The sequence below is a fragment of the Scyliorhinus torazame genome, chromosome 23, assembly GCF_047496885.1.
Source record: "Scyliorhinus torazame isolate Kashiwa2021f chromosome 23, sScyTor2.1, whole genome shotgun sequence".
Lineage (NCBI taxonomy): Eukaryota > Metazoa > Chordata > Chondrichthyes > Carcharhiniformes > Scyliorhinidae > Scyliorhinus > Scyliorhinus torazame.
In genome coordinates, this window is record NC_092729.1 from 18,132,339 (window position 1) to 18,204,427 (window position 72,089).

General features: G+C 51.9%; 2 long non-coding RNA genes across 3 annotated transcripts; one reads left to right on the plus strand and one right to left on the minus strand.

The window, feature by feature from the left end:
* Window positions 1-36,528: 36,528 nt before the first annotated feature.
* Window positions 36,529-40,863, minus strand: LOC140399710 (uncharacterized). Its single transcript, XR_011937803.1, has 3 exons — window positions 40,803-40,863; window positions 39,210-39,326; window positions 36,529-37,112 (listed from the first exon to the last, which is right to left on the minus strand). It is a non-coding gene; the product is annotated as an uncharacterized lncRNA (long non-coding RNA).
* LOC140399711 (uncharacterized) lies at window positions 39,484-44,950 on the plus strand. Of its 2 annotated transcripts, XR_011937805.1 has the most exons (4): window positions 39,484-39,569; window positions 40,868-40,895; window positions 44,178-44,276; window positions 44,380-44,950. It is a non-coding gene; the product is annotated as an uncharacterized lncRNA (long non-coding RNA). The 2 variants fall into 2 exon arrangements; XR_011937804.1 differs by lacking the exon at window positions 44,178-44,276.
* Window positions 44,951-72,089: the final 27,139 nt, after the last annotated feature.

Consider the following 72,089-nt stretch of genomic DNA (forward strand, 5'->3'; position numbering starts at 1 on the left):
AGACCCCCTCCCCTCCGCATGCGCGGGAATGACATCAGCAGCTGCTGACGCTCCCGCGCATGCGCCGACCCGCGTCACCCGCTGTAGACCTTTTGGCCCCGGCTGGCGTGGCGCCAAAGGCCTTTCCTGACAGCCACTCCGGCGTGGGCCTAGCCCCTCAAGGTGAGGGCTTGGCCCCTAAAGGTGCGGAGACTTCCGCACCTTTGGGGTGGCCCGACGCCGGAGTGGTTTGAGCCATTCCATTACACCGGAACCCCCCGCCCCGTCGGGTAGGGGAGAACCCCGCCCAGGGTCTCTGCAGTGGGGCTTTGACCCTCCACCACCCGACTCAGAGGGGAGACAGCTAGCAGCTGTCCATACTTGCTGGATTCTGGAAATGCTGTACGCTCCTCTAGACCCTGACAAAAAAATGAGCTGGTCCGACTTTGCAAGCAATCCATGTTTCTGAGAGAGAAACAAGTTTGATCTGGGCCCCCTCCGGGCGCTGAGAAGGAGGAATTTTTTTTTGCTTTATGTAGCATCCTGTTACATTGTGGTTAAAGTGTTATCACCATAAACGGAAACTGTTGTCAGACTGCAAGCTGAACAGATGTATCAACCAGACTTGTGTTTTTAGAGCTTGTAGTTTGAGCTTCTTTTCTTTAATCAATAGCACCCATCGTATTGAATTAAAATAAGAAGAATCATATATTAATAATCTTTATTCGTGTCACAAGTAGGCTTACATTAACACTGCAATGAAGTCGCTGTGAAAATCCCCTCGTTGCCACATTCAGGCACCTGTTCGGGTACACGGAGGGAGAATTTAGAATGTCCAATTCACCTAACAGCGCGTCTTTCGGGACTTGTGGGAGGAAACCGCAGACATGGGGAGAACGTGCAGACTTTGCAGACTGTGACCCTGGCCGGGAGTTGAACCCAGGTCCCTGGCGCTGTGAAGCAACAGTGCTAACCACTGTTCTGCGACAGTGCAAGCCACTGTGCTACTGTGCCACCACTGTTGTGTCTGGGTGTAAGATGGAGGAGGAAATGCAATTCAATATAAATTATAGCACTGTCCTGCTTCTTCACTGTGTTTACCATAATAGTTTGCTAGATTGATAACTGGACTGAGCAGGTTGTATGAGGAAAGATTGGACAGCCCGGGCTTCTTCCCACTGGAGTTTAGAAGGCTGTGGGGTGGTTGGAGTGAAGAAACTGAGATCCTGAACGGTCTGGACAAGGTGGACAGTGAAAGGATGATTCCTCTTGTGGGCGAGTCCAGAAATAGGGGGAACTGTTTTAAAATCAGGGATCCGCCCTTTTAGGACAAAGATGAGGAACCCTCTACCTCAGATGGCACTGGAGGCTGAAGGTGGAGGTAGACACGTTCTCGTTAGGCAAAGGAATCAAAGGTTATTGGGAATGTGGAATTCAAAACACATGCAGATGAGCCATGATCTTATCGAATAGCAGAGCAGCCTCGAGGGGCTGAATGGCCTACTTCTGCTCCTATTTTGCAGGTTTGTTTGTATATAGAATTACATCAAGTCTACAGCACGGAAACAAGCCATTCGACCCAACTGACGAGCCTCCTCTCCCACTTTCTTCATTTCACCCTATCACCATATCCTTCTAGTTCTTTTTCCCTCGTGTTTGTCCAGCTTCCTCGTAAATGTCTCTATAATAGTCACCTCAACCACTCGCTGTGGCAGCGAGTTCCGCATTCTCATCAATCTCTGGGTAAAGAAGTTTCTCCGGAGTCCCCGATTGTATTTATTAGTGTCTCTTATATTTGTGGCCCCTAGTTCTGGTCTCACCCACAAGTGGAAACATCTTCTCTATGTTAATCCATCTAATGCCTTTATAACTTTACAGACGTCTATTAGGTCAAACCCCCCCCCCCCCCCAAGAGAAGAGTGCCCAACCCCAATTGTTTCCAACAATCCAGGATTGCCCTACAATCTTCAGGAATTATATAATAATAACCTTTATTGTCACAAGTAGGCTTACATTAACACTGCAATGAAGTTACTGTGAAAATTCCCGAGTCGCCACATTCCGGCGCCTGTTCGGGTACACTGAGGGAGAAGTCAGAATCTCCGGGACACTGCGGCGAGCAATATCCAGGAAGATACATTGTAGAGGAATTACAAACAAAATGGAGTTTCAAAACTAAATGTTCTTTTTAAAAAGAGAGGATGCTGTTTGAGCGACATTCAAGAATCATCCAATCAGGTCTGATTGCTTTCCAATGGTATCAATCTGCGACGTTGGCCATTGGTGAGTGCCCAAGGTGCGTGTGGGGGCAGGGAACATCCAGGAACATATCAATCAAAGTTGGCACCATTACACCTCACGCAGCCCTCATGAGGACAAATTGTGCAAACTTATGTTCCATCCCGTATGTTTCTAAGGTTGACGGGTGATCTAAACAAGGTATTTAAAATGATTAAGAGATTGGTTGGTCACCATCAACAGCAAGGTTCCATCACTGTTGCTGGGTCAAAACCCTGGAACATGGGGCAGCATGGTGACGCAGTGGATAGCACTGCTGCCTCACGGCGCCAAGGTCCCAGGTTCAATCCCGGCTCTGGGTCACTGTCCGTGTGGAGTTTGCACTTTCTCCCCGTGTTTGCGTGGGTTTCAACCCCACAACCCAAAGATGTGCAGGATAGGTGCACATCTAGGCCACACTAATTTAGGCCACACTAAATTGCCCCTTAATTGGAAAAAATGAATTGGGCACCCTAAATTTATTTTTAAAAACCCTGGAACACGCTGGCAGCACGGTGGCGCAGTGAGTAGCACTGCTGCCTCACAAAGCCCAGGTCCCAGGTTCGATCCCGGCTATGGGTCCCTGTCCGTGTGGAGTTTGCACATTCTCCCGTGTTTGCATGAGTTTCACCCCCAAAACACAAAGATGTGCAGGATAGGTGGATTGGCCACGCTAAATTGCCCCTTAATTGGAAAAAATGAATTGGATACTCTAAATTTATAACAAAACTGGAGCACCCTCCCTAACAGCACTGTGGGTGTACCTACACCACATGGACTGCAGAGGTTCGAGAAAACGGCACACCACCCTCTTCTCAAGGGGCAATTAGACTGTACTGAATGCTGGTCTTTGTGGTGTTGCCCACGTACTGGGTCTGAATTAAAAACAAAGTACAGGGAAACTTTCTGATGGTGGAGTGCTGCGGGGTTGGTTCAGTGGTTTGCGGAACAAGGGGACACAATTAGAGCTATGCTGTTCAGGAGTGAGATAGGAGACAATCACCCGTCGTCCAAAGGGGAGAGGAAATCTGGAAGATTCTCTCCAACAAAAGCAGTCAATGCCGGGTGCCATGTGGAGATTTCAAGTTTGGGATTGGTAGACTTCTGTTGAGTGGGGGGGGGGGGGTGGGATTCAGGGATGTGAAGCAACTGGAGATGGGGAGCAGGTCAAGCATGATTGAAATGGGGCTGGTTTAGCACAGTGGGTTAAACAGCTGGCTTGTAATGCAGAACAATGCCAGCAGCGCGGGTTCAATCCCCGTACCAGCCTCCCCGAACGGCATCGGAATGTGGCGACTAGGGGCTTTTCACAGTAACTTCATTGAAGCCTACTTGTCACAATAAGCGATTATTATTATTAGTATTGGATAGCGAAATGTCTCCTAAATGTCCTCCTCCTGTTCCTAATGTTCCAGGAGATTGTTCCGATCACCTGCCAGATCTTTGATTGATCTGATGCCAGTCATGACAGAAATCTCACCACCATGGGTCAGCTTGATTTGCAGTGCGATCATCATTTTCTTGGGTGTTAAAGCTTCTCTTTAATGCCCTTTGGGCACGATCGAACAGCCTTGCTGCGCCCGCACGGTGGTGCGATGAGGCTGTTAAATTTCACGTGACGTCTCTCATGAGATTTGCGACGCCTCGGAACCCCTTGCGAGATCTAGCAAGATTAACACCATCAGGCTCATTTAAACATGTCTATGTCGTTTTTTTCCCTGGCCCAGGAACGGACGCCCATGCCTGGAAGACCTCGCCATGGTGCCGTTTAGCACGGGTCCACACAAACGTGGACCTGGTGTAATGGCACCATGGGGGTCTCCCAAGCCATCAGAGGCACTGCCAGGATGCCAGGTGTCAGGGATCGGGCCTGGGGTGCCCCATGGGAGATGGAGTGAGAGGGGGCTCGAGGACCCCATAAGACGTATGTTAGGTGCAGTGGGGGTGTCCAGAGGCCACGGTGGGGTGTCCAAGTGGGGGGGGGGTCAAGAAATCGGGACGGCGTTTTAAAATGGCACCCCTATCCGCAAATACTCTTCCTGCACTGGCAAGCTGAGCTTGTTAGTGCAGGAAGTGAGGTAAGTGCGGCCTCAGCAGAATGTTCCTCACACAGCCAAAAACGCAACAGAGTCCTGTTTGATAGCGGGTTCGTGCTCGATGCTGCAGGCACCAAGAAACACCACCCCAAACCCGCTCACAACAGCACTCCACTTTGTGGGCATTAAATGGCCTTCTTATGCACTGTAGGGATTCTATGGACCTCTAAGCCTGCCTTGAGCACTGCTCCCCTCCTGTCCCTCCCCACCCTGAGTCTGCCTCAATTGCCACCCCCACCCCCCCCCCCCCCCCCCCACCACAACCTGCTGCTTCCAGGATCCTGAATGGAAAATCCCAGCTGGCCCCCTTCAATCTATGTTCTAACGTGGCCTTCAGATTTTTAAACAGCTACCCACAGCGCACGATAACCCTGTGATCCCCTCCCTCTCCCCACCACCCTCACATCTCACCTCTGAGACAATGGCCCAGGTGTGGAGTGGAGGGGGTGGGGTGGGTGCTATTGGTACTCGTTAAAATAATAAAAGCAAAAATCTGCAGATGCTGAAAATCTAAAGTAAAATCTGAGAATGCTGAAAATGATCTGTGCAGCTAGAAACGTAAACATCTTGTGGCAAATCTAAATTCTTCAGAATTTCGGTACAATTTTTAGGCCTTGCCTGTTGCGCACTCATTCATTTTTTATTATTTAAAGTACCCAATTCATAAATTAATCCAATTAAGCGGCAATTTGGCGTGGCCAATCCACCTAACCTGCACATCTTTGGGTTGTGGGGGTGAGACCCACACAGACACGTGGAGAATGTGCAAACTCCACACGGATAGTGACCCAGGGCCGGGGTCGAACCCAGGTCCTCGGCCCCGTGGGGCAACAGCGCTAACCACTGCACCATCATCCCGTCCCTGTGCACTCATTCATTGGGGTTCAAAACCCAACCACCTTGAGACATTGTATTCACAGTTTGAGTGTGAGTGCTGTACAACGCAGGGATTTGCTCACAGCTACTTAACCATTTTGTCTATAAATTGTAGTGATTAAATATCTACAGAACCAGCAGAACATGGACACAGTTAAATGTATCTCGGGCGAAATTCTCCGGTATCGGCGCGATGTCCGCCTACTGGCGCCCAAAACGGCGCAAATCAGTCGGGCATCGCGCCGCTGCGCATCTTCGGGGGCCGAGCCCCAACCTTAAGGGGCTAGGCCCGCGCCGGACGAATGTCCGCCCTGCCAGCTGGCGGAAAAGGCCTTTGGTGCCCCGCCAGCTAGCGCGGAAATGACATCTCCGGGCGGCGCATGCGCGGAAGTGTTAGCGGCCGCTGACGGCATTCCCGCACGAGCGCAGTGGAGGGAGTCTCTTCCGCCTCCGCCATGGTGGAGACCGTGGCGAAGGCGGAAGGGAAAGAGTGCCCCCACGGCACAGGCCTGCTAACTTTAGATATTCCACTATGCTGTTTATTCTCAACAGAATTCTCGACACCACTTTGCAAACCTCATGCTTTAACTTATTTCCAACTGATTAACCAAACATTTGCCGGTCCCAGAGATATTACAGGGCACTCAGTAATTAAAGTGGACTCTCAATCTCATAGAAAATAACGTTTTTTCCAAAAACACGCTCTCCCCAAATTCTAGCCCCTTGATGTCCAATGATTGTGCTGCCTCAGTCTTGATGGAAGCTGAGATGAGTATCTTGAGCACTAACTGAGGGAATAAACCTGGGTGTTCCAGCATTTTGTTGATCAGAACGGCACTATTGTCAAACAGTCTCCATGGAGATTTACATAATCTTTATTATTGTCACAAGTAGGCTTGTGTTAACACTTCAGTGAAATTACTGTGAAAATCCCCAGTCGTCACACTCTGGCGCCTGTTTGGGTACACAGAGGGAGAATTCAGAATGTCCAATTCACCTAACAGCACATCTTTGGACTGTGGGAGGAAACCGGAGCACCCGGAGGAAACCCATGCACGCGGGGGGGGGGGGGGGGGGGGGGGGGAGAATGTGCAGACTCGGCACAGACAGTGACCTAAGCCGGGAATTGAATCTGGGACCCTGGCCCTGTGAAGCAACAGTGCTAACCACTGTGCTACCGTGCCACCCATCTGGTTTCCTATTGGATGATGTCCCCCTGAGAACGTGGCAGTCCACTGCCGTCCTGTGGTGTAGGGGTAACAACACAGTGCTGGTGGAGAGGAAGCTTTGACCCAGCAACGGAGTTTCGGAAGGGAACCTATCGCCTCTGACCTGCTTTCTGAGCCACAGTAATAGTGTGGCTGGTGGTTCGGTTAAGTTTCTGGTTCTTGGTAACCCCCTTTTCCCCAGTAACTTCACTGCAGTGTTAATGTAAGCCTACTTGTGACACCAATAAAGATGACCAGGATGTTGATTTGTACAGCAGAGTGTCTCGTTAAGCATCTTCAGAGGGCATCTGAGGGGAGTGCAGGTCCCATATAAACCCAATAAAGGCTAGTTTCCCCCCCCCCCCACTTCCGAAGGGACATGAACTGGTTTCACAGTCCGACAGCTTCCTGATCACGTTTCCTGATCTTTTTATTTTCAGATTTTTTTTAACTAAACGGAAGTCAAATTCTCGAAGTGCCTGGTTGGATTTTGAACTCAAATAACCCACAGAAAGTCCCGTTTAAAATAACCACTTAATAACGCAGCAGCGCTTTATTTCAGTAACAAATGTCATTGGCTCCATCAGAGCTTCCACAGTCTCAGACATGCCAAAGTTATGCTGAGCACCCTGAATTCTTGATGTTTTTAGCTACTCACCGATTGCTTCTGACAGTCCGTCAATGAGGACTCTGCCTGTGTCAGTTTCTCCGTGTACTTACTCAGCAACTCAGTATCGTTTGCCTGTTGTTCCCGGCACTCTCTCAACTGCTTCAATGGGCCTGCGTTTATTATTAAAAATATCGAGCATGCAATAATAATCCTAACCGAGAAGAGAGGTAAAAGCAACCATTTTAAAGCAGAGGTGCAGGATCCTGGATAGTCATTCAAATTCATTTTATGTCTGCTGTACCCGGGCACCCACTGCAGCCAACTCTGCACTGGCAGCTCAGCACCTATCTTTGTCCTGATGTTGCGACATATTCTATTCAGCACTCAATTGCGTCATTTCCACCTTCAGAAATCTTAATATTTCCTCCCCCAACACACCCACACATTTACTGGAAGTCACATGTTTCAAACCAGCTCAGGTTTTGGGTCACCCTCCCGGTTTTGCACTCATGCCTGTTGTCAGTTTCCTTTCAGACTGCTTTGTGACTTGCAAATATTCGGCGTCGCTTGCTCGAGGGCTTAAGAATTTTCAGAGCAGCGAAGGACCTGTTTTGGTAAATCGGTTCAACCTCCCCATGTACTCGTATCTTTCACATCATCCCCTCCTCTATCCCTCGCACATTCCTGTAGAAGGGGCTGGCACAAAGAGTGTTAACCCTGGGATTAGCCAATTGTCGGACAGAGCATTGAGGCAACTCCTAGCTTTGACCCTTTAATGTAATGGGTGGCACGGTAGCACTGTGGTTGGCACTGCTGCTTCACAGCACCAGGGACCCGGGTTTGATTCCCGGCTTGGGTCACTGTGCAGAGTCTTCACGTTCTTCCCGTGTCTGCGTGGGTTTCCTCCCGGTGCTCCGGTTTCCTCCCACAAGTCCCCAAAGACGTGCTATTAGGTGAATTGGACATTGTGAATTCTCCCTCAGTGTATCCGAACAAGCGCCCGGTGTGGCGACCGAGAGCTTTTCACAGGAACTTCATTGCAATTAGTATCAGCCTACTTGTGTTAATATAAGCCTTTCTGCCTCCCTCTGTATGAAGATTAGCAGGTTGGGTGGATTGGCCATGCTATATTGCCCCTTACTGTATGTAGAAGGATGTACAGGCTAGGTTGTGGGGATGGGATAGGGGAATGAGCTTAGGTAGAGTGCTCTTTGGAGGCTCAGTACAGATTCAATGGGCCGAATGGCCTGTTTCTGCCCTGTAGGGATTCTGTGATGGTCATCATTGGGCAGCACGGTAGCCTTGTGGATAGCACAATTGCTTCATAGCTCCAGGGTCCCAGGTTGGATTCTGGCTTGGGTCACTGTCTGTGCGGAGTCTGCACATCCTCCCCGTGTGTGCGTGGGTTTCCTCCGGGTGCTCCGGTTTCCTCCCACAGTCCAAAGATGTGCGGGTTAGGTGGATTGGCCATGATAAATTGCCCTTAGTGTCCAAAATTGCCCTTAGTGTTGGGTGGGGTTACTGGGTTATGGGGATAGGGTGGCGGTGTTGACCTTGGGTAGGGTGCTCTTTCCAAGAGCCGGTGCAGACTCGATGGGCTGAATGGCCTCCTTCTGCTCTGTAAATTCTATGATTAGAATTTTAATGCCAGATTTCTATCTGCCCTGATGGGATTTGAACCCGGGTCCCCAGATCTTTCCCAGGGTCTCTGGATCACTAGGCCAGTAACAATACCACTGCCTCCTCTCACCGCCTACTTCCCCGGTCCCTCAAGTCTGCGTACAAATGCTGAGAAATTACTATAACAGGTTATATTTGCTAATTAAAGAAAACAAACATAAACACTGTGCCCGAGCTGCTGTAAATTACAGGTTTCATTAGTTGTGATATGACTAGAGCCTACTTTTTAATCCTGTTTGTGGTATACCCTGGCTCAAGATGGTTAAACGGTAACTTGATGGGAAATGGTAAAACAAAACAATTCAGCAGAATGAAAGCAGGCCGGCCACAGTATGAGAACTAAAAGATAAACACCGCAGCAGAATCCCTGAGGCCCAGGGATAGGTGGAGCTGAACCAAAATAACTGGGTGCCGAAGCCACTGGGAATCCCTTGTTTAGCTATTCAAAATCATGAGGGTCCTGGACAGAATAGAAAGGGAGAAACTGTTCTCATTGGTGGAAAGATCGAGAACAAGAATGCACAGATTTAAGGTATTTGGTAAAAGAAAGTGACGGAGACAGGAGGAGAACCCTTTTCACACAGCGAGTGGTTAAGATCTGGAATGCGCTGCCTGAGTGTGGTGGTGGCAGGCTCAATCGAGCCTTTCACAAGGGAATTGGATTTTTATCTGAAAAGGAAGAATGTGGGGACAGCAGTGGTTAGCACCGCTGGCTACAGCGCTGAGGACCAGGGTTTGATCCCGGCCCTGGGTCACTGTCTGCGAGGCGTTTCCGCATTCTCCCCGTGTCTGCGTGGGATTCACCCCCACAACCCAAAGATGTGCAGGTTAGGTCGATTGGCCACGCTAAAATTGCCCCTTAATTGAAAAAAAAAATAGGGGTACTATAAATTTATTTATTTTTAAATGAAAAGGAAGAATGTGCTGGGTGATGGGGAGACGGTGAATGAGTTGCTCATTCGTAGAACTGGTACAGACATACTGGGCCAAATGGGCTCTTTCTGAAATTCTGTAATTTGGCCAGTGGAATGTTTACAATCTGACAGCAGTCCGAATGTTGGAAGGTAAGGAGTTTCCTAATTAGCCCTAAGGGGGCACGGTGGCACAGTTAGCACTGCTGCCTCACAGCGCCAGGGACACGGGTTCAATTCCGGCCTCGGGTGACTGTGTGGAGCTTGCACATTCTCCCCGTGTCTGCGTGGATTTCCTCCGGGTGCTCCGGTTTCCTCCCACAGTCCAAAGATGTGCAGGTTAGGTGGATTGGCCATGCTAAATTGCCCCTTTGTCTAAAGATGTGAAGATTAACTGGGGTTACCGGGACAGGGCGGGAAAGTGGGCCTAGATAGAGTGCTTTTTCAGATAGACGGTGCAGGCCTGATGGGCTGAATGGCCTCCTTCTGCACTGTAGGGGTTCTATGACATCTGTGACGTGACCTGGGTGGACAGTCAGATAAATCACACCTTTTGTAATTAGGCCAATCAAATTAAATGGGGTAAAACGGTCTCCATAGGCTCTTCTGTTTAAAGAAAGTATAAGTGGAAATGAAGAGCTTTTATAAGTTGCATTGCCTAACACAGAGTACCTGAGGCATGACGAGGGTGTAACTACACCCCCTTATGAACTGGCCTGATTAATACTACACTCCTGTATGCTTCATCCGATGCCGGTGTCTATTTATTTGCATTGTGGACCTTGTGTTGCACTTTTATGTATTTTCTTTTTATTTTCTTTTATTTTCATGTACTAAATGATCTGTTTGAGTTGCTCGCAGAAAAATACTTTTCGCTGCACCTCGGTACACGTGACAATAAACAAATCCAATCCAAACATGGGGAATGTGCCTCTAACAATGGCCAAATGGTAATGATGTTGCTCTGTGTTGCTGCTGCTCAAACATTCGTACTTATACTGAATAAAACATAATGATACATATGATATTGCTAACAGGCCGCATCTGTTAACCATGTATTTAATCCCTGATTTAGCTGCGAACATCAAATGAAGATCAAGTTGAAGAGTTTAGGATGGAAGAGTAGGAGGAATGAGGATGTGGTGTCTGGAGAGTTTGAGGCTACTCTGTGTCAGGAAGGTAGGGAGGTGATGGGTGAGTGTTACAACCCTCCCAGGGGTCACGGCCTGTGGACCATTGGTTCCCCGTGACCTCCACAGAGTGCAAACTTCTCCGGCAACGGCATCCTGTCCTGGGATCACTCTGTGCGGGTTCTACACTGGCGACGAGGATCAAGTCGAGCTGCTGTCGGCGCCAAGTGCTGTGAACTCGAACCTCTTTCCATTGGCCTCAGGAGGCTGCTCTTCAGCCAGCTTCACATTGGAAAATTGGAGCAATTTGATGCAGGTACTGATGATTGGGGGCAGTACATTGAGCGAATGCAATACCGCTTTAGAACACACGTTATAATCGGCAGTGAACGGCAAACGGTAACCCTGCCCACGGTTTGTGAAGACATCACTTACAGTATCATTACAAATCTGACCTATCCTGATGCACCAGATACCTGATCTTTCGCCGCCTTAGTAGCCTTAGTCCGGGAACATTTTAACCCCAAGTCACTGATAATTGTCCGCCGTTCCCGATTTCACACAGCTCCCCAGAGTCAGGAAGAATCCATTACTGACTTTCTGGCCCGCCTACGAAAACTTGCTGAGTTCTGCGAGTTCGGGACGATATTGAACAAAACACTGAGAGACCATTTGGTTTTGGGGGGGATCTGCGACGCAGCAACGTAACTAAGCTCCCAGCGGAAATTCACTTGAATTTGCAACAGACGATTGAGATAGCCATCTCTCAGGGGTTAAAAGGGGAAAAATGTACAATCTGTGTGTATTGTGTGGTGTTGTTGCGGTGTTGCCACGTTGAAGTGTGTTTGGATTAAAGTATCATTTTTTAAAAAAGACATAGCCATCTCCCATGAAACGCTGAACAGGGAGTCCAGGAGCTCATAGGCATGGTGGTCCTGAACGTAGGCTGCTCGAATGAGCGCCCGGCACCCTTTCCAAGGTCTGAAGAGAAGGGCCCCTGACCTAGGGACGATTACCATAGGGATGCAGATCGCCACTGAAGAGGCCTAGAGGGCTGTCGAGCAGTCTCCCATGATCGAGAAGACCCGGACGACGGATACGGGCCAGCAACAGGCCGCTGAGACTGAGGCGACAGATGATCCCAAGAGGGCCCACCCCAGCTCCTTCGACCGCCTTCCCCGTGATCGGGCACACTATTTGGATGAGGAAAACCACTCGTACCAGCAGTCGCACTGCAAAGTGGCACCGTGAGGATCCATGTCAGACTTCGGGTGAACGGGCACCCCACACGGATGGGGTCGGGTACAGGAGCAGCAGTCTCTGTAGTCAGCCACCGAACATTTGACCAAATCCGACCGGGCATCCAGACATTGGCTCCATGTGACACGAACGCCCAGCCGCCAGTCATGATGTGCCACGTAGGCATATTGTGGGTTGGCATGGAGGAGCAGGACCTTCTCGACGAGGGGACCCGATTTATGACTCCTCGCATGCTTCCGGAGGAGGACGGGCCCTGGGACTGTCAGCCAGGACGGGAGCGAGACCCCTGAGGTGCAATTCCTGGGGAAGGCAAACATATGTTCGTGAGGGGTCTCGTTGGTGGCAGTGCACGGGAGCGACCGGATGGAGTGGAGTGCCTTGGGAAGAACCTCCTGCCAGCGGGGCACTGGGAGACCCCTCGACCATAGGGCCAGAAGGACTCTCTACCTGTCCGTTTCCCCGGGGGTTGTAGCTGATCGTCCTGCTTGAGGCGATGCCCTTGTTAACCGGGGCTGACGCAACTTGTCGCTCATGAAGGAGGAACCCCGATCGCTATGGATGTCGGTGGGGAAACCGAACAAGGCGAAGAGACTGTGCAGGGCCTTGATGACGGTGGCAGAGGTCATGTCAGGGCACGGGATGGCAAAGGGGAAGCGTGAGTACTCATCAACAACGTTGAGGAAGTACACGTTATGGTCAGTGGAGGGAAGGGGCCTTTGAAGTCGACGCTGAGGCGTTCAAAGGGGCGGGAGGTTTTTAACCAGGTACGCTCTGTCGGGCCGATAGAAGTGCGGTTTTCACTCTGCGCAGACCTGGCAGTCCCTGGTTATGGTCCTGACCCCCTCAATGGAGTAAGGCAGGTTGCGAGCCTTTATAAAATGAAAAAAACGGGTGACCCCTGAGTGACAGAGGTCATTGTGGAGGGCCCGAAGTCGGTCTACTTGTGCACTGGCACATGTACCACGGGATAGGGCATCTGGGGGCTCAGGTCGGTACGAGATCTCATAGTTGTAGATGGATAGTTCGATCCTCCACCTCAGAATCTTGTCGTTCTTAATTTTGCCGCGCTGTGTATTGTTAAACATGAAGGCAACCGACCGTTGTTCAGTGAGGAGAGTGAATCGCCTGCCGGCCAGATAATGCCTCCAATTTCACACAGCTTCTACAATGGCTTGGGCTTCCTTTTCGATGGAGGAGTGCCGAATTTCGGAGGTAAGGAGGGTATGGGAGAAGAAAGCCATGAGCCTGCCCACCTGGTTGAGGGTAGCGGCCAGGGCAAAGCGTGCATCGCGGCTTTGGCAATATCTGCCTTGATGCGGTTGAAGGCCAGGCGGGCCTCAGCCGTCAGGGGAAAAACGATAGATTTAATATGTGGGCGGGCCTTGTCCGCATAATTGGGGACCCACTGTGCATAATACGAGAAGAACCCCATGCATCTCTTCAGGGCCTTGGGGCAGTGGGGGAGGGGTAGTTCCAGGAGGGGGCGCATGCGGTCGGGATCAGGCCCTAGGACTCCGTTTTCTACAACGTAGCCGAGGATGGCGGAAAATGTATGTGAGGTTAAGGAACTTAGTGTTGTTGAGGAATTTTTGGAGGTTGGCGTCATGGTCCTGCTGGTCAAGGCCGCAGATGGTGACATTGTCTAGGTACGGGAACGTGGCCCGCAGCCCGTACTGGTCAACCAATCGGTCCATTTCTCGCTGGAAGACCGAGACCCCATTGGTGACGCCGAAGGAGCCTCTGAGGAAGTGATAGAGGCGGCCATCTGCCTCGAAGGCAGTGTATTGGCGGTCCTCCTGGCGGATAGGGAGCTGGTGGTACGCGGACTTCAAATCGACTGTGGAGAAGACTCAATACTGCGCAATCTGATTGACCGTGTCAGATATGCGGGGGAGGGGGTACGCATCGAGCTGCGTGTACCGGTTGATCGTCTGACTGTCGTCGATGACCATCCGGTGCTTCTCCCCAGTCTTGACGACCAGCACTTGGACTCTCCAGGGGCTGGTACTGGCCTCAATGATCCCCTCTCATAGGAGTCGCTGGACCTCCGACCAGATAAAGGCCCTGTCCCGGGCCCTGTCCCGGGCACTGTATCGTCTGCTCCTAGTGGTGATGGGCTTACAGTCCGGGATGAGGTTAGCGAAGAGCGAGGGTGGGGCGACCTTAAGGGTCACGAGGCTACAGACGGTGAGGGGGGGGCAGGGGTCCACCGAATTTTAAGGTAAGGTTTTGGAGGTGGCACTTGAAGTCGAGCCCCAGTAATAGGGCAGCGCAGAGATGGGGGAGGACGCAGAGCTTAAAGTTAGTGTACTCTACGCCCTGTACTGAAAAAGTCGCGACACAGTACCCCCGGATTGCTACGGAATGCGATCCGGAAGCCAGGGAGATTTTCTGGGTCGTGGGTAAAATTGGGAGGGAGCAGCGCCTTACCGTATCTGGGTGGATAAAGCTGTCTGTGCTCCCGGAATCGAAGAGGCAGGCCGTCTTGTGCCCGTTGATCCGGACGGTCATCGTGGATCTCGTGAGTTGATGGGGTCGAGATTGGTCGAGTGTGATGGAGGCGAGCTTCGGAAGGTGGTGGGTGGGCTGGTCGGAGGTACAACCGGGTGAGCAGGGGTCCCGGGAGGCGGCGGAGCAGTTCCAAGATGGCGGCCCCCATTGGTCACGTGTGGCTGTTGGCATCGGAGGTGGTGTCAAGGATTGTGGCCCCCATGGGTTGTGCGTGGCAGATGGGAGTACAAGATGGCGGCAAAGATGGCGGCCCCCACGGGTCGCACATGGCGGGTGGCAGCGGAGATGGCGGCGCCCACGGGTCGCACATGGCAGGTGGCAGCGGAGATGGCAGCCCCCACGAGTCGCACATGGCGGGTGGCAGTGGAGATGGCGGCGCCCACGAGTCGCACATGGCGGGTAGCAGCGGAGATGGCGGCGCCCATGGGTCGCACATGGCGGGTGGCAGCGGAGATGGCGGCGCCCACGAGTCGCACATGGCGGGTGGCAGCGAAGATGGCGGTGCCCACGAGTCGCACATGGCGGGTGGCAGCGGAGATGGCAGCCCCCACGAGTCGCACGTGGCGGGTGGCAGCGGAGATGGCAGCCCCCACGGGTCGCACATGGCGGGTGGCAGCGGAGATGGCAGCCCCCAAGAGTTGCACATGGCGGGTGGCGCGGCAGATGGGGGAGGTCCCGACGAACAGCAGGCAGCAATGCTGGGCCTAGGAGTTTTAGGGACTGGTCGGGCCTGGCAGACTTTGGCGAAGTGGCCCTTCCTCCCACACCCGTTGCAAGTCGCGTTCCATGCAGGGCACTGTTGTCTGGGGTGCTTACCCTGGCCGCAAAAGTAGCATTTGGGGCTTCCGGCGTTGGCAGGCTGCTGCACGGCACAGGCTTGCGCTGCACTCGAGTCGCGTGATGGCGGCACTCACGACGTCCACAAGGGTGCCGAGTGGTCGGAGGTGTAGGCCTCCATGTTCTGGAAAGCCACCTCCAGGGAGTTTGAGAGCTGCACTGTCTCAGGTAGGCCGAGCGGACCCCCTTCTAGCAAGCATTGGCGGATGTAATTGGACTTAATACCCTGATCAGCAGCTCCGTGTGCTGGGCAGCCGATACCGCCTGGCAAGCACACTTCCGCAAGGCACGCAGGAATTTGGCTTGTGATTCTCCGGGGCGTTGTCGCCTCGTGGCAAGGCGGTGCCTGGCGTACACCTCGTTTACTGTCTTCACGTACTGTCCCTTCAGCAGCATTATTGCCTCCGAATACAAGGGGCGTCTCTGACAAGAAGAAAAACTTGCGGGCTCACCCGTGCGTTGAGTATTTGCTGCTTCTGGAGGTCGGTGACGCCGTCGGTGGAGGATCCGAGGTAAACTACGAAGCAGCTTAGCCAGTGCTCGAATGTTGCAGTGGCGTCGGCTGCTTGTGGGTCCAGTTCCAGGCGATCAGGCTTGAGCGATGAATTAATCTTAAAAGTTTAGCTTATTAAATTGAGTAGTGAATGAAACTGAGGCTTTAATAAGCTAAACAGAAAGCCTCCTGGCCTCTGATCCCGAACTGGGACAGGGCTGGAGGTCGGCTACCTTTATACCGAGCCCGAGGGGAGGCGGAGCGATCGGGCAGTGGTTTACCACATTACATGTAATACAGTAGCAGGTTACCACACTAACAGTGGTTTACCACAAGTGCCCAATTCATTTTTTCCAATTAAGGGGCACTTTAGTGTAGCCAATCCAACTACCCTGCACATCTTCGGGTTGCGGGGGCGGAGCCCACAAAAACACAGGGTGAATGTGCAGATTCCACACGGACAGTGACCCAGAGCCGGGATCGAACCTGGGGCCTCGGCGCCGTGAGGTAGCAGTGCTAACCACTGTGCCACGTACTGCCCACCAAACCTCATGCTTTAACTGATTTCCAACTGATTAACCAAACATTCGCCGGTCCCAGAGATATCACAGGGCACTCAGTAATTAAAGTGGACTCTCAATCTCATAGAAAATAAAGTTTTTTTCAAAAACATGCTCTCCCCAAATTCTAGCCCCGTGCTGTCCAATGATTGTGCTGCCTTAGTCTTGATGGAGGCTGAGATGAGTAGAGTGAGCACTAACTGAGGGAATAAACCTGGGGCTTTCCAGCATTTTGTTGATCAGAATGGCACTATTGTCAAACAGCCTCCATGGAGATTTATATAATCTTTATTATTGTCACAAGTAGGTTTACATTAACCCTGCAATGAAGTAACTGTGAAAATCCCTCGTCGCCACATTCCGGCGCCTGTTCGTGTACACGGAGGGCGAATTTAGAATGTCCAATTCACCGATCAAGCACGTCTTTTGGGACTTGTGGAAGGAAACCGGAGCACTACGCAGGCACAGGGAGAATGTGCAGACTCTGCACAGACAGTGATCCATGCCAGGAATCGTACCTGGGACCCTGGCCCTGTGAAGCAACAGTGCTAACTGTTATGGGCCAGGGTTTAGAGAACCCCAAAGTGTATCATGGAGTTCACCTGACCCACAACTTTTAATAGATTGTGGTGTGGGGAGCCTACGGCCCACTCTACAGGTGTGGTACAGCAGAAAAGTATTTTTTTTAAGTAAAACAATGTTTATTCTATGAACTCAAGCTAACCTTTCTAAAACAAACAGTGATCATCTTAGCAACCAGTAAATCAAATACACCCCTCCAAAGATACAAGACTAAATAATCTGTATGCTGTCCTTTTAACACCCAGAAGACTTAACAAACCTTTAAACAGAAGCACATCAGGGTTTACATTCACTACTGAAAACATTTATAATTCTGAATTCACCAAATGATTAAGAGATAGTCCTTCATGGCAGAGAGCTCAACAGTACAGCTGCTTTGGCTGACTTCAGCTGCAACTCACTCAAAAACTAAACCAAAAAGACAGACACAACCAAGCTTTTCTCAAAGTGAAACTAAAAAGCAGAACCAGAGCTCAGCTCCACCCACACTCTGACATCACTGCAGTAACATGAGCAGCCAAACATTTCTTAAAGCGACATTCTCATGACATAACCACTGTGCTACCATGCCGCCCATGTGTTTCCCTATTGGATGATGCCCCCCTGAGAATCTGGCTGTGTGCAGCCGCCTTGAACCACTGGCGTCCTGTGGTGTAGGGGTAACAACACAGTGCTGGTGGAGAGGAAGCTTTGACCCAGCAACGGAGTGTCAGAAGTGAACCTCTCGCCTCTGACCTGCTTTCTGAGCCACAGTAATAGTGTGGCTGGTGGTTCGGTTAAGTTTCTGGTTCATGGTAACCCCCTTTTCCCCAGTAACTTCATTGCAGTGTTAATGTAAGCCTACTTGAGACACCAAAAAGATTATAATCAGGATGTTGATTTGTACTGCATAGTGTCTCGTTAAGCATCTTCAGAGGGCATCTGAGGGGAGTGCAGGTCCCATATAACCCCAGACCAGGAAATAAAGGCGTCCCCCCCGTCCCCGTCCCCCCCACTTCCGAAGGGACATGAACTGGTTTCACAGTCCGACAGCTTCCTGATCACGTTTCCTGATCTTTTTATTTTCAGATTTTTTTTAACTAAACGGAACTCAAATTCTCGAAGTGCCTGGTTGGATTTTGAACTCAAATAACCCACAGAAAGTCCCGTTTAAAATAACCACTTAATAACGCATCTCCATAGAAGAGCTACAGTACTTTATTTCAGTCACATACGTCATAGAATCATAGAATTTACAGTGCACAAGGAGGTAATTCAGCCCCTCGAATCTGCACCGGTCATTGGAAAGAGCACCCTACCCGAGCCCACACCTCCACTCTATCCCGGGAACCCAGTAACCCCACCTAACCTGCACATCTTTGGACTGTGGGAGGAAACCGGAGCAACCGGAGGAAACTCACGCAGACACGGGGAGAATGTGCAGACTCCGCACAGACAGGAACCGCAGCCGGGAATCGAACCTGGGACCCTGGAGCTGTGTTAACCACTATGCTACCGTGCCGCCCCGTGTCACTGCTTGATAAATGCTTCCACAGTCTCAGACGTGCCAAAGGTTGCTTAACACTCTGAATTCTTGATGTTTTTGCTACTCACCAATTGATTCTGACAGCCCATCAATGAGGACTCTGTTGGATCACTCGGCAATAGGGTATTGTTTGTCAGTTGTTCCCGGCACGCTCCCAACTGTTTCGCTGGATGATTGGAGTGCATTATTAAAATAACTGAACATGCAATAATCACCGCAACTGAGAACAGCAGCAAACTCGACCATTTTAAAGCAGAGGGGCAGGATCCTGGATAGTCACTCAACTTCATCTTATGTCTGCTGTACCCAGGCACCTACTGCAGCCAACTCTGCACTGGCAGCTCAGCACCTATCTCAGTCCTCCTGTTGCAATATTTCAATTCAGCACACAATTGCGTCATTTCCACCATCAGATATCTTAACATTTCCTGCCCCCCACCCCCTCCCCAACACCCCCACACACACACATTTCCTGGAAGTCACATGATTCAAACCAGCTCAGATTTTGGTCACCCTCAGACAATTGTTGGACAGAGTATTGAGGCAGCTCCTAGCTTTGATTCTTTAGTGTAATGACCAGCACGGTCGCACAGTGCTTAGTGCGACTAGGGGATTTTCACAATAACCTCATTGCAGTGTTAACGTAAGCCTACTTGTGACACTAATAAAGATTATTGTTATTAAGTAGTTTTTGTAATTGATTAATATATAGTTAAACTACTTAAGATGACAAAGACTTCATTAAGACCTACCGAATGGTATCCCCCACACTTCCCAAATCCCTCAATCCCACCTCTCACCTTTCCTCTATATCCCTCAATCTTTTGTTAAATTCATTTCCGGGATCTTGGCCAGCATTTATTGCCCATCACAGGTTCTTTGAGAGTCAACTACATTGCTGTGGAACTGGAGCCACAAGTAGGCCAGGTAAGGATAGCAGATTGCCATCCTTGTGTGAGTGAACCAGATGGATTTTTAAGACAATGAACAATGTCTTCACGGTGACACAGTGGTTAGCACTGCTGCCTGACAGCACCAGAGATCCTGGTTTGATTCTGACCTTGGGTGACTGTGTGGAGTTTCCACTTTCTCCCCGTGTCTGCGTGGGTTTCCTCCGGATGCTCCGGTTTCCTCTCACAGTCCAAAGATGTGCAGGTTGGGTGGATTGGCCATGCTATATTGCCCCTTACTGTATGCAGAAAGATGTGCAGGTTAGGTTGCGGTGATGGGATGGGGGGAGTGAGCTTCGGTAGAGTGCTCTTTGGGAGGCTCAGTACAGATTCAATGGGCCGAATGGCATGCTTCTGCCCTGTAGGGATTCTGTGATGGTCATCATTAAAATTTTATTGCCAGATTTCTATCTGACCTGGTGGGATCTGAACCCAGGTCCCCAGATCGTTCCCAGGGTCTCTTGATCACGAGGCCAGTAACAATACCGCTGCCTCCTCTCACTGCCTTCTTCCCATACCCTCAAGTCTGCATACAAATGCTTCACAGCGCCAGGGATCCGGGTTCAATTCCGGCCTCGGGTGACTGTGCGGAGTCTGCAAGTTCTCCCCGTGTCTGCGTGCGTTTCCTCCGGGTGCTCAGGTTTCCTCCCACAGTTCAAAGATCTGCATTTTAGGTGGATTGGCCATGATAAATTGCCCCTCGGGCAGCACCGCGGCGCAGTGGTTAGCACTGCTGCCACACGGCGACGAGGTCCCAGGTTCGATCCCAGCTCTGGGCCACTGCCCATCTGGAGTTTGCACATTCTCCCCGTGTTTGCGTGGGTTTCGCCCCACAACCCAAAGATGTCTGTGCGGAGTCTGCACTTTCTCCCCGTGTGTGAAAGGCCTGAGCTCCTCTGGGAGGGGGTCCGTCTGCCACGGACTGACCAGGAGTCCGTAATGTTTGGCTCAGTTGATCCTGGCAGAGGACGCGTCGGAGTACACAGCCCGGCACTCTCACATCCTCCGCAGGTTAGCGGGGTCAGTGAACACGAGGAGCACGTCATTAACATAAGCCGTAAGGACCACCCCAATGCCCGGCCCGCGCAGAAGCAGTCCCGACAGCCTCCTCCACAGGAAAGGCTCCACACAAATAGAATAAAGTTGGCCAGCAAAGGGCAGCCCTGACGGACTCCTCTCTCAAAGTGAAGGGGCGCCGTCAGAGACCCGTCAAGCTTAACGAGACCCTCTGCGGCAGTGCACAGAAGTCGGATCCGGACGACAAATTGCGTCCCGAACCCGAATGCTTGCAGTGTCCCGAATAAATATTCGTGATCCACCCTGTCAAACGCTTTCTCCTGATCAAGGGACAGGAAGGCGCTCGACACACCAGCCCTCTGGGATTGATGGACCAGGTCCCGGACCAGGTGAATGTTGTCATGGATTGTGCGGCCCGGGACCGTGTAGGACTGGTCAGGGTGGATCATGTGGTCCAGCGCGGTGCCAAGGTGCAAACTCATTGCCTTGGCAAAAATCTTGTAATTTGTGCGGAGGAGGGAGACCAGACGCCAGTTTTTAAGGTGGCGGAGGTCCCCCCTCTTTGGCAGCAAGGTAATGGTGGCTCTGCGCCATGAGAGGGGCATCTCTCCGGTTGCGATACTTTCCCCCCAGGACTCCCGCATAGTCACTCCACAGGACTTCCCAGTACGCCCTGAAGAACTCCACAGTCAGCCCGTCCAGCCCTGGGGTTTTGCCCCTGGACTGGCTGTCGAGGGCGCCGGTCAGCTCCCCCAGGCTTATAGGGGTATCAAGTCCACCGGCGCCCTCCAGGCCGACCTGCAGCAGGTCCTCCCCCAAAACCCTGCAAACATCCTCGCTGGACGGATCCGGAGAGAAGAGAGCACCGTAGAAGCTTCGCCAGCACGGTAGCACAGTGGTTAGTACAATTGCTTCACAGCTCCAGGGTCCCAGGTTCGATTCCCGGCTGGGTCACTGTCTGCGCGGAGTCTGCACATCCTCCCCGTGTGTGCGTGGGTTTACTCCGGGTACTCCGGTTTCCTCTCACAGTCCAAAGATGTGCAGGTTAGGTGGATTGGCCATGATAAATTGCCCTTCGTGTTCAGAAAGGTTAAGTGGAGGTTACTGGGTTACGGGGATAGGGTGGGCTTGAGTAGGGTGCTCTTTGTAAGGGCCGGTGCAGACTCGATGGGCTGAATGGCCTCCTTCTGCACTGTAAATTCTATGGGCCCGAACCTCCTCCGGACCCGAGACGAGGGACCCGCCGTCGGCCAGCAGCGTAACGAGCTGCTGACGGACCCCGCACCTTTTTTCCAGCAAGTAGAAGAAGGGGGAGCCGCGGTCCATGCCCGTAAGGATCTGGATCCGCGACCTCACATACGCGCCCCGGGACCCGACAAGTTGCGGGTCCCGCAGTGCACCGTTCTTCTCTCTGTATGCCAGCCGCAGGGCCGGGTCTTCATTGGGCTGACCGAGACGTGACTCCAGGTCGAGCACCTCCTTTTCCAACTCCTCGACCTTGGATTTCCGCCTCTTTGTCGACCCCTTCGAATACCCCTGACAGAAGGTACGCATGTGAGTCTTGCCCACATCCCACCATAGCCTCAAGGAGGGGTGCAATTAAAATCCCCCCCAGGACGATGCACTCGCCCGCGGCGATGGTGCCAAGCTGAGTGGACACTTGTTCGAAGAAAGTCGTCTGCTGCTGGCCAGCCTGGGGAGCATGGACATTCACAAAGTGAAGTACCTCGACCCCCTCGCGCACTGTCAAGTGCAGCCACCGGCCTGGCACTGGCTCCTTGACCCCCAAGATCTCCGGCTGAAAATGTGGGGACAACAAGATAGCCGCCCCACCTAAACATGAGGTTAGGTGACTCATGTAGACCCCCCCTCCACCCTCGCCACTCCAGGCGCCGTGTGGCTTTGTCTCCCGGAGCGGTGTGGGTTTCTTGCAGGAAGCACGGCGCATACTTCCCGTCCCGGAGGACCGAGAAGTTCTGGAACCTGCGGAGCGCGTCCCTGCTGCCGTTAATGTTGAGGCTGGCTATGGTCACCTCCGTGTCAGGGGTAAAGTGCTACCTTCACCGTTCAGTGCTCAGAAGGAGCAGAGGAGCGCGGGCCCCGTTCCCTCAGGAGTCCGGCGAGGAAAGATTTCTGCCAGCGCTACTCAGAGGTGTCTGTGTCTCCCGTCTCTTTAACGCAGGCACGGTAAGACCGGATGAGCAGCGCCAAGTCCGAACACCGATTGGCGGCTAGCTGCGCTCGGTTTCGGCGACCGCGGTTTACACGCAGAAAATCCCGGAGTTCCCCTCGGGGCGACTTGGTGTCGGCTACGAGGGAGTCCACCATCTCGCTTCTGATGGACCCAAACTCATCCCCTGTGCCCCCACCGAGCAACCGTCCTCCTCCGGGCAGTCGCAGTCTGGGACCAAGTCCTCCGCCACATTGAGTGTGGCAGACGGCACGGTCCCACCAACCAGCCCTGGGTCTGCCTCGATCCCACCACCCGGATCGTCGACAGACGGGTTCCTCGCACACTCCTCTAATTGTATCAGGCCAGAGGGCGGTGGCGGTTGAAACCCCCCCCCCCCCCCCCTCCTCTTGCGATGCCGGGTCACCGGATAGACCCGGGAACAGTTCCGGAATAAGCTCCAGGGTGGAGACGGGGACTGCCGGCGTCGGAGGCTAGGATGGAGAGGGGAGACAACCAACACCCAATGACCCTGAGGTCAGGGAGCCGTCACAGCCCTCCGGCGTTGTAAAAAGGAACGCCTCTGGGGTGCAAAATGGCACAGGGCGGAACGGGCCCTCGGGGGTCTCGCTCGCACCCGGCCCTGAGGCATCCTGCTCGGGGGGCTGCGACAGCTCAGGGGTCGACAGATGATGGACTTGTCTAATCTCTTCTGGGGGTGTGATTTATGTTTACTGTGTTACTGTACCCTTATAATCATGTAAGGTGATGTTCCCTTTAAGACCGGGCTTGGAACCCTGGGGGACTCCGCCTCCGGCTCCGCCCACCAGGGAGTCGTATATAAGGGGCCGCTCTGTAGGCGACACCCAGTAAGCACCAGTCTCGGCATCAGGCTAGTTCTCAGCTTATTAAAGCCTTCTTTACCGTTCTACTCTCTTGCGTCGTTATTGAGGGTACTACAATTTAATAAGCTGAACTACGTTAGGATGGACGCAGGTCTCAAGCCAGAGAAGCTCAACCTGGAAGCACGGACACCGGAGGCAAAATAAATTTTAAAGTACTGGCCTCGCTGCTTCGAGGCCTACCTGAACTCCTCGGAGACTCCCATCCTAGCGCCACGCAAGCTGCGCATATTCGATGCCCGGGTGAGTCACAGAATCACCGCCATGATCGAGAAGGCGACTACTTACGACCAGGAGGTCGAGATCCTACGCAAGCGGTTCGTCAAACCCATAAACGAGGTACATGCCCGGCATCTGCTCTCGACCTGCCGGCAGAGCTCTGGGGAAACGCTAGACGAATTTGTGGAATAGCTCACCGCACTCGCCAGGAACTGCAATCATCAGGATGTGACGGGGGAAGTCCATATGAACCTGCACATCCGAGATGCTTTCGTGTCCGGCATCCATTCGACCTATATCTGGCAGCGACTCCTCGAAAATGGAGCAAAAGACCTCCAGGACACGGTAATGCTCGCCACAATCTCGCTGGAAGTAGCCCGCCACAATCTAGGCCCGTACCCCGCGGTCCCTGCGAGCCCCCTTCGTACTTCCCCAGACTCGGCCACGCTACGGGCCTGCGCTGCGTGGCGATCCGCTCAGACCGGGGGCACACCGTGCTATTTCTGTGGGCAGGGCCAGCACCCACGTCCACGTTGCCAAGCCCGCTCCGCCATCTGCGGGAAGAAGGGGCATTTCACGAGGGTCTGCCTGGCCAGACCCAAGCCCCAGAAACAAAAAGATCATCAGGCCCGAAAATCAGGCTCACAGGCCCACAGGCCTCGCAATGCGGATGCGCACCGACCGGACACGTCCCTGCCTCTTCGACTCCGGGAGCACGGAGAGCTTTATCCACCCAGAAACGGTAAGGCGCTGCTCCTTGCACACTCATCCCGCATCCCAAACCATAGCCCTCGCATCTGGGTCCCACTCGGTCCAAATCAAGGGGTATTGTATTGCGGACCTCTCGATCCAGGGCGCCGAATACGCTCGTTTCAACTTTATATCCTCCCTCACCTCTGCACCCCTCTGCTGCTCGGGCTGAATTTCCAATGCAGCCACCGAAGCCTGACACTGAAGTTCGGTAGACCCTTGCCCCCCCTCACTGTATGCAGCCTTACGACACTGGAAGTCGCACCCCCCTCTCTATTCGCGAACCTCACTCCCGACTGCAAGCCCACCAGGAGCTGGCGGTACAGTGCCCAAGACATGACTTTTATCAAGTCATGAGGTCCAGAGTTTACTGGGAGAGGGGGTCATCGAGGCTAGCAACAGCCCCTGGAACCTGCAGAAGTGGTGTAGTACGGTCCGGGGAAAAGAAACGGATGGTCGTGGACTATAGCCAGACCATAAACCGCTTCACGCTGCTCGATGTGTACCCCCTTCCTCACATAGCAGAAATGGTCAATCGGATCGCTCAATATTTTCCACTTTCGATCTCGAATCCGCCTACCACCAGCCCCCTATCCGACCGAAAGACCGCCCCTATACTGCGTTCGAAGCAGCCGGCCGACTCTTCCTCTTCCTCAGGATCCCCTTCGGTGTCACAAATGGGGTCTCCGTCTTCCAGAGGGCGATGGACCAAATGGTGGACCAGTACGGCTTGCGGACAATGTACTACGTACGCGGACAATGTCACCATCTGCGGCCATGATCAGCAGGACCATGACGCGAACCTTGAAAAGTTCCTCCAGACCGCCCGAGCCCTGAACCTGACCTTATAAAAGGGGGGATGTCATAATATACAGCAGTATATCATGGTGCAGATACACACACACTGATGGACACACAGCGGGACCAATCAACGCACACAATACCGCAGCCAATCACCAGTTAGATCACATGCACTAGAAAGACAGGGGGCATCAGAGTTCCTGCTCATTCGAGCTGCAGCTTCCTAGTAGGACAGAGCTCACAGCCTGCAGCACAGATCTTCGCCATGTGCTGAGTGCATAGACTGGTTAGGACAAGGCATAGGTCTTTAGTTCAATCTAATATCGTGTTAACCCACAGTGAAAGTATGTTAAACAGCTTCTGACTTAATAAAATAGTGTTGCACCATTTTAAGTGTTGGTGACCTATATGTGTTCCACGGATCCAGAGCACCCAACACATCACCTCCGACAGTGCAGCACTCACTCAGTACTGACCCTGTGACAGTGCAGCACTCCCTCAGTACTGACCCTGTGATAGCGCAGCACTCTCTCAGTACTGACCCTGTGACAGTGCAGCACTCCCTCAGTACTGACCCTGTGACAGTGCAGCACTCCCTCAGTACTGACCCTGTGATAGCGCAGCACTCCCTCAGTACTGACCCTCTGACAGTGAAGCACTCCCTCAGTACTGACCTTCTGACAGTGCAGTGCTCCCTCAGTACTGACCATCTGACAGTGCAGCACTCCTTCAGTACTGACCCTCTGACAGTGCAGCACTCCCTCAGTACTGACCCTCTGACAGTGCAGCGCTCCCTCAGTACTGACCCTCTGACAGTGAAGCACTCCCTTAGTACTGACCCTCTGACAGTGAAGCACTCCCTCAGTACTGACCCTCTGACAGTGCAGCACTCCCTCAGTACTGACCCTCTGACAGTGAAGCACTCCCTCAGTACTGACCCTCTGACAGTGCAGCGCTCCCTCAGTACTGACCCTCTGACACTGTAGCGTTCCCTCAGTACTGATCCTCTGACAGTGCAGCACTCCCTCAGTACTGACCCTCTGACAGTGCAGCACTCCCTCAGTACTGACCTTCTGACAGTGCAGCACCCTCTCAGTACTGACCCTCTGACAGTGCAGCACTCCCTCAGTACTGACCCTCTGACAGTGCAGCACTCCCTCAGTACTGACCCTCTGACAGTGCAGCACTCCCTCAGTACTGACCCTCTGACAGTGCAGCACTCCCTCAGTACTGACCCTCTGACAGTGCAGCGCTCCCTCAGTACTGACCCTCTGACAGTGAAGCACTCCCTCAGTACTGACCCTCTGACAGTGAAGCACTCCCTCAGTACTGACCCTCTGACAGTGCAGCACTCCCTCAGTACTGACCCTCTGACAGTGCAGCACTCCCTCAGTACTGACCCTCTGACAGTGCAGCGCTCCCTCAGTACTGACCCTCTGACACTGTAGCGCTCCCTCAGTACTGATCCTCTGACAGTGCATCACTCCCTCAGTACTGACCCTCTGATAGTGCAGCACTCCCTCAGTACTGACCTTCTGACAGTGCAGCACCCTCTCAGTACTGACCCTCTGACAGTGCAGCACTCCCTCAGTACTGACCCTCTGACAGTGCAGCACCCTCTCAGTACTGACCCTCTGACAGTGCAGCACTCCCTCAGTACTGACCCTCTGACAGTGCAGCTCTCCCTCAGTACTGACCCTCTGACAGTGCAGCACTCCCTCTGTACTGACCCTCTGACAGTGCAGCACTCCCTCATTATTGCACTGAACAGGTCAGTCTGCTGGAATTTCTTGGACTCTCATTAAATCTGATGACAATGTGAGGAGTTGTCCAGGCTCTTCACCTGAATCAGAAGGTTCATGCCGCAATGCCGGCCGTTCATACAACAAATATTGACTGGCTCTCCAGTGCCGCGGGGGTGCAGAACGGTCAGAGGATGCGGTGATAGTCCCTTGAAGGGCAACACAGCAGGAAAGATTCACCCGGCTTGCGGACCAACTGGGACTCAAGAGTGGAGAGTAACCCCGGGGGGTGGTGCTCTGTTAGACATGTAGGTGCAGCCTGGAGGATGCTAAACTGTTCTTAGCAATAAATACCTTTCGTGTTCACTAATGAGGTCCATGACCGGCTTTACGGAGGGGAATTATGTTAAACCAAAGGCCTGAAGATGCTCTTGGGTACAGAGACCAGCATTTGTAAACAAGCAGGCAGACTGTTCAGTCAATCACAAAAACTGGTCTCCTTGGCTTTGTCATGCTGCTGTTTGTGTGATTTTGTGCACAAATTGGCTGCCCTGTTACCAATGTTGTAACAGTGACTCCGATTAATCGGCTGTGACCGCGCTTTCAAACAATGGTGCTGTCAAAATACAAATCAATCTTTCTCTTCCCTCATGCCTCATTCTGCATCCACCAAGCGCCTCCAGTTAAACTCAAGTCCTCGCCCCTCATTGACGAGGGCCGGGTAACTCACCAGCTCCTCACGCTTCTTCGCCTCGTGGATGCGATTGTTCTTCGAGAGCTCAGACTCCAGACGCTCCACCTTTTCCTTCCAAACGCTCAGACCTTCGTGCAGATCTGCGTTTTGCCTCCAAAGCAATCGGTCATCCCCGTCGAACGGCGCATTCAGCATTCCGCGGTGATCTTGGTCTGGAGACAGGGATGGCATGTTGAACGCCACCAGGACAAGGCAGAACAGGATAAAGACTGAGCATGGGTGCCTTGTGATCCAGGCCACAAAAGCTGTCAGCATTGTCCTAGTGACCCAGGGGCTGGATGTGTTAACTTTTAGACGGCAGTGGGGAAGTGTCAACAACCAAGTAATGTTCAATATGACTGTCTGAAGAATATCAGCTCTTCCTGTAGTGAAATGTGAAAGTCACGTTTCTGTCTCTCGACATCGTCAGTGAACTTCTCAGTGTCAACACCAAGTTCCTGGAAATCACATGCTGCTCAGACGTGCACTGATTGGGGCTTTGCCTGAAAACAAAAATTAAAGCTGAGAATTGGCAAAGACTCTTGGCATCACCAGAGCTTGAGGGAAGCCATATGAAATTAAAGTTTCCACTTTTATATCCAGTGTATTTAGTTTATGCTGAGGAACTTGGTTCAACTCCAAGCTTCACTTTTCATCCCACATTCCCAGCTGCTGAACGTCCGACTCCTGTCCCATCTTCCTTAAGTGTGAGAGACGCAGCACCTGGGGCGGGATTCTCCGTCGGCCAACGCCGGAATCGCGATCGGGCGGAGGAGATCGTGCACCCATCTGAGGCGGTGCCCCACTGCAGAGGAGGCAGGCGAGCCGCGGGGCGCACCTCGATTGACGGACGCATGCGTCGTGGCCATCCGCATCCATCCTGGCACACTGCCACACGCAGGGCGGATATCCCACCAGTGACACCATCAGCTAGCCCGCCCTGCAGGACCACCGGCTGTCAACAAGCCCTGCAGACACTGGGTGGACCGAGGCGGCCTACACCCGGTCGCAGAGAAAGTACGGGCAAACAAAATGACCCCTGCTCCTCGAGGCACCACAGGACTTTGCTCATTTCTTGGAGGAGTAAATTATTATGGGTGACTTATTCCAAATTTTATTACCGTTCCCCCCTCCACTTACTCTTTTTTTTTTAATAAATATTTTATTGAAAATTTTTGGTCAACCAACACAGTACATTGTGCATCCTTTACACAATATTATAACAGCACAAATAACAATGACCTATTTTATATAAGCAAAAAACAAAAAATGAATAAATATTAAATAACAAAAATGAAAACTAGCCCTAATTGGCAACTGCCTTGTCACAAGTTACACCCCCCCCCGCCCACTCCCCCCCCCCAAATCCCACCCCCCCCCAAATCCTGGGCTGCTGCTGCTGCCTTCTTTTTCCCCTTCCATCTATCTATCCGCAAGGTATTCGACGAACGGTTGCCACCGCCTGGTGAACCCTTGAGCCGACCCCCTTAGGTCGAACTTAATCCACTCTAGCTTTATAAACCCCGCCATGTCATTTATCCAGGTCTCCACCCCCGGGGGCTTGGCTTCCTTCCACATTAGCAATATCCTGCGCCGGGCTACTCGGGACGCAAAGGCCAAAACATCGGCCTCTCTCGCCTCCTGCACTCCCGGCTCTTGTGCAACCCCAAATATAGCCAACCCCCAGCTTGGTTCGACCCGGACCCCCACTACTTTTGAAAGCACCTTTGCCACCCCCATCCAAAACCCCCGTAGTGCCGGGCATGACCAAAACATATGGGTATGATTCGTTGGGCTTCTCGAGCACCTCGCACACCTATCCTCCACCCCAAAAAATTTACTGAGCCGCGCTCCAGTCATATGCGCCCTGTGTAATACCTTAAACTGAATCAGGCTTAGCCTGGCACACGAGGACGACGAGTTTACCCTACTTAGGGCATCCGCCCACAGCCCCTCCTCGATCTCCTCTTCTTCCCATTTCCCTTTTAGTTCATCTACCATAGTCTCCCCTTCGTCCCTCATTTCCCTATATATATCTGACACCTTACCATCCCCCACCCATGTCTTTGAGATCACTCTGTACTGCACCTCTTGTGTCGGGAGCTGCGGAAAATCCCTCACCTGTTGCCTCGCAAAAGCCCTCAGTTGCATATACCTGAATGCATTCCCTTGGGGCAACCCATATTTCTCGGTCAGCGCTCCCAGACTCGCGAACTTCCCATCCACAAATAGATCTTTCACTTGCGTTATTCCTGCTCTTTGCCACATTCCATATCCCCCGGGGCAAACCTATGGTTGTTTCTTATCGGGGACCCCCCCCCAAAGCTCCAGTCTTTCCCCTATGCCGTCTCCACTGTCCCCAAATCTTCAGTGTAGCTACCACCACCGGGCTTGTGGTGTAGTTCCTCGGTGAGAACGGCAATGGGGCTGTCACCATAGCCTGCAGGCTAGTCCCCCTACAGGACGCCCTCTCTAATCTCTTCCACGCCGCTCCCTCCTCCTCTCCCATCCACTTACTCACCATTGAAATATTAGCGGCCCAATAGTACTCACTTAGGCTCGGTAGTGCCAGCCCCCCCCTATCCCTGCTACGCTGTAAGAATCCCTTCCTCACTCTCGGGGTCTTCCCGGCCCAAACAAAACCCATGATGCTCTTTTCAATCCTTTTAAAAAAAGCCTTCGTGATCACCACCGGGAGGCACTGAAACACAAAGAGGAATCTCGGGAGGACCACCATCTTAACCGCCTGCACCCTCCCTGCCATTGACAGGGCTACCATATCCCATCTCTTGAAATCTTCCTCCATCTGTTCCACCAACCGCGTTAAATTTAACCTGTGTAGTGTGCCCCAATTCTTGGCTATCTGGATCCCCAGGTAACAAAAGTCTCTTGTTACCTTCCTCAACGGTAGGTCCTCTATTTCTCTACTCTGCTCCCCAGGATGCACCTCAAACAGCTCACTCTTCCCCATGTTCAATTTATACCCTGAAAAATCCCCAAACTCCCCAAGTATCCGCATTATTTCTGGCATCCCCTCCGCCGGATCCGCCACATATAGTAGCAAATCGTCCGCATACAAAGATACTAGGTGTTCTTCTCCTCCCCTAAGTACTCCCCTCCACTTCTTGGAACCCCTCAGCGCTATCGCCAGGGGCTCAATCGCCAGTGCAAACAGTAATGGGGACAGAGGGCATCCCTGCCTTGTCCCTCTATGGAGCCGAAAATATGCCGATCCCCGTCCATTCGTGACCACACTCGCCACTGGGACCCTATACAATAGCTGCACCCATCTAACATACCCCTCTCCAAAACCAAATCTCCTCAACACCTCCCACAAGTAATCCCATTCCACTCTATCAAATGCTTTCTCGGCATCCATCGCCACTACTATCTCTGTTTCACCCTCTGGTGGGGCCATCATCATTACCCCTAACAGCCTCCGTATATTCGTGTTCAGCTGTCTCCCCTTCACAAACCCAGTTTGGTCCTCGTGAACCACCCCCGGGACACATTCCTCTATTCTCATTGCCATTACCTTGGCCAGGACCTTGGCATCCACATTTAGGAGGGAAATTGGTCTGTAGGACCCGCATTGTAGCGGGTCCTTTTCCTTCTTTAAGAGAAGCGATATCGTTGCTTCAGACATAGTCGGAGGCAGTTGTCCCCTTTCCTTTGCCTCATTAAAGGTCCTCGTCAGTACCGGGGCGAGCAAGTCCAAATATTTTCTATAAAATTCGACTGGGAATCCGTCCGGTCCCGGGGCCTTTCCCGTCTGCATGCTCCTAATTCCTTTCACCACTTCTTCTACCTCGATCTGTGCTCCCAGTCCCACCCTTTCCTGCTCTTTCACCTTGGGAATTTCCAGCCGATCCAAAAAGTCCATCATTCTCTCCCTCCCATCCGGGGGTTGAGCTTCATATAATTTTTTATAAAATGTCTTGAACACTTCATTCACTCTCTCCGCTCCCCGCTCCATCTCTCCTTCCTCGTCCCTCACTCCCCCTATTTCCCTCGCTGCTCCCCTTTTCCTCAATTGGTGTGCCAGCAACCTGCTCGCCTTCTCCCCATATTCATACTGTACACCCTGTGCCTTCCTCCATTGTGCCTCTGCAGTGCCTGTAGTCAGCAAGTCAAATTCCACATGCAGCCTTTGCCTTTCCCTGTACAATCCCTCCTCCGGTGCTTCCGCATATTGTCTGTCCACCCTCAAAAGTTCTTGCAGCAACCGCTCCCGTTCCTTACTCTCCTGCTTCCCTTTATGTGCCCTTATTGATATCAGCTCCCCCCTAACCACCGCCTTCAACGCCTCCCAGACCACTCCCACCTGGACCTCCCCATTGTCATTGAGTTCCAAGTACTTTTCAATACATCCCCTCACCCTTAGACACACCCCCTCATCCGCCATTAGTCCCATGTCCATTCTCCAGGGTGGGCGCCCTCCTGTTTCCTCCCCTATCTCCAAGTCCACCCAGTGTGGGGCGTGATCCGAAATGGCTATAGCCGTATACTCCATTCCCCTCACCTTCGGGATCAATGCCCTACCCAGCACGAAAAAGTCTATGCGCGAATAGACTTTATGGACATAGGAGAAAAACGAGAACTCCTTACTCCTAGGTCTACTGAATCTCCACGGGTCCACACCTCCCATCTGCTCCATAAAATCTTTAAGCACCTTGGCTGCTGCCGGCCTCCTTCCAGTCCTGGACTTCGACCTATCCAGCCCTGGTTCCAACACCGTGTTAAAGTCTCCCCCCATTATCAGCTTTCCCGTCTCCAGGTCCGGAATGCGTCCTAGCATCCGCCTCATAAAATTGGCATCATCCCAGTTCGGGGCATACACGTTTACCAAAACCACCGTCTCTCCCTGTAGTTTGCCACTCACCATCACGTATCTGCCCCCGTTATCCGCCACTATAGTCTTTGCCTCGAACATTACCCGCTTCCCCACTAATATAGCCACCCCCCTGTTTTTCGCATCTAGCCCCGAATGGAACACCTGCCCCACCCATCCTTTGCGCAGCCTAACCTGGTCTATCAGTTTCAGGTGCGTGTCCTGTAACATAACCACATCTGCTTTAAGTTTCTTAAGGTGTGCGAGTACGCGTGCCCTCTTTATCGGCCCATTGAGCCCTCTCACGTTCCACGTGATCAGCCGAGTTGGGGGGCTTCCCACCCCCCCCCCTTGCCGATTAGCCATCATCTTTTTCCAGCTTCTCACCCAGTTCCCACGCAGCTGTATCTCCCCCAGGCGGTGCCCCCCCGCTCATCCTCTCCCGTACCCGCTCCCCCCTTTCCCCAGCAGCAGCAACCCAGTAATTCCCCCCTCCCACCCCCCCCCGCTAGACCCCCCGCTAGCGTAATTACTCCCCCCATGTTGCTCCCAGAAGTCAGCAAACTCTGGCTGACCTCAGCTTCCCCCCGTGACCACGGCTCGCACCGTGCGACGCCCCCTCCTTCCTGCTTCTCTATTCCCGCCATAATTATCATAGCGCGGGAGCCAAGCCCGCGCTTCTCCCTTGGCCCCGCCCCCCCATGGCCAATGCCCCATCTCCTCTCCCTCCCCACCTCCCCCCATCACCCCCTGTGGGAGAGAGAAAAGTTACCACACCGCAGGATTAGAACATAAAACCCCTCTTCGCCCCCCCCATTCGCCCCACCACTTTGTCCAAACGTTCTTTTTAATAATCCACTCATTCCAGTTTTTCTTCTACAATAAAGGTCCACGCTTCATCCGCCGTTTCAAAGTAGTGGTGCCTCCCTTGATATGTGACCCACAGTCTTGCCGGTTGCAGCATTCCAAATTTTATCTTCCTTTTATGAAGCACCGCCTTGGCCCGATTAAAGCTCGCCCTCCTTCTCGCCATCTCCGCACTCCAGTCTTGATAAACGCGGATCACCGCGTTCTCCCATTTACTGCTCCGGGTTTTCTTCGCCCATCTAAGGACCATTTCTCTATCCTTAAAACGGAGGAATCTCACCACGATGGCTCTGGGAGTTTCTCCTGCTCTCGGTCCTCGCGCCATAACTCGGTATGCTCCCTCCACCTCCAACGGACCCGCCGGGGCCTCCGCTCCCATTAACGAGTGCAGCATCGTGCTCACATATGCCCCGACGTCCGCACCCTCCACACCTTCAGGAAGACCAAGAATCCTCAGGTTGTTCCTCCTTGCGTTGTTTTCCAGTGCCTCCAACCTCTCCACACATCGTTTCTGATGTGCCTCCTGTATCTCCGTCTTCACCACCAGGCCCTGTATATCGTCCTCATTCTCGGCTGCCTTCGCCTTCACGACCCGAAGCTCCCGCTCCTGGGTCTTTTGTTCCTCCTTTAGCCCTTCAATCGCCTGTAGTATCGGGGCCAACAGCTCTTTCTTCATTTCCTTTTTTATCTCTTCCACGCAGCATTTCAAGAACTCTTGTCGTTCAGGGCCCCATATGAGACTGCCACCTTCCGACGCCATCTTGGTTTTTGCTTGCCTTCCTTGCCGCTGTTCCAAAGGATCCGCTGCAATCCGGCCACTTTCCTCTCCTTTTTCCATCCGTGTCCAGGGGGAATTCCCTTCTGGTTTACCGCACGGTGTTTTTAGCCGTTAAAATTGCCGTTGGGGCTCCTATCAAGAGCCCAAAAGTCCGTTTCACCGGGAGCTGCCGAAACGTGCGACTTAGCTGGTCATCGCCGCACCCGGAAGTCCCCCTCCACTTACTCTTGAAGATGCGCCAGCCTTGGGCTTGGGACAAGGCCCCGGATGCGGCGTTTAAAAAGGTGAAATGCCGGTTGTCCTCTTCAGGGATGTTTGCACATTTTGCCCATTCGAATCTGTTGTATACCACCTGCGATGCTTCATTGTGTGGCATTGGGGCAGTTCTGTCCCATCGGATGTGTGACGGCCGGGACTGTCCGATCGTTTTGCCTCTCGGTCGCTGGCTGCGGCCAAAAGGAAATATGCACAGACTGAAAACGAATTCCGTCAATACGTGTATGGCTGCCATATTTTCTATCATCACCCATCACAAGCTATTGCTAGGCCTATTCCGTGAAGGCAAGGCAATTTCACCAATAACGTCAGTGAGGATTCAGCACTGCGTTCTGTTAAAGGAGTTGCAGGATGCAATTTCATCAGGGGATAGTCAAAAGGGTTAGATATCGAATAACCGATAGATCGGAGCGAGTTAAGATTGGAAACTAAACAAGAATTCCCAATGATCTATATGAGGGTTCATTCCCTCCCACACTCAACTAATGGTTTAAATCAGAAACTCAAGCATGGAAAAGGATTGATCTCCGAGTTATGGACTGCCAAGTTTCCATCACTTGCTGGCATAAATGAGCTGGACTATTATCCTGTGTGGAGCCAGCCCCTTGTGTCCTCATTATGCCCTTTGTTCCAATCACTGTGGTTTGCAGGATGATTGCGGTTTAACGTGGAGTTAAGTGAAAGCAGGAGATATCTATCCCGCGATACAAGTTTTAAAAAACATTGTTTTACTTTATTGCAAATCTGGACAGAACCGTTTTAGTAAACAAAATACAGATATAAAAAACAATGATTGGCCCATTGACATTTTATGTGAGAAAGTCTGCAGAGTCGTATAAATGATCATAGAAACATTCAGTCCAAAAAGAGGCCATTCAGCCCTTCAATGCCCGTGCAATTAATCCCACCCCGGCTCTTTCCCGCATCTCCGCAGTGTTGCCTTTTAAAAGTATATCCAATTCCCTTTTGAAAGTTATTATTGAATTTGCTTCTTTTTACGCAGCACCATCCAGATCACAACTTGCTGTACAACAAGTACTCGTCTCATCTTCCCCTTTGTTTTTTTTAATCAATTATCTGAAATCTATGTGGTCACTCGGTTAATATATGCAACAGGCTTGATGGGCTGAGTGAGCTTGTCCTGGTCCTATCTGATATTGCATCAGAGAGGAATGAATAACAACAGCACCCAATTTACGAGGAAATCCAATATAAGCTGTTACAGAAACAAAACTCAATACAATCCTTTTCTAAGAAGTTTTCTGGTTCTCTTATTCGACTCCTATTTGCAAAAGAAAAATTACGCCACGAGGCATTGCTTGTCACTTTAATTGTGAGAGAAGGAAATGGAGCTTTATGTAAATTTACAAATTGAAACACTCGCTGTTAATCCAGGTCACCAATCTTCACAGCGAAAGACAAGTGAGCTCAGTCATTCCCCCGCGTGCCATTACAGCAAGCTTTGACCAATAAGTTGCACTGTGTCATTTGGGCGGCGCGGTAGCACAGTGGTTAGCACAGTTGCTTCACAGCTCCAGGGTCCCAGGTTCGATTCCCGGCTTGGGTCACTGTCTGTAGGGAGTCTGCACGTTCTCCCTGTGTCTGTGCCGTTTCCTCCGGGTGCTCCGGTTTCCTCCCACAGTCCAAAGGTGTGCAGGTAGACAGGCCATGATAAATTGCCCTTAGTGTCCAAAAAAGATTGGGTGGAGTTACGGGGATAGGGTGGAGGCGTGGGCTTAAGTGGGGCGCTCTTTCCAAGAGCCGGTGCAGACTCGATGGGCCAAATGGCCTCCTTCTGCACTGTAAATTCTATGATTAATCCATACTTTTGTTGGGACATGACGGGTTAAGGTTCAGGGTTCAGGAGTAGGAGAAAAGAAGATATTGAGGCGAGAGTGAATCTGGAGTTTTCAATCTCTGCGGAACTAGCAGATGGCCAGACGGCTGAAAGTGAGGAAACGTCACCGTTTTGAGGACTGGAAGATTCATTGGTTCATTGACAAGTTTCACAGAATGCAGATGGAGATGAAAAGGGTGGCAGATTTGGAGTAAGACTGATGTCCTGGCCAGCCTTTTCACTTTCTGTGCCTCAGATGTGTCCACATTAACTCTAAGCCAGGCTAATTGTTTAGTACTGTTACTTTAATAGGTGGGTTGGAAACCACACTCGGCGACAGGTCTTAGTGTCCAGCAAACCCAACCACACTTCTTCCAGAGGAAGCCTTCAGTTGGTTAATATGAAGACACGAGCGACACAGTTAGGAGTGACAAGTTGCAATGAAATGAGAATCTGGGCTTTGGTGAGATACCACCCCGACCTCCAGAAAAGCTTCAGTGCGGGTGGATTGTGATCTGGATTGTGCCGAACTACCAAACGGGAATCACATCTCGTTTCCCGCTGGAGACCACACCTAGAGATTTATTCGGAGAATTGCGCCCAATGTTCCTTCCTCTGATCACCATTAGCCACTTTGCACAGGGGAGCTTGTTTCATCTCTGCACATTGAGGACCGCACTTCATCTCAGGTCTTTGGAAGAACCCTGCACAAGGAAAAGTTTTCAAACATGTTATTACCTTTCCCCAAGTTCAACCCACCAAACCCCTTCTGCTGCCCTCGCCCCATCTTTTAAAAAATAAATTTAGAGCACCCAATTAAGGGGCAATTTAGCCTGGCCAATCCACTTACCAATCCACTTACCCTGCACATCTTTGGGTTGTGGTGATGGACAGTGACCCAGGGCCGGGATCAAACCTGGGACCTCAGCAGCGCAAGGCAGCAGTGCTAACCACTGCACCACCGTGCTGCCCGCTATTAGCCTTCTTTACCACCTGCTACACCTGCAAGCTTACCTTCAGCAACTGGTGCACAAGGCCACCAAGGTCCCGCTGCACACTCCCCTCTCCAAATTTACAACCATTCAGGTAGTAATCTGCCTTCCTGTTTTTGCTTCCAAAATGAATAACCTCACACTTATCAAAATTATGCTGCATCTGCCATTGATTTGCCCACTCGCCCATCCTGTCCATATCATGCTGTAGGATCTCTGCATCTTGTCACAGTTCACCCTCCCACCCAGCTTGGTATCATCTGCAAACTTTGAGCCATTACATTTTGTGCCCTCATCCAAATCATTACCATATATTGTGAATAATTGGGATCCCAGCACCGATCCCTGTGGTACTCCACTAGTTACTGCCTGCCAATTTGAAAAGGACCCATTAATTCCTACTCTTTGTTTCCTCTCTGGCAGCCAGTTTTCTATCCACCTCAATACACTTCTCCCAATCCAATGCGCTTTAATCTTGCACAGTAATCTCTTCTGTGGGACTGAGTCAAACTGAAAGTCCAAATATACCACATCAACTGGTTCCCCCTTGTCAACTGTACTGGTTACATCTTCAAAGAATTCCAATAGATTTGTCAAGCATGATTTCCCCTTCATAAATCCATGCTGACACTGACTGATCCTGCCACTGCTTTCTAAATGTTCCACTATAAAGTCTTTGATAATAGATTCAAGAATTTTCCCCACTACCAATGTTAGGCGTACTGGTCTATAATTCCCAGCTTTCTCTCTACCTCCCTTTTTGAATATTGGAGTAACATTAGCTACCCTCCAATCTGCAGAGACTGTTCCAGAATCCTGGAAGATGACCACCAATGCATCCACTATTTCCAGAGCCACTTCCTTAAGCACTCTGGGATGTAGATTATCCGGCCCTGGGGATTTATCCGCCTTCAATCCCAACAATTTTCCCAGCACCATCTCCCTCAGTTATTCACTCTCACTAAAGAAGTAGGTTAACTGGATGTCATTATTAACTACTAGATCTATGTACACATGTACTATAAAGACTGTGAGCTACCTCCATGCTTAGGTCCATTCCTTTTTTTTTTTAATTTAGAGTACCCAATTCATTTTTTCCAATTAAGGGGCAATTTAGTGTGGCCAATCCACCTAGCTTGCACGTTTTTGGGTTGTAGGGGCGAAACCCACGCCAACGCGGGGAGAATGAGCAAACTCCACACGGACAGTGACCCAGAGCGGGAGCGAACCTGGGACCTCGTCGCCGTCAGGCCGCAGTGCTATCCACTGCGCCACCGCGCTGCCCCTGCTTAGATCCATTCCTGTCTCCACTCGACACCAATACTGATCCTGGGTCTGCGTCATGTGCCTTGGGTGGTACTGTACTCAGTCCCACATTAATCACATATATGCCAGACCCTTATATTACAACCCCTCCCCTAACCCCATTCCTTTCTTTATTTGTTCATGGGATGTGCCCATTTGCTGGCCTCCCTAATTGGTCTTGAACTGAAGGGCAGTTACGAGTCAACCACATTGCTGTGGATCTAGAGTCACATGTGGGCCAGACCAGGTAAGGACGGCCTTACCTAAAGGGCATTGGTGAACCAGATGGGTTTTTACAGTTGCAGTTGACAATGGTTTCATGGCCATCATTAGACTCTCAATTCGAGATTTTTAAATTGAATTCAAGTTTCAACATCTGCCGTGGTGAGTTTCGAATGAGGTTCCCAGAGCATTACTCTGGGTCTCTGGATTACTAATCCAGTGACAATACCACTACATTATTGGGTATTAATCCGTCGCTACTTCTTCTTTGACTCAACTTACAATTAACTGCACGTATAGCATATGCACAACCCCAAGCAAAAGCAGAAAATACAGATCAAAATGATGAACCAGGTGTAATCTTCTTGTTTGGGACAGGGTTTATGACCACAATCGTACCTGTAAGGGAATTAAGATAAAATCGGAATTAATTCCAATATTAAGAATGATAGGAATGTGAAGCACAGAAACGAAGATGGCATTAGTCCATCAACCCAATCCACTGATAGCCCATGTACTGTCCACCTGATCGTGAATTTTATCCTCATTTTTATCTTGCTGCAGAAGGAGCTCTGCTGAACCGGACCCTCTTGGCCAACGGGAATGAAAAGAATCTCCAGAATATTCACCCCTCCTCACTATGTAAGCCTGATTCTGAGGCTCGCCAATCATTTCTTCAGATTCCTGTGTGTAACAAGCTCACTTCTGGGTCAGAAAGAGTTTAGCCCCACTCCAGAACTTGAGCACATAGACTCATGTGATACCTGCAGTGCAGAAGGAGGCCATTCGACCCATCGAGTTAGCACCAACCCTCTGAAAGAGTCCACTCCCACTCCCTATCCCCGTAACCCCACCTAACCCTTGGACACTAATGGGTAATTTAACATGGCCAATTCACCTAACCTGCACATCTTTGGACTGTGGCAGGAAACCGGAGCAGTCGGAGGAAACCCACGTTTACACGGGAAGAACGTGCAAACTCCACACAGTCACCTAAGGCCGGAATTGAATCCGGGTCCCTAACGCTGTGAGGCAGCAGTGTTAGCCACTGTGCCACCCCTAATCCTGCCCATGATCCAGGCTAATACTCCAGGTGCAGTACAGAGGGAGAGCCGCCCTGTTGGAGCAGCAACCTTTCGGATGCGATGTTAATCCGAGGCACCGTATGCTCCCTCAGTCCGGATCCCATGGCATAATTTTGAAGAAAGGAGGAGGGGTTTTCCATCTCCTTGACTGATATTTATCCTTTGACCGAGGGCAGCACGGGTGGCAGTGGTTAACATTGCCGACTCACAGCGCCGAGGCCCCAGGTTCGATCCCGGCTCTGGGTCACTGTCCGTGTGGAGTTTGCACATTCTTCCCGTGTTTGTGTGGGTTTCGCCCCCAAAACCCAAAGATGTGCAGACTAGGTGGATCGGCCACGCTAAATTGTCCCTTAATTGGAAAAAAAATGAATTGGGGACTCTAAATTTCTTTTAAAACTTTATCCTTTGACTGACATCAGGAAAACAGATCACATGACCATTATCACAATGCTCTCGGTGGGATCTTGCTGTGCGTACATTATGACAGTGAATGCGCTTCAAAAAGATGTCATTGGCTTTAAAGCACTTTGGGAAGTCCTGAGGACCGATATTAATACAAATGTTTCTTTCTTTGTATCTTATCTTCCAGCAGAGTGATAGAGCACAGAAGGTGGCCATTCAGCCCATCGTGTTTGTGCTTGGGTTCTGAGGGAGAGCCCCTCCTTCCCCAATCCTCTTACTTTATCCCCAGTGACCTGTCCGATTTGCTTTTTCAAATATTTTTTCCAAATCTGCACGTCTCTGAGCCTTTGGCATTTATAAAATTGTGTATAAAAAGACCCACTCTTACTGTTGTGAATTCAGCCATGAGTTACGATCAACCAACTGATCAACCTCTCTCTGTTTCTTCTGCAGATCATCTAGCAAAAGAGAAATTGAAATGGTAAGTGTCAGTCCCATTTTTAAAACTGGGATGTTGGCGTCGCTGGTTAGGCCAGTATTTATTGTCCATCCCTAGTTGCCCTTCAGAAGGTGGTGGTGAATTGCTTTATTGAACCGCTGCAGTCCCTGAGTTGTAGGCACACCCACTGTGCTGTGAGATAGGCAGTTCCATGATTTTGACCCAGCGACAGTGAAGGAACAGCGATATATTTCCAAGTCAGGATGGTGAGTGACATGGAGGGGAATCTCCAGGTAATGGGGTCCCCAGGTATCTGCTGCTCTTGTCCTTCTAGATAGCAGTGGTTGTGGGTTTGGAAGGTGTTGTCTCAGGAACAAAGAACAAAGAACCTTGGTGAGTTCCTGTAGCGCACCTTGTAGATGGTACACACGGCTGCAACTGTTCGTTGGTAGTGGAGGGTTTGAATGTTTGTGGAAGGGGGAGCAATCAAGCGGGCTGCTTTGTCCTGGATGGTGTCAAACTTCTTGAGTGTTGTTGGAGCTGCACTCATCCAGGCAAGTGGAGAGTCTTCCATTACACTCCTGACTTGTGCCTTGTAGATGGTGGACAGGCTTTGGGGTGGGAGGGGGGTGGTTCAGGAGGTGGGTTACTTAGCGCAGAATTCCTAGCCTTTGACCTGCCCTGGTAGCCACAGTATTAATATGGCTAGTCCAGTTCAGTTTCTGATCAATGGTAACCCCCAGGATGTGGATTGTGGGGGATTCAGCGATGGTAATGCCATTGAATGTCATGGGGCGGTGGTTAGATCCTCTCTTATAGGAGATGGTCATTGCCTGACACTTCTGTGATGCAAATGTAATTTGCCACTTGTCAGCTCAAGCCTGGATATTGTCTGGGTCTTACTGCATTTGGACATGGACTGCTTCATTATCTGAGGAGTTATGAATGGTGCTGAACTCAGCAAATCAGTAGTGCATCTTGTAGATGGTACACACGGCTGCCACTGTTCGTCGGTAGAGGAGGGTTTGAATGTTTGTGGAAGGGGGAGCAATCAAGCGGGCTGCTTTGTCCTGGATGGTGCAGTAATCAGCAAATATCCCCACTTCTGACCTTATGATGGAAGGGAGGTCATTGATGAAGCAGCTGAAGATGGTTATGCCGAGGACACTACCCTGAGGAACACCGCAGCTGAGATGATTGAACTTCAACCACCAGAACCATCTTCCTTTGTGCCAGGTATGACTCCAACCAGCGGAGAGTTTCCCCCTGATTCCCATTGGTCCCAGTTTAGCTAGGGCTCCTTGATGCCGCACTCGGTCAAATGCTGCCTTGATGTCAAGGGCAGTCACTCTCACTTTACCTCTGGCATTCAGCTCTGTAATCCATGTTTCAATCAAGGCTGTAATGCGGTCAGGAGCTGAGTGACCCTAGCAGAACCCAAACTGAGCTTTCATGAGCAGATTATTGATGAGTAAGTGCTACTCTATAGCTGTGTTAATGACTCCTTTCATCACTGGAGACAGACTGATAGAGCGGTACTTGGCTTGGTTGGAATTTTCCTGTTTCTTATATATAGGACACCTGGGCAGTTTTCCACATGGCCGGGTAGATGCCAGTGTTGCAGCTGTACTATACCAGCTTGGATAGGGGTGCGGCAAGTTCTGGAGCACATGTCTTCAGTACCATTGACAGCATACTGTCAGGGTCCATAGCCTTTACAGTATCCAGTGCCTTCAGCTGTTTCTTGATATCACGTGGAGTGAATCGTATTGGCTGAAGACTGACATATCTGATGTTGGGGACCTCCGGGAGAGATCGAGATGGGTCATTCACTCGGCTCTTCTGGCTGAAGATTGTTGCAAACGCTCAGACTTGTCTTTTGCACAGATGTGCTGGGCTCCTCCATCATTGAGGATGGGGATATTTGTGGAGCCTCCTCCTCCAGTGAGTTGTTTAATTGTCCACCATCATTCATGGCTGGATGTGTGTAGATGCCAGGTATGTCTAATACACCTAATATAGGTAAACGATAGCTGTTTAAGCTGATAGCGTAAATATTAAGCCCCAGTTTTAAATTAAGGATTAAAAACACATATTCTGCAAATTCATTTAATCATTTTGTCCAACACAACTTTTAGGTACATAGTTTTAAAGTAACACCGAATTCTTGTGTTTGTTTTGGAATCGCTTAGCTCTGTCTATTACTTGTTGCTTATGCTGTTTGGCACAGAGATAGTCCTGTGTTGTAGCTTCACCAGGCTGACACTCCTTTTTCAGTATGCCTGATGTTGCTTCGGGCATGCTCTCCTGCACTCTTCATTGAACCAGTGTTGAACCCCTGGCTTGGTGGTAATAGTAGAGTGGGGAATATGCCGGGCATTGAGATTGCAGATTGTGGTTGATTACAATTGTGTTGCTGGTGGCCCACAGCGCCTCCTGGATGCCCAGTCTTGAGTTGCTAGATCTGTTCGAAGTCTATCCCATTTAGCACTGTGGCAGTGCCACGCAGCATGATGGAGGGTATCCTCAATGGGGAGTTGGGACTTTGTCTCCACAAGGACTGTGCGGTGGTCACTTCCACTGATACTGTCATGGACAGATGCATCTGCAGCAGGCAGATTGATGAGGATGAGGTCAAGTATGTTTCTCCCTCTTGTTGGTTCCCTCCCCACCTGCTGCCCATCCCAGTCTAGCAGCTATCTCCTTTAGGACCCGGCCAGCTAGGTCTATGGTGGTACTACCGAGCCACTCTTGGTGATGGACATTGAAATCCCCCACCCAGTGCATATTCTCGCCCTTGCCATCCTCAATGCTTCCTCCAAGTGGTGTTCAACATGGAGGAGTACTGATTCGTCAGGTGATGGTGGCCGCTATGTGGTAATCAGCAGGAGGTGTCCTTGCCCATGTTCAACCTGAAGCCATGCGACTTCATGGGGTGCAGAGTTGATGTTGAGGACTCCCAGGACAACTCACTCCCGGCTGTATATCACTGTGCCGTAACCTCTGCTGGGTCTGTCCTGCCAGTGAGACAGGACATACCCAGGAATGGTAATAGTGGTGTCTGGGACATTGTTTGTAAGGTACGATTCTGTGAGTATGACTGTTAGGCTGTTGCTTGATGAGTCTGTGAGACAGCTCTCCCAACCACCCAGTCCATAATGCGAACATATCTCCCATCCATTAACTCTGTCTGCACCTCCTGCTACCCAGACGTTAGTAAGGAGGACTTTTCAGGATTGGCAGGGCTGCGTTTGCCTGGTTCTGGTGGCTGGTTCAATGCCGGGGGGGTCTGTCCAGTTTCATTCCTTTTTTCTGTTTTCGTAGTGGCTGAATACAATTGAGTGGCTTGCTAGGCAATTTCAGAGGGCATTTAAAAGTCAAGCACATTGCTGTGGGTCTGGAGTCAAATGTAGGCCAGACCAGGTAAGGATGGCAGATTTCCTCCCCAAAGGACATCAGTGTACCAGATGGGTTTCTACGACAATTGACAATGGTTTCATGGTCATTATTACACTTTTAATTCCAGATATTGTATTGAGTTTAAATTCCATCCTGCTGTGGTGGGATTCGAACCCGGGTCCCCAGATCATTATCATGGGTCTCTAGATTACTCGTCCAGCAACTAATCCAGCGGCCCAAGACCGTAAGAAGCTATGGAGAGTTGTGAACACCGCCCAGTCCATCATGCGAACATATCTCCCATCCATTGACTGTGTCTACACCTCCCGCTGCCTTGATAAAGCGGGCAGCGTAATCAAAGACCCCTCCCAAAGAGGGTTATTCCCTCTTCCAATCTCTTCCATTGGGCAGGAAATGCAAAAGTCTGAGATCAGATTCACAAACAGCTTCTTCCCCGCTGTTACTACACTCCTGAATGACCCTCTTATGGACTGAACTGATCTCTCCACGCATGTTCTCTACTGACTAGAATTACACTGTGTGTGCTTCACCCGATGTCTATGTCGATGTATTTGCATTTTGTATTTTTCGTGTGTCCTACGTTTTTCATGTATGGAACGATCTGTCTGGACTGTACGCAGAACAATACTTTTCACTGTACCTCGGTACACCTGACAATAAACTCTGTTTTCATTGCGTGTTTGACCCTGAATTCAAAACACAATTGCTCCCTTGTATTGTTTTTGCTCCTCCCCTCCCCTCTACTGAATGGTGTTGGGACCCCCGATGTCTGGCTGAAATGTGGGCGCTGGGTTTCTGACCAGCAGGGCCGCCTCAGAAATGTTACTGCAAGCGGCGTCCTTATTGGCTGCCTGCAGGCTCGCCGCACAGTGATGGGATCTCCATGTGCCTGGCCCAATCAAAGGGCTGGCAGCTCTGAAGCCAGCCCCCACCCAGAGTTCGGCGCAGCTGAGCAAGGTGGGTAACCCCAGGAGCCCCTCAAAATGGAGGCAGCCTCAGACAGATAAGCGAATACTCAACGTTAGGGGGTCCAAGGATGGTAGACTCCAGAAGATGGGGTGGGGGGGATCTCTCCAGTAGAATTACTGGGCGGCAAGGGCTGCCTTTCCTGGCCTCCAGTCTGGGGGAGTGCATCCTCTGGTTTCCATCATCCCCGCACCCCATAGCTGCTTCAGGGAGACTGCCTCCATGAGGGGGGGGGGGGTGGTCAGGGTCACCCCACCATCACCAGGAGGTAATGGCAGTCCCATGAAATGGCCCTGAAATGCTCTTTAATTATGCAAATCTGCTTCCTAAATCGATGGGAGTGAGAAAACAATCCCTTTACAGCCTATCATTGAGAAACTTCCCCGCCAGCGGGAAAATGACCCATGTGGCCCGCCATTATTTTACCACACCCAACACCCCCACATCACACTCTGTAAACTGCCTCAAACCCACCAGTCTCACACTCCTCCCCCTCCCTGTAACCTCCACCAGTCCCACACTTCCCCTCCCCTCCCTCTCTGTAACATCTGTCAATTCCATCCACCTTCACCTCCCTCACTTTATAACTGCCACCAGTCCCGCCCCCCCCCCCCCCCCCCACTCTCTGTAACCTCCGCGTGTCCCACACTACTCCCCCTCCCTGTAACCTCCACCAATCCCATACCCTCTGAGGTCTCTGTTTTCGACTTGTTCTGACCTCTTCAGCCTGATTTTAATCGCTCCGCCACTGGCACCATGCCTTCAGCTGTCTGGGCCCTAAACCTTCCGCCCCCTCGCTTTTAAACTCTTCTTAAAGCCTACTTCTTTTTTTGTCTTTTTAGAAATAAATTTAGAGTACCCAATTCATTTTTTCCAATTAAGGGGCAATTTAGTGCGGCCAATCCACCTACCCTGCACATCTTTGGGTTGTGGGGGCGAAACCCACGCAAACACGGGGAGAATGTGCAAACTCCACACGGACAGTGACCCAGAGCCGGGATCGAACCTGGGACCTCGGTGCCGTGAGGCAGCAGTGCTAACCACTGCGCCACCGTGCTGCCCAAAGCCTACTTCTTTTAACAAATATTTCCTGAAGTGGGTTTGTATTAAATTTTGTCTAAGCACGCTCTTGTGAAGCATCAGTTGGGATCAGCTATTACATTAAAGCTATGATGTGGAGATGCCGGCGTTGGACTGGGGTGGGCCCAGTAAGAAGTCTTACAACAGCAGGTTAAAGTCCAACAGGTTTGTTTTGAATCACTAGCTTTCGGAGAGCTGCTTCTTCATCCTTCCGAAAGCTAATGATTCCAAACACACCTGTTGGACTTTAACCTGGTGCTGTAAGACTTCTTACTGTACATTAAAGCTGCAATGCAAATGCAATTTGTTGTTGTACTGACCTTCCAGGTTAGTGTTTTCCTTCTGCAGGCCTGCAATCTTCCATTGCAGGGATTCCTGTTTGGACAGCTAAAAAAAATGGACAACAAAAGTGAGACATTGAAAAGTGTTAGTGAGGTTCCTTTGAGAAAGTTGGCTTACATCCGGGGTCAGCAGGCGTCAGCTGACTTACGGGAGTGACATGGGGGGGGGGGCGAAAAAGCTAGACAGGGGTCTAGCGGGGGGGGAGGGGAGGGGGGGTGATGGGGGGGGGAAAGGGTTGCTGCGGCACTGGCCAAAAGGGAATGGGACACAGAAGAGGTGGTCGGGACGGGGATTCCCCCTCTGGGGAACTGGAGGGTGAGGGAGGCGTGGACACGGGACTGGCCCAGAAAAGAAGATGGCTAGTCGGCGGGGCGTGGGGGGGGGGGGGGGTGAGAGCCCCTCCAATCTGGCTGATAACGTGGAATGTGAGGGGCCTGAATGGGCCGGTGAAGAGGGCTCAAGTGTTCGCGCACTTAAAGGGACTGAAGGCGGACGTGGCCATGCTCCAAGAGACACACCTGAAGGTGTCGGACCAGGTCAGGATAAGAAAGGGGTAGGTAGGACAGGTATTCCACTCGGGACTGGACGCGAAGAATAGAGGGGTGGCAATATTGGTGGGAAAGCATGTGTCATTTGAGGCCAAGACTATTGTAGCGGACAATGGAGGGCGATATGTAATGGTGTGCGGTAGGCTGCAAGGGATGTGGGTGGTGTTGGTAAACGTATATGCCCCGAACTGGGATGATGCAGGATTCATGAAGCGCATGTTGGGGCGCATTCCGGACCTGGAGATAGGAGGCCTGATAATGGGAGGGGACTTCAATACAGTGTTGGATCCAGCACTAGACCGCTCCAAATCAAGGACTGGAAAGAGGCCGGCGGTGGCCAAGGTACTTAGGGGGTTTATGGATCAGATGGGGGGAGTGGACCCATGGCGGTTTGCAAGGCCGCAGGCCAGGGAATTTTCTTTCTTCTCCCATGTACACAAAGCCTACTCCCGGATAGATTTCTTTGTTCTGGGTAGGGTGCTCATCCCGAGGGTGGAGGGGATGGAGTATTCGGCTATAGCCGTTTCGGACCATGCCCCACACTGGGTGGAACTGGAGCTGGGAGAGGAGAGGGACCAACGCCCGTTGTGGCGGCTGGATGTGGGACTGCTGGCGGAGGAGGTGGTGTGTGGGAAGGTGAGGGGGTGTATCGAAAGGTACTTGGAGGCCATCGACAACGGGGAGGTGCGGATGGGAGTGGTATGGGAGGCGTTGAAGGCGGTGATCAGGGGTGAGCTCATTTCCATTAGGGCTCATAGGGAGAAGTCAGAGGGCATGGAAAGGGAGAGGTTAGTGGGGGAGATTTTGAGAGTGGACAGGAGATACGCAGAGGCCCCGGAGGAAAGATTACTTGGGGAAAGACGACGGCTCCAGACGGAGTTTGACCTGTTGACCACAGGGAAGGCGGAGGCACAGTGGAGGAAAGCGCAGGGGGCGACCTACGAGTATGGGGAAAAGGCTAGTCGGATGCTGGCACACCAGCTCCGTAAGAGGATGGCAGCGAGGGAAATAGGGGGAGTCAAAGATGGAAGGGGAGCCACGGTTCGGAGTGCGACGAAAATAAACGAGGTATTCAAGGCCTTTTATGAAGAGCTGTACAGATCCCAGCCCCCAGCGGTGGAAGAGGGGATGAGACGATTCCTAGATCAGCTGAGATTCCCGAGGGTGGAGGAGCAAGAGGTGGCTGGTTTGGGGGCACAATCGGGTTGGAGGAGCTGAGCAAGGGTTTGGGGAGCATGCAGGCGGGGAAGGCCCCGGGACCGGACCGATTCCCGGTGGAGTTCTACAGGAAGTACGCAGACCTGTTGGCCCCGCTACTGGTGAGGACCTTTAATGAGGCAAGAGAGGAGGGGACCCTGCCCCCGACAATGTCGGAAGTGACAATTTTGTTGATCCTAAAGCGGGACAAGGACCCACTGCAATGTGGATCGTACAGGCCGATCTCGCTCCTCAATGTGGATGCAAAGTTGCTGGCAAAAGTGCTGGCCACGAGGATCGAGGACTGTGTCCCGGGGGTAATCCACGAGGACCAGACGGGATTTGTAAAGGGCAGGCAACTAAACACCAATGTGCGGCGGCTCTTAAACGTGATAATGATGCCATCGGAGGAGGAAGAGACGGAGATAGTGGCAGCTATGGACGCGGAGAAGGCCTTTGACCGAGTAGAGTGGGAGTACCTCTGGGAGGTGCTGCGCAGGTTTGGGTTCGGGGTAGGGTTTATCAATTGGGTTAAGCTCCTTTACAGAGCCCCGATGGCAAGTGTAGTGACGAACCGGCGGAGGTCGGAGTACTTTCGACTGTACCAAGGGACGAGGCAGGGGTGCCCCCTGTCCCCCCTGTTGTTCGCATTGACAATCGAACCATTGGCCATGTCATTGAGGGAGTCTAATAAATGGAAGGGGGTGGTCCGAGGGGGAGAAGAGCATCGGGTGTCACTATATGCGGATGACCTGTTGCTGTACGTGGTGGATCCAATGGAGGGGATGGTGGAGATCATGCAGACTCTAAGGGAGTTTGGGGAGTTTTCGGGCTATAAGCTCAATGTAGGGAAGAGTGAGCTCTTTGTATTACAGGCGGGGGACCAAGAAAGAGGGATAGGGGATCTACCGCTGAGGAGGGCGGAGGGGAGCTTTCGGTATCTGGGGATCCAGATAGCCAGGAGTTGGGGGACCCTACATAAACTGAATCTGACGAGGTTGGTGGAGCAAACGGAGGAGGATTCCAAAAGATGGGACATGTTACCACTCTCGCTGGCGGGTAGAGTGCAGTCGGTCAAAATGGTGGTCCTTCCGAGGTTTCTGTTTGTGTTTCAGTGCCTTCCCATCGTGATCACTAAGGCCTTTTTTCAGAGAGTAGGCAGGAGTATTATGGGGTTTGTGTGGGCGAATAAGACCCCGAGAGTAAGGAGAGGGTTCCTAGAACGCAGTAGGGACCGAGGAGGGTTGGCGCTGCCAATCCTGGGGAGCTACTACTGGGCAGCAAATGTGGCGATGATCCGCAAGTGGGTTATGGAGGGAGCGGGGGCGGCATGGAAGAGGATGGAGATGGCGTCCTGTAAAGGAACGAGCCTGGGGGCGTTGGTGACGGCACCGCTGCCGCTCTTGCCGACAAAGTATACCACGAGCCCTGTGGTGGCCGCAACGCTAAGGATCTGGGGCCAGTGGAGACGGCACTGGGGTGCAATGGGAGCATCGGTGTGGTCACCGATCAGGGGTAACCACCGGTTTGTCCCTGGGAAGATGGACGGGGGGTTCCAGAGCTGGCATCGGGCGGGGATTGGAAGAATGGGGGACCTGTTAATCGACGGGACGTTTGCGAGCCTAGGGGCACTGGAGGAGAAGTTCGAGTTACCCCCGGGAAATGCCTTTAGAGATATGCAGGTGAGGGCTTTTGTGAGGCGACAGGTGAGGGAATTCCCTTTGCTCCCCGCACAAGACGTTCAAGATAGGGTGATCTCAGGTGTATGGGTCGGGGAGGGCAAGGTGTCGGAAATACACCAGGAGTTGAAAGAAGAGGGGGAAGCGCTGGTAGAAGAGTTGAAGGGTAAATGGGAGGAGGAGCTGGGGGAGGAGATCGAGGAAGGTCTGTGGGCTGATGCCCTAGGTAGGGTTAATTCCTCCTCCTCGTGTGCCAGGCTCAGCCTGATACAATTTAAGGTGGTCCACAGAGCGCACTTGACGGGGGCGAGGTTGAGTAGGTTCTTTGGGGTAGAGGACAGATGTGGAAGGTGCTCAGGGAGCCCGGCGAACCATGTCCATATGTTTTGGTCATGCCCGGCACTGGAGGAGTTCTGGAGAAGAGTGGCGGGAGCAATATCTCAGGTGGTGAAAGTCCGGGTCAAGCCAAGCTGGGGGCTAGCAATATTTGGAGTAGCGGACGAACTGGGAGTGCAGGAGGCGAAAGAGGCCGGCATTCTGGCCTTTGTGTCCCTAGTAGCCCGGCGAAGGATCTTGCTAATGTGGAAGGAGGCGAAGCCCCCCAGCCTGGAGGCCTGGATAAATGATATGGCTGGGTTCATAAAGTTGGAGAGGATTAAGTTCGCTTTGAGAGGGTCTGCGCAGGGGTTTTGCAGGCGGTGGCAACCGTTCCTAGACTATCTCGCGGAGCGTTAGAGGAAGGTCGGTCAGCAGCAGCAGCAACCTTGGGAGGAGGGGGGGGGGGGGGACGTCCTGGGAGGAGGGGGGGCAGAGAGGGGACTGCCTGGGAAGGTGGATGAGCAAGAGATAACATGAAGGCTTGGGGAAACTGGCACGTACGGGAGAGGGCCAGTGTACATAGCTGTGTAAATATATCATTTTGCCATGTATATATCTTGCTCTGCGCGATTTCCCGTTTTTTTTTTGTTACGGGCGGGGTGGTGGGGGGGGGGGGGGGGGTTATTGTTTGTAAGGGAGAAAAATTGTGTTAAAAAACTTTAATAAATATATATTTTTTTTTAAAGAAAGTTGGCTTACAGATTGGGATAACCCAGCATGGACTCAGATCATTTTCTGTGACATAAAAATATCGAGAATTGTAGATCGTTTATGGCACAGGAAGTGGTCACTTGGCCCAGATTAAAATGCCATCAACAACTCCCCTCCCCCACTCGTCACACACTTCAGGGATTGGGGTTCGACTCCAGAGGAAGGTGCCTCCAGACAATACGAGTCATGATCTTTTTTTCCCTTTGAGGATACGCCTTCTTTGTCCTGCGTTATCATTCACTGAGGCATGTCAAGTCACCAGGCATCAGTCAAGTGGACCAGGACTGGTAAGGCTGAGATCATCATCACGATTGTGTCACAGCAGAGAGGGCAGCACGGCAGCGCAGTGGTTAGCACTGCTGCCTCACGGCGCCGAGGTCCCGGGTTCGAATCCCGGCTCTGGGTCACTGTCCGTGTGGAGTTTGCACGTTCTCCCCGTGTCTGCGTGGGTCACACCCCCACAACCCAAAGATGTGCAGGTCAGGTGGATTGGCCACGCTAAATTGCCCCTTAATTGGAAAAAATGAATTGGTTACTCTAAATTTATTTTTTAAAAAGAGGGTGTTGTCATAATATGCACCCATGCACATCATGAGGTAAAAGCAGGCAGTGACAGACACCCAGGTGAGCCAATCAACATACAGGACAGAACACAACCAATCACCAGGCAGAACACCAGAGGGGGGCTTCCAACTATAAAACACACGAGGCATCAGCACTCCGCCTCTTTCCACTGGTGACAACTGTAGTGACAGTCAGCGTGTATATATCATTTAGCACTTTCTACACGTGGATCAGAGCTAGCCTGGTTTAGATAGTTGGAGTTAGTTTACTTAGAGTAGTAGAGAGTCAACCCACAGCCAGCTGTGTGCATTGTTACAGAAGTTCAATAAATCGTATTGAACCAACGCCTACGTTAGGTGTATGCTTTATAGTCTATCTGCATCCTGTTGCAGTCCGTGTTACCCCAGGGTGAATAACACGACAGGTGTCACAGCAACAACGCACAGCTTTGTACAAAGGGTGAGGAGAAGGGTGACCGAGAAACGGACCCACTTCATATCCTTATCGAGTATCCAAGCTAAGCAACGGCCAACCCAAGAAACAAGGAATTTTCCAACTTCTGCTTGTCAGTAGTTTGCTTTGTTTTACTCACGATGCTGGCAGGGTCACCATTTATTGTCCAGGGGGCAGCACGGTAGCATGGTGGTTAGCACAATTGCTTCACAGCTCCAGGGTCCCAGGTTCGATTCCCGGCTTGGGTCACTGTCTGTGCGGAGTCTGCATGTTCTCCACGTGTGTGCGTGGGTTTCCTCTGGGTGCTCCGGTTTCCTCCCACAGTCCAAAGATGTGCAGGTTAGGTGGATTGGCCAAGCTAAATTGCCCTTAGTGTCCTAAATTGCCCTTAGTGTTGGGTGGGGTTACTGAGTTTTGTGGGTCGGGTGGGGGTGTGGGCTTGGGTAGGGTGCTCTTTCCAAGAGCTGGTGCAGACTCGATGGGCCGAATGGCCTCCTTCTGCACTGTAAATTCTATGATTCTATGATCTCTATGTTCCCTTGAGTGGTAAGCCACATTCTTAAACTGCGCTGTCCATGTCGTGAAGATACAGCCATAGTTCTAACATTTCCATTGTGGTTTGGTCCAACCTAGTGGCTTGCTAGATTTCAGAGTCAACCAGATTACTGTGGGTCTGTGGTCAAATGGAGATCAGGCGGAGTTCCAGATTTAATACTGAATTGAATTACAATTCCCACCCTCCGACATGGGGGTTCGAATCACTGTCACATTAGTCCAGGCCTCTGGATCGCTAGTCCAGTAATGTTCAATTCTACCATCCCCTTAATTTAATTAGCACACGATATGAGCAATATGGGAACAGAAGGAGGCCATTCAGCCTGTTCTGCCATACAATTAAATGTGGCAGACAGCATTTCAAACCTATTTGCAAATCCTTAATGGGGTAGTTAAGCAGGCCCTCAAAAACAGACCCTGCGAAGTAAGTGGCAAACTCAACAACAAGACCAGAGTGTTTGGCAACTATGCAGAAGTGTGAGAATATTGCTACAGTCACAATGTTACTATAGTCACAATCACCGACAGGACATTCCCCTGCACGAGGAAATCCAGGGATTGAAGAAAGAAAGACTTTCATTTTGCTAGCACACATTCCAACTCAGCACGTCCCAAAAGAAAATTCACAGCCAATGAAACGCTTACTGAACTGTAAACACTGTTGTAAAGCAGGAATCATGGCAGATGAGTACTGACCCTCTGACAGCGCAGCACACCCTCAGTATTGATCCTCTTACAGCGCAGCACTCCTTCAGTACCGGCCCTCTGACAGTGCAGCACTCCCTCAGTACTGGCCCTCTGACAGTGCAGCACTCCCTCAGTACTGGCCCTCTGACAGTGCAGCACTCCCTCAGTACTGACCCTCTGACAGTGCAGCACTCCCTCAGTACTGACCCTCTGACAGTGCAGCACTCCCACAAACTGACCCTCTGACAGTGCAGCACTCCCTCAGTACTGACCCTCTGACAGTGCTGTGCTCACTCAGTACTGACCCACTGACAGTACAGCACTCCCTTTTTGTGTTAGGTACACTGGTCTAACACTGGCTGCAACTGGATGCAGTTTAGATAAGAAAGATACTCCAGACCTTGAAATTAGTTCACTCAGGTTTATTGAACTAATAGCACAGTTAGCACAGTTCTCTGTGAGTTCGACTCTCTGCTAACTTAAGTGTGGTTACTCTGTCTGACTGAACCAGACTAGCTCTTAGCCACGCGGTGGAGGTGTGAGATTGTAACAACACCCTTGACTGACTCTCTAGATGTTCCTCAGTGGAAAGAGGCGGAGTGCGATTGCCTCGTGTCTTTTATAGTCAGATCCCACCCCTGAGTGTCCTGCCAGCTTATTGGTCATGTCCTGTTCTCTGTGTCCATTAGCTGCTTGTCTGTATATCATTATGTGTGTGTGTGCCTGCATATCATGACATCTCCCCTTTTTTTAATGTTTGGATGACATATGTGAGCGTCTTTACAAGAATAGGCCAAGATTAACATATATACATGCAGTGGATGTGAACATATGTACATGTGAAAACAGCTGTCTAATGCGAGAACACAGAACCTAGCAAACAGAACAAATGTTCATAAGTCCAGTCTCTGTGGCTTGCGTCTGATCCTAGTCGTCTGCCGGAGGGGTGGTGGTGGGGTCGACAGTCAATGGGCGTGATTGAAGCCTGACTGGTGGTGCAGACCTGCACAAGGCTGCATAGTGTCCAGGCTTCCCGCAGTTTAAACATGGCCTGCCTCTTGCAGGACAGTGTCCCTTTAAGTGGGCGTTGGCACAGTTCGGGCACGTCATGATGTCGGCGTCGTGACGCGGTATACGTCGCCGCACATGCGCAGTGCGGTCGGCAGACGTCTGCACCTGCGCAGTGTGGGTGTCGGCAGCTTCGTCATCCAGTTAGGATCAGGCATGTGTGGGGCCCGGGAAAAGCGTGCAAAATGGCCGCTGTCTTCAATGCTGAGGCGCTGCATCTGGGAGATGGCCTGCACACTCTCTGCCTTGTGGGAGGCAAGTTTCTCATTATCAGCCGATTTGTATTGGGCACACCGATTTTTTACGTGCTCATGCACTGTACATGTTTCAATCGCGACTGGCAGGGTCATATGCATGATTTTTAAGAGCGGCTCTCTCAGAGGATCAGAGTGAACTCCAAACACAATTTGGTCTCTGCTCATTAAGACAGCAATATCACCAAAATTGCAGGACAGCGCTAGCAGGTGGAGGCTAGTTAAGAAGGCATTGAAACATTCATCGTTACCTTGAAGACGTTGTTTGAATATATTTAGCGCTCAAAGATTTCATTGGTGCCCACTTCACAATGACTGTCAAACTTGTCCAGGATGGTCTGAAACGTTGTCTTGGCCTGGCCCTCGGGGAAGTTAAACGAGTTGAAGAGTTCGATGGCTTGATCACCCGCTGTCGAGAGGAGGAACGCAATCTTTCTTGTCTCAGACCACCCGCGAGGTCTGAGGCTTCGATGTACAGCAGAAACTTTTGCTTGAATATCCGCCAGTTGGCACTGAGATTGCCGGAGGCCCTGAGCTGGTGAGGAGCCTGAATCTTCTCCATGGTGCCGGGATACATTCGCTGGTCGTCACGGAACGGACTGAGGTAAGCCATCTTAAATTAGTAGTCTCCTGGTATGATGTTGTGTTGGGTACACTGGTCTAACACTGGCTGCAACTGGATGCAGTTTAGATAAGAAAGATACTCCAGACCTTGATGTTAGTTCAATCAGGTTTATTGAACTAATAGCACAGTTAGCACAGTTCTCTGTGAGTTCGACTCTCTGCTAACTTAAGTGTGGTTACTCTGTCTGACTGAACCAGACTATCTCTTAGCCATGCGGTGGAGGTGTGAGATTGTAACAACACCCTTGACTGACTCTCTAGATGTTCCTCAGTGGAAAGAGGCGGAGTGCGATTGCCTCGTGTCTTTTATAGTCAGATCCCACCCCTGAGTGTCCTGCCTGCTTATTGGTCATGTCCTGTTTTCTGTGTCCATTAGCTGCTTGTCTGTATATCATTATGTGTGTGTGTGTGCCTGCATATCCTGACAGCACTCCCTCAGTACGGACCCTCTGACAGTGCAGCGATCCCTCAGTACTGATCCTCTGACAGTGCAGCACTCCCTCAGTACGGACCCTCTGACTGTGCAGCGCTCCCTCAGTACTGACATTCTGACAGTTCAGCACTCCCTCAGCACTGACACTCTGACAGTGCAGCACTCCCTCAGCACTGACACTCTGACAGTACAGCACTCCCTTAGTACTGACCCTCTGACAGTGCGGCACTCCCTCAGTACTGACCCTCTGACAGTGCAGCACTCCCTCAGTACTGACCCTCTGACAGTGCAGCGCTCCCTCAGCACTGACACTCTGACAGTGCAGCACTCCCTCAGTATTGACCCTCTGACTGTGCAGCGCTCCCTCAGTACTGACCTTCTGACAGTTCAGCACTCCCTCAGTACTGACCCTCTGACAGTGCGGTGCTCCCTCAGTACTGACCCTCTGACAGTGCAGCACACCCTCAGTACTGACCCTCTGACAGTGCAGCGCTCCCTCAGTACTGAGCCTCTGACTGTGCAGCACTCCCTCAGTATTGACCCTCTGACTGTGCAGCGCTCCCTCAGTACTGACCTTCTGACAGTTCAGCACTCCCTCAGCACTGACACTCTGACAGTGCAGCACTCCCTTAGTACTGACCATCTGACAGTGTAGCACTCCCTCAGTACTGACCCTCTGACAGTGCAGCACTCCCTCAGTATTGACCCTCTGACAGTGCAGCGCTCCCTCAGTACTGACCTTCTGACAGTTCTGCACTCCCTCAGCACTGACACTCTGACAGTGCAGCACTCCCTCAGTACTGACCCTCTGACAGTGTAGCACTCCCTCAGTACTGACCCTCTGACAGTGCAGCACTCCCTCAGTACTGACCCTCTGACAGTGCTGTGCTCACTCAGTACTGACCCACTGACAGTGCAGCACTCCCTCAGTACTGACCCTCTGACAGTGCAGCACTCCCTCAGTACTGACCCTCTGACAGTGCAGCACTCCCACAAACTGACCCTCTGACAGTGCAGCACTCCCTCAGTACTGACTTTCTGACAGTGCTGTGCTCACTCAGTACTGACCCACTGACAGTACAGTGCTCCCTCAGTACTGACCCTCTGACAGTGCTGTGCTCACTCAGTACTGACCCTCTGACAGTGCAGCACTCCCTCAGTTCTGACCCTCTGACAGTTCAGCACTCCCTCAGTACTAACCCTCTGACAGTGCAGCACTCCCTCAGTACTGACCCTCTGACAGTTCAGTGCTCCCTCAGTACTGACCCTCTGACAGTGTAGCACTCCCTCAGTACTGACCCTCTGACAGTGCTGTGCTCACTCAGTACTGACCCACTGACAGTACAGCACTCCCTATTTGTGTTAGGTCCACTGGTCTAACACTGGCTGCAACTGGATGCAGTTTAGATAAGAAAGATACTCCAGACCTTGAAGTTAGTCCAATCAGGTTTATTGAACTAATAGCACAGTTAGCACAGTTCTCTGTGAGTTCGACTCTCTGCTAACTTAAGTGTGGTGACTCTGTCTGACTGAACCAGACTAGCTCTTAGCCACGCGTTGGAGGTGTGAGATTGTAACAACACCCTTGACTGACTCTCTAGATGTTCCTCAGTGGAAAGAGGCGGAGTGTGATTGACTCGTGTTTTTTATAGTCAGATCCCACCCCTGAGTGTCCTGCCTGCTTATTGGTCATGTCCTGTTCTCTGTGTCCATTAGCTGCTTGTCTGTATATCATTATGTGTGTGCCTGCATATCCTGACAGCACTCCCTCAGTACGGACCCTCTGACAGTGCAGCGATCCCTCAGTACTGATCCTCTGACAGTGCAGCACTCCCTCAGTATGGACCCCCTGACTGTGCAGCACTCCCTCAGTACTGACATTCTGACAGTGCAGCACTCCCTCAGCACTGACACTCTGACAGTGCAGCACTCCCTTGGTACTGACCCTCTGACAGTGTAGCACTCCCTCAGTACTGACCCTCTGACAGTGCAGCACACCCTCAGTACTGACCCTCTGACAGTGCAGCGCTCCCTCAGTACTGAGCCTCTGACTGTGCAGCACTCCCTCAGTATTGACCCTCTGACAGTGCAGCGCTCCCTCAGTACTGACCTTCTGACAGTTCAGCACTCCCTCAGCACTGACACTCTGACAGTGCAGCACTCCCTCAGTACTGACCCTCTGACAGTGTAGCACTCCCTCAGTACTGACCCTCTGACAGTGCAGCACACACTCAGTACTGACCCTCTGACAGTGCAGCGCTCCCTCAGTACTGAGCCTCTGACTGTGCAGCACTCCCTCAGTATTGACCCTCTGACAGTGCAGCACTCCCTCAGCACTGACACTCTTGACAGTGCAGCACTCCCTCAATACTCACCCTCTTGGCAATGAGCACTCCGTCAGCACTGACACTCTGACAGTGCAGCTCTCCCTCAGTACTGACTCTCTGTCAGTGCAGCACTCCCTCAATACTCACCCTCTTGGCAATGAGCACTCCGTCAGCACTGACACTCTGACAGTGCAGCACTCCCTCAGTACTGAACCTCTTGGCAATGAGCACTCCGTCAGCACTGACTCTCTAACAGTGCAGCACACCCTCAGTACTGACCCTCTGACAGTGTAGCACTCCCTCAGTACTGACCCTCTGACAGTGCAGCACTCACTCCGTACTGACCCTCTGACAGTGCAGCACCCCCCCAGTACTGACCCTCTGACAGTGCTGCGCTCCCTCAATACTGACCCTCTGTCAGTGCTGCACTCCCTCAGTACTGACCCTCTGACAGTGCAGCACTCCCTCAGCACTGACCCTCTGACAGTACAGCACTCTCTCAGTACTGACCCTCTGACAGTGCAGCACTCCCGCAGTACTGAACCTCTTGGCAATGAGCACTCCATCAGCACTGACACTCTGACAGTGCAGCACTCCCTCAGTACTGACCCCCTGACGGTGCAGCACTCCCTCAGCACTGACACTCTGACAGTGCAGCACTCCCTCAGCACTGACACTCTGACAGTGCAGTACTCCCTCAAACTGACCCTCTGACAGTGCAGCACTCCCTCAGCACTGGCACTCTGACAGTGCTGCACTCCCTCAGTACTGACCCTCTGACAGTGCAGCACTCCCTCAATACTGATCCTCTTGGCAATGAGCACTGCGTCAGCACTGACACTCTGACAGTGCAGCACTCCCTCAGTACTGACCCTCTGACAGTGCAGCACTCCCTCAATACTGACCCTCTTGGCAATGAGCACTCCGTCAGCACTGACCCTCTGACAGTGCTGCGCTCCCTCAATACTGACCCTCTGACAGTGCTGCACTCCCTCAGTACTGACCCTCTGACAGTGCAGCACTCCCTCAGCACTGACCCTCTGACAGTACAGCACTCTCTCAGTACTGACCCTCTGACAGTGCAGCACTCCCTCAATACTGATCCTCTTGGCAATGAGCACTCCGTCAGCACTGACACTCAGACAGTGCAGCACTCCCGCAGTACTGAACCTCTTGGCAATGAGCACTCCATCAGCACTGACACTCTGACAGTGCAGCACTCCCTCAGTACTGACCCCCTGACGGTGCAGCACTCCCTCAGCACTGACACTCTGACAGTGCAGCACTCCCTCAGCACTGACACTCTGACAGTGCAGTACTCCCTCAAACTGACCCTCTGACAGTGCAGCACTCCCTCAGCACTGGCACTCTGACAGTGCTGCACTCCCTCAGTACTGACCCTCTGACAGTGCAGCACTCCCTCAATACTGATCCTCTTGGCAATGAGCACTGCGTCAGCACTGACACTCTGACAGTGCAGCACTCCCTCAGTACTGACCCTCTGACAGTGCAGCACTCCCTCAATACTGACCCTCTTGGCAATGAGCACTCCGTCAGCACTGACACTCTGACAGTGCCGCACTCCCTCAGTACTGAACCTCTTGGCAATGAGCACTCCGTCAGCCCTGATACTCTGACAGTGCAGCACTCCCTCAGTACTGACCCCCTGACGGTGAAGCACTCCCTCAGCACTGACACTCTGACAGTGCAGCACTCCCTCAGTACTGACCCCCTGACGATGCAGCACTCCCTCAGTACAGACCCTCTGACAGTGCAGCACTCCCTCAGCACTGACTCTCTGACAGTGCAGCACTCCCTCAATACTGACCCTCTTGGCAATGAGCACTCCGTCAGCACTGATACTCTGACAGTGCAGCACCCCTCAGTACTGACCCTGTGACAGTTCAGCACTTCCTCAATACTGACCATCTGACAGTGCTGCACTCCCTCAATACTGACCCTCTGACAGTGCTGCACTCACTCAGTACTGACCCTCTGACTGTCAGCCACGTCCTACAACAACGCAGCACGGATAGTGGTTAGCACCATTGCTTCACAGCTCCAGGGTCCCAGGTTCGATTCCCGGCTTGGGTCACTGTCTGGGCGGAGTCTGCACATTCTCCCCGTGTGTGCGTGGGTTTTCTCCGGTTGCTCCGGTTTCCTCCCACAGTCCAAAGATGTGCAGGTTAGGTGGATTGGCCATGCTACATTGCCGTTAGTGTCCAAAATTGCCCTTAATGTTGGGTGGGATTACTGGGTTACGGGGATAGGGTGGAGGTGTGGGCTTGGGTATGGTGCTCTTTCCAAGAGCCGGTGCAGACTCGATGGGCCGAATGGCCTCCTTCTGTACTGTAAATTCTATGAAATAAAACAACCTGGTCAGTGACTCACCGACTCTCTGTGTTTTTTCTGCACCTCCTGCAGCAGATTCGCCTTTGTTTTTGCATTCGCCTCCATATTCTCCAGACGTTCCTGTAGATGCACATTCTGTTCCTGGATGCTTTCCTGGATGCTTTGCTGTGGAGTGGAACGTATGAACATAATATAAAATAATATCCAGACTATGAAGAATACAGTCAAGATTATGGAAGTGTTTCATTTTTGTAAAGGCTGATAAAGGTCTGAACATTCTGCTGTCCTGTGTGTTTTGGTTCAGCAAGCATCAGGAAATGATCATAGGCCAATCGAGTCCAAGATCGCTGAGTGAAGGAAGTTGTCCTCCCTTTGCCCTGACAAAACATTAATACAGTCTCGTGTTACAGTGCAGCACTCCCACAGTACTGACCCAACGACAGTGCAACACTCCCTCAGTACTGACCCTCTGACAGTGCGACATTCCCTCAGTACTGACCCTCGGACAGTGCAGCACTCCCACAGTATTGACACTGCGACAGTGCAGCACTCCCTCAGTATTGACCCAACGACAGTGCAGCACTCCCTCAGTACTGACCCTCGGACAGTGCAGCACTCCCACAGTATTGACCCAACGACAGTGCAGCACTTCCACAGTATTGACCCAACGACAGTGCAGCACTCCCTCAGTACTGACACTCTGACAGTGCAGCACTCCCTCAGTATTGACCCTCTGACAGTGCAGCGCTCCCTCAGTACTGACACTCTGACAGTACAGCACTCCCTTAGTACTGACCCTCTGACAGTGTAGCACTCCCTCAGTACTGACCCTAAGACAGTGCAGCACTCCCACTGTATTGACCCAACGACAGTGCAGCACTCCCTCAGTACTGACACTCTGACAGTGCAGCACTCCCTCAGCACTGACACTCTGACAGTACAGCACTCCCTTAATACTGACCCTCTGACAGTGCGGCACTCCCTCAGTACTGACCCTCTGACAGTGCAGCACTCCCTCAGTACTGACCCTCTGACAGTGCAGCACTCCCTCAGCACTGACACTCTGACAGTGCAGCACTCCCTCAGTATTGACCCTCTGACTGTGCAGCGCTCCCTCAGTACTGACCTTCTGACAGTTCAGCACTCCCTTAATACTGACCCTCTGACAGTGTAGCACTCCCTCAGTACTGACCCTCTGACAGTGCAGCACACCCTCAGTACTGACCCTCTGACAGTGCAGCGCTCCCTCAGTACTGAGCCTCTGACTGTGCAGCACTCCCTCAGTATTGACCCTCTGATTGTGCAGCGCTCCCCCAGTTCTGACCTTCTGACAGTTCAGCACTCTCTCAGCACTGACACTCTGACAGTGCAGCACTCCCTTAGTACTGACCCTCTGACAGTGTAGCACTCCCTCAGTACTGACCCTCTGACAGTGCAGCACTCCCTCAGTATTGACCCTCTGACAGTGAAGCGCTCCCTCAGTACTGACCTTCTGACAGTTCAGCACTCCCTCAGCACTGACACTCTGACAGTGCAGCACTCCCTCAGTACTGACCCTCTGACAGTGTAGCACTCCCTCAGTACTGACCCTCTTACAGTGCAGCACTCCCTCAGTACTGACCCTCTGACAGTGCAGCACACCCTCAGTACTGACCCTCTGACAGTGCTGTGCTCACTCAGTACTGACCCACTGACAGTGCAGCACTCCCTCAGTATTGACCCTCTGACAGTGCAGCGCTCCCTCAGTACTGACCTTCTGACAGTTCAGCACTCCCTCAGCACTGACACTCTGACAGTGCAGCACTCCCTCAGTATGGACCCCCTGACTGTGCAGCACTCCCTCAGTACTGACCTTCTGACAGTGCAGCACTCCCTCAGCACTGACACTCTGACAGTGCAGCACTCCCTTGGTACTGATACTCTGACAGTGTAGCACTCCCTCAGTACTGACCCTCTGACAGTGCAGCACACCCTCAGTACTGACCCTCTGACAGTGCAGCGCTCCCTCAGTACTGAGCCTCTGACTGTGCAGCACTCCCTCAGTATTGACCCTCTGACAGTGCAGCGCTCCCTCAGTACTGACCTTCTGACAGTTCAGCACTCCCTCAGCCCTGACACTGTGACAGTGCAGCACTCCCTCAGTACTGACCCTCTGACAGTGTAGCACTCCCTCAGTACTGACCCTCTGACAGTGCAGCACACCCTCAGTACTGACCCTCTGACAGTGCAGCGCTCCCTCAGTACTGAGCCTCTGACTGTGCAGCACTCCCTCAGTATTGACCCTCTGACAGTGCAGCACTCCCTCAGCACTGACACTCTTGACAGTGCAGCACTCCCTCAATACTCACCCTCTTGGCAATGAGCACTCCGTCAGCACTGACACTCTGACAGTGCAGCACTCCCTCAGTACTGACTCTCTGACAGTGCAGCACTCCCTCAATTCTCACCCTCTTGGCAATGAGCACTCCGTCAGCACTGACACTCTGACAGTGCAGCACTCCCTCAGTACTGAACCTCTTGGCAATGAGCACTCCGTCAGCACTGACACTCTAACAGTGCAGCACACCCTCAGTACTGACCGCCTGACGGTGCAGCACTCCCTCAGCACTGACACTCTGACAGTGCAGCACTCCCTCAGTACTGACCCCCTGACGGTGCAGCACTCCCTCAGCACTGACCCTCTGACAGTGCAGCACTCCCTCAATACTGACCCTCTTGGCAATGAGCACTCCGTCAGCACTGATACTCTGACAGTGGTGCACTCCCTCCGTACTGACCCTCTGACAGTGCTGCACTCACTCCGTACTGACCCTCTGACAGTGCAGCACCCCCTCAGTACTGACCCTCTGACAGTGCTGCGCTCCCTCAATACTGACCCTCTGACAGTGCTGCACTCCCTCAGTACTGACCCTCTGACAGTGCAGCACTCCCTCAAACTGACCCTCTGACAGTGCAGCACTCCCTCAGCACTGACACTCTGACAGTGCTGCACTCCCTCAGTACTGACCCTCTGACAGTGCAGCACTCCCTCAACACTGACCCTCTTGGCAATGAGCACTCCGTCAGCACTGACACTCAGACAGTGCAGCACTCCCTCAGTACTGAACCTCTTGGCAATGAGCACTCCATCAGCACTGACACTTTGACAGTGCAGCACTCCCTCAGCACTGACACTCTGACAGTGCAGTACTCCCTCAAACTGACCATCAGACAGTGCGGCACTCCCTCAGTACTGACCTTCTGACAGTTCAGCACTCCCTCAGTACTGGCCCTCTGACAGTGCAGCACTCCCTCAGTACTGACCCTCTGACAGTGCTGTGCTCACTCAGTACTGACCCACTGACAGTGCAGCACTCCCTCAGTACTGACCCTCTGACAGTGCTGTGCTCACTCAGTACTGACCCACTGACAGTGCAGCACTCCCTCAGTACTGACCCTCTGACAGTGCTGTGCTCACTCAGTACTGACCCACTGACAGTGCAGCACTCCCTCAGTACTGACCCTCTGACAGTGCGGCACTCCCACAAACTGACCCTCTGACAGTGCAGCACTCCCTCAGTACTGACCCTCTGACAGTGCTGTGCTCACTCAGTACTGACCCACTGACAGTACAGCGCTCCCTCAGTACTGACCCTCTGACAGTGCAGCACTCCCACAAACTGACCCTCTGACAGTGCAGCACTCCCTCAGTACTGACCCTCTGACAGTGCTGTGCTCACTCAGTACTGACCCACTGACAGTATAGCGCTCCCTCAGTACTGACACTCTGACAGTGCAGCACTCCCTCAGTACTGACCCTCTGACAGTGTAGCACTCCCTCAGTACTGACCCTCTGACAGTGCAGCACTCCCTCAATACTGACCCTCTGACAGTGCTGTGCTCACTCAGTACTGACACACTGACAGTGCAGCACTCCCTCAGTACTGACCCTCTGACAGTGCAGCACTCCCACAAACTGACCCTCTGACAGTGCAGCACTCCCTCAGTACTGACCCTCTGACAGTGCTGTGCTCACTCAGTACTGACCCACTGACAGTACAGCGCTCCCTCAGTACTGACCCTCTGACAGTGCTGTGCTCACTCAGTACTGACCCTCTGACAGTGCAGCACTCCCTCAGTACTGACCCTCTGACAGTGCAGCACTCCCTCAGTACTGACCCTCTGACAGTGCAGCACTCCCTCAGTACTGACCCTCTGACAGTTCAGTGCTCCCTCAGTACTGACCCTCTGACAGTGCAGCACTCCCTCAGTACTGACCCTCTGACAGTGCTGTGCTCACTCAGTACTGACCCACTGACAGTACAGCACTCCCTTTTTGTGTTAGGTACACTGGCCTAACACTGGCTGCAACTGGATGCAGTTTAGATAAGAAAGATACTCCAGACCTTGAAATTAGTTCAATCAGGTTTATTGAACTAATAGCACAGTTAGCACAGTTCTCTGTGAGTTCGACTCTCTGCTAACTTAAGTGTGGTTACTCTGTCTGACTGAACCAGACTAGCTCTTAGCCACGCGGTGGAGGTGTGAGATTGTAACAACACCCTTGACTGACTCTCTAGATGTTCCTCAGTGGAAAGAGGCGGAGTGTGATTGCCTCGTGTCTTTTATAGTCAGATCCCACCCCTGAGTGCCTGCCTGCTTATTGGTCATGTCCTGTTCTCTGTGTCCATTAGCTGCTTGTCTGTATATCATTATGTGTGTGCCTGCATATCCTGACAGCACTCCCTCAGTACGGACCCTCTGACAGTGCAGCGATCCCTCAGTACTGATCCTCTGACAGTGCAGCACTCCCTCAGTATGGACCCTCTGACAGTGCAGCGATCCCTCAGTACTGATCCTCTGACAGTGCAGCACTCCCTCAGTATGGACCCCCTGACTGTGCAGCACTCCCTCAGTACTGACCTTCTGACAGTGCAGCACTCCCTCAGCACTGACACTCTGACAGTGCAGCACTCCCTTGGTACTGACCCTCTGACAGTGCAGCACACCCTCAGTACTGACCCTCTGACAGTGCAGCGCTCCCTCAGTACTGAGCCTCTGACTGTGCAGCACTCCCTCAGTATTGACCCTCTGACAGTGCAGCACTCCCTCAGTACTGACCCCCTGACGGTGCAGCACTCCCTCAGTACTGACACTCTGACAGTGCAGCACTCCCTCAGCACAGACACTCTGACAGTGCAGTACTCCCTCAAACTGACCATCTGACAGTGCAGCACTCCCTCAGCACTGGCACTCTGACAGTGCTGCACTCCCTCAGTACTGACCCTCTGACAGTGCAGCACTCCGTCAGCACTGACACTCTGACAGTGCAGCACTCCCTCAGTACTGACCCTCTGACAGTGCAGCACTCCCTCAATACTGACCCTCTTGGCAATGTGCACTCCGTCAGCACTGACACTCTGACAGTGCAGCACTCCCTCAATACTGACCCTCTTGGCAATGAGCACTCCGTCAGCACTGACACTCAGACAGTGCAGCACTCCCTCAGTACTGAACCTCTTGGCAATGAGCACTCCATCAGCACTGACACTCTGACAGTGCAGCACTCCCTCAGTACTGACCCCCTGACGGTGCAGCACTCCCTCAGTACTGACACTCTGACAGTGCAGCACTCCCTCAGCACAGACACTCTGACAGTGCAGTACTCCCTCAAACTGACCATCTGACAGTGCAGCACTCCCTCAGCACTGGCACTCTGACAGTGCTGCACTCCCTCAGTACTGACCCTCTGACAGTGCAGCACTCCGTCAGCACTGACACTCTGACAGTGCAGCACTCCCTCAGTACTGACCCTCTGACAGTGCAGCACTCCCTCAATACTGACCCTCTTGGCAATGTGCACTCCGTCAGCACTGACACTCTGACAGTGCAGCACTCCCTCAGTACTGACACTCTGACAGTGCAGCACTCCCTCAGTACTGACCCTCTGACAGTGCAGCACTCCCTCAATACTGACCCTCTTGGCAATGAGCACTCCGTCAGCACTGACACTCTGACAGTGCCGCACTCCCTCAGTACTGAACCTGTTGACATGGAGCACTCCGTCAGCCCTGATACTCTGACAGTGCAGCACTCCCTCAGTACTGACCCCCTGACGGTGCAGCACTCCCTCAATACTGACCCTCTTGGCAATGAGCACTCCGTCAGCACTGATACTCTGACAGTGCAGCACCCCCTCAGTACTGACCCTGTGACAGTTCAGCACTTCCTCAATACTGACCATCTGACAGTGCTGCACTCCCTCAATACTGACCCTCTGACATTGCGGCGCTCCCTCAGTACTGACTCTCTGACAGTGCGGCACTCCCTAAATACTGACCCTCTGACAGTGCTGCACTCCCTCAGTACTGACCCTCTGACTGTCAGCCACGTCCTACAACAACGCAGCACGGATAGTGGTTAGCACCATTGCTTCACAGCTCCAGGGTCCCAGGTTCGATTCCCGGCTTGGGTCACTGTCTGGGCGGAGTCTGCACATTCTCCCCGTGTGTGCGTGGGTTTTCTCCGGTTGCTCCGGTTTCCTCCCACAGTCCAAAGATGTGCAGGTTAGGTGGATTGGCCATGCTACATTGCCGTTAGTGTCCAAAATTGCCCTTAATGTTGGGTGGGATTACTGGGTTATGGGGATAGGGTGGAGGTGTGGGCTTGGGTATGGTGCTCTTTCCAAGAGCCGGAGCAGACTCGATGGGCCGAATGGCCTCCTTCTGTACTGTAAATTCTATGAAATAAAACAACCTGGTCAGTGACTCACCGACTCTCTGTGTTTTTTCTGCACCTCCTGCAGCAGATTCGCCTTTGTTTTTGCATTCGCCTCCATATTCTCCAGACGTTCCTGTAGATGCACATTCTGTTCCTGGATGCTTTCCTGGATGCTTTGCTGTGGAGTGGAACGTATGAACATAATACAAAATAATATCCAGACTATGAAGAATACAGTCAAGATTATGGAAGTGTTTCATTTTTGTAAAGGCTGATAAAGGTCTGAACATTCTGCTGTCCAGTGTGTTTTGGTTCAGCAAGCATCAGGAAATGATCATAGGCCAATCGAGTCCAAGATCGCTGAGTGAAGGAAGTTGTCCTCCCTTTGCCCTGACAAAACATTAATACAGTCTCGTGTTACAGTGCAGCACTCCCACAGTACTGACCCAACGACAGTGCAGCACTCCCTCAGTACTGACCCTCTGACAGTGCGACACTCCCTCAGTACTGACCCTATGACAGTGCAGCACTCCCTCAGTATTGACCCAACGACAGTGCAGCACTCCCTCAGTACTGACATTCTGACAGTGCAGCACTCCCTCAGTACTGACCCACCGACAGTGCAGCACTCCCTCAGTACTGACCCTCTGACAGTGCAGCACTCCCTCAGTACTGACCCTCTGACAGTGCAGCACTCCCTCAGTACTGACCCAACGACAGTGCAGCACTCCCTCAGTACTGACTCTGACAGTGCAGCACTCCCTCAGTACTGACCCTCTGACAGTGCAGCACTCCCACAGTATTGACCCTCTGACAGTGCAGCACTCCCTCAGTACTGACCCTCTGACAGTGCAGCACTCCCTCAGTACTGACCCTCTGACAGTGCAGCACTCCCTCAGTACTGACCCTCTGACAGTGCAGCACTCCCTCAGTACTGGCCCTCTGACAGTGCAGCACTCCCTCAGTACTGACTCTGGCAGTGCAGCACTCCCTCAAACTGACCCTCTGACAGTGCAGCACTCCCTCAGTACTGACCCTCTGACAGTGCAGCACTCCCCCAGTACTGACTCTCTGACAGTGCAGCACTCCCCCAGTACTGACCCTCTGACAGTGCAGCACTCCGACAAACTGACCCTCTGACAGTGCAGCACTCCCTCAGCACTGACACTCTGACAGTGCTGCACTCCCTCAACACTGACCTTCTTGGCAGTGAGCACTTCTTCAGCACTGACACTCTGACAGTGCTGCAATCTCTCAGTACTGACCCTGTGACAGTGCAGCACTCCCTCAGTACTGACCCTCTGACAGTGCAGCACTCCGTCAGCACTGACGCTCTGACAGTGCAGCACTCCCTCAATACTGACCCTCTTGGCAATGAGCACTCCGCCAGCACTGACACTCTGACAGTGCTGCACTCCCTCAGTACTGAACCTCTTGGCAATGAGCACTCAGTCAGCACTGACACTCTGACAGTACAGCACTCCCTCAGTACTGACTACTGACCCCCTGACGGTGCAGCACTCCCTCAGTACAGACCCTCTGACAGTGCAGCACTCCCTCAGCACTGACCCTCTGACAGTGCAGCACTCCCTCAATACTGACCCTCTTGGCAATGAGCACTCCGTCAGCACTGATACTCTGACAGTGCTGCACTCCCTCAGTACTGACCCTCTGACAGTGCTGCACTGACTCCGTACTGACCCTCTGACAGTGCAGCACCCCCTCAGTACTGACCCTGTGACATTGCTGCACTCCCTCAGCACTGTCGCTCTGACAGTGCTGCACTCTCTCAATACTGACCCTCTGACAGTGCTGCACTCACTCAGTACTGACCCTCTGACTGTCAGCCACTTCCTACAACAACGCAGCACGGATAGTGGTTAGCACCATTTGTGGGCAGTACAATACTTCGCCTACATTACAGGACTCAACCATCACCATTCTCACTGAACAGACCCCAACTCAGCGACTACTAGATGGTCGACTTAAGGATGGCACAGTCAGCCAGATCCGTGCAACCCGTTGGACCCTTCTTTTACAGGGGCGGGACATAACATTTAAAAGAACCAAGACCCACACTTTCCTAGCCGATAATTTACACCATGCAGGTACCCCACACGCGTGTGAGATCATCTCCACTAAACATAATACAGGATCCTTGATACCTAAGTGAGCTCCCAGGAAAGCAGGTACTACACCCCAGAGACCCCAGCCCACAGACACGTGCGCACCCATTGTAACCTATGTGGATGGCTCCTCCATAGTTTTAAATGGGAAAAGAAATACTGGTTGCGGTATTTACGTAAGAGGACGCACAGGGACGCCCCCCAGAAGAGGTTTCGTTGAAATTGCCAGGACACTTGGGCTCGCAGGCAGCAGAGCTGGCAGCCAGAGCGCACATTGTAGATCAACTCGACTCGTTTCCGACCACAGCCGACATATATTCGGACAGTTTATATGTCTGCAACAGTTTAACCGAATTCCTACCCTTGTGGGAAAATAGAGGATTCGTTTCCGCTGACAGAAAGCCTCTACCCTCAGCCCCATATCCTAGAGACAGCTCAAGATAGGAAATACGGCATTATTAAAGTTCGTAGTCATCATCGTTCTTCCCCCCCCCCCCCCCCGCGCCCCCCCTCCGGTAACGTTAAGGCAGACGCCCTACCGAAGGCAGTTTCCAGACATGTTCACTTTTGGAACCCCCCGAAAGCGCCCCAGTGCACGCGGATCAGCTCTCACAGACCAACATTCAAGATTTGGCAAAGGCTCAAAATGAAGATGAGAAGCTCAGTGAAGTTTTAAAAGGCAATTTCGCAGCCCCTTATGATAAGGTTAAAAACGCGATAACCATACATGATGGTGTGATTTAAAAAGACGGCATTTATGTATTCCCTAGCCAGGACAAGAACCAAATTATTTGTCAGTTCCATGACAATCATGGGCACCAGGGCATTGAACCCACCCTAGCACACCTCAGATCTTTCTGCTGGTGGCCTGATTTAAAAACCAATGTTACTCATTTCATTGAGAATTGCTTAATCTGTGCCCAGAACAATCCGGACAGATATGCAAGAAAAGCTCAGCTAAGTCCTATTATATAGGACCCCTACCCTCCTGCAGAAATTGTTTTCAGTAAGTGCCGCTGGTCATTGACACCTTCACAAAATGGGTGGGAGCTTTTACATCCAGAACAAACACTGCCAAAACGACAGCTAAAATCCTAGCACAGCACATCTTTACAAGATGGGGCCTCCCACGCAGTATAGAGTCCGATCAAGGCTCCCATTTTACAGGACGACTGATGAAAAACGTCCTCACAAATGTCGGAATAAAGCAAAAGTTTCATGTAACATACCAGCCCCAATCAAGCACATTGAGAGGATGAACAGAACTCTGAAAGCCACCCTCAGGAAAATGGTGCAACAGCACAATGGCACCTGTGACTCAGTTCTCCCCTTTGCACTGATGTTCATAAGAAACACAGTATCCACGCCCACAGGATACACCCCCCTCACCCTCATGACCGGATGCCCCATGAAAGGGACAGATTATTTATTAGGACTGGATTTGGCCAGCCCCACAGTCACCGCCCTCACGCATGAAAAATCAGTACAGCAGATTAATGATAATGTGAAGGCAGCCCAGCTCGCTGCAGCTGTTAGACTTGGGACAGGGAAGAAGCAAAGCAGGGCTTGCTTTGATAAAACGGTACACGCCACCGAGTTTGCTGTAAGGCAGCAAGGGAGGCTATCCCTTTACAACCCCAGTTCATTCATCTCCCTCAAACCTTCCGGAACGTATTCCATCCCTGACAAAGTCTGTGCACAAGATCACATATCCCAATGGCAAGTCTGCGTGGTTTCACATACACCAGCTTAAGACTTGTGGCTCGCAGAACAACCATGCACACCACATGTCGTTTGCAGCAGCAGATGAGCACGCACGCCCACGAATGACGCATTCCTACCCTCCCCAACCAGTCCAGCCCGTCCTCAGACACGACATCGACTCCAACTCCATAGGCACGTCACCGCCTTTCCCTTCCTTCAACCAGCAGTGACAGCGACAGCGACAGCCCCAGTCCCACGCTACGATTACACCTCTGCACCAGGCCCCAGTCCCAGGGATATCGAACATGATTCCAGCGACACCTTCGAGATAACATACATTAAATCTCCTGACCCAGACCGACTGCCCGACGATTATGGATTAACCCCTAGCAGCTCCAACCTCGACACAAGATTCTGGCACCGAGACAATTCGTTCAGGCTCATCCGGAATGATGAGATGGACCCCAATTAGCCCCTCGCAGCTTTAGCAAACCTACTCCAGTCAAGAGCATGGCAGCTGGGAGAAGATGAAGACATAGAGTCTGAGTCCCGCCAAACGAATCCCTTTGCGGCTCTGTTTGCTGCTGAGCAATGAGGTGTCCAGATGATGGTAAAAAGGAACCGATGGAGAGTTACGGTGTCCTTTCTGATGCAACCTGCACCATGTTTGTAATGTATGTTTGTTTGTTATTGTGAATTTTAAATGTTGTGTCTCCATTTCAACTTTTTCATGGCCCCTGCCACCACTCTTCTAATGCCAACTGGCAGTTAATGGAACAAGTTTGTCGACAGACAATCGTTCAGAGGACCTAGTTTGCCGGCAGACAACCAATCATAGCAACTCTCCTGATTTGAAGGTAATCACGAGAGGCAGCCCCCACGGCGACCGTTCCGTTCTTGCCGGTCGCTCAGGCAGTGGAGAAACGGCACTGGTCCCCTCTGCCTAAGGATCCTCCTCTGGTCAACTACGCTCGGGTAGAGCACACACAGCACTGGTCACCGTCCTACCCGGGGACTCCACCCATTCTTACCCGCTGCAGCCCATACGCACTCCATTTTGGTTCTCTCA